The sequence below is a fragment of the Lampetra planeri genome, unplaced genomic scaffold (genome assembly GCF_965212315.1).
Source record: "Lampetra planeri unplaced genomic scaffold, kcLamPlan1.2.h2 scaffold_335, whole genome shotgun sequence".
NCBI classification, from domain to species: domain Eukaryota; kingdom Metazoa; phylum Chordata; class Hyperoartia; order Petromyzontiformes; family Petromyzontidae; genus Lampetra; species Lampetra planeri.
In genome coordinates, this window is record NW_027615158.1 from 8,467 (window position 1) to 72,439 (window position 63,973).

The 63,973-nt window shown below is 56.3% G+C and overlaps 1 protein-coding gene across 1 annotated transcript; it reads right to left on the reverse strand.

Moving 5' to 3' along the window:
* Positions 1-38,954: 38,954 nt before the first annotated feature.
* LOC144740893 (chromosome-associated kinesin KIF4-like) lies at positions 38,955-43,996 on the reverse strand. Its single transcript, XM_078623594.1, has 5 exons — positions 43,805-43,996; positions 42,900-42,989; positions 41,075-41,241; positions 40,199-40,419; positions 38,955-39,216 (listed from the first exon to the last, which is right to left on the reverse strand). The coding sequence occupies exons 1-5, from the start codon at positions 43,934-43,936 to the stop codon at positions 38,975-38,977; spliced, it is 852 nt and encodes a 283-aa protein (XP_078479720.1). The 5' UTR covers positions 43,937-43,996; the 3' UTR covers positions 38,955-38,974.
* Between the last annotated feature and the right edge of the window lie 19,977 nt (positions 43,997-63,973).

Sequence of the window (63,973 nt, forward strand, 5' to 3'; positions counted from 1 at the left end):
CCCCGTCTCTGCAAGGCGCGCCACCATGGCCTCCCCTGCCGTATAGAGGACGACCCCGCGATTCTCTCGTTCGCTGACGAGGATGCCCGCCATGCCGACGACCTCAGCTGCCGCCGCGACGACGGCCTCAACGGTGATCTCGGGCGGGGGGAACACCATCACGCCGTTCTTTCGCGAGAGGGCTTCAAGCTTGGGATACTGTGCCATGATGATTGGCTGCAGCACCCTAGCGTGCAAAACGTGGCTGTACTACCCCAAATAAATAGGAAGGGGGGTTCTAAATAACTAAATAAAAAATAAATGCTCCAAAAATAAAAACAAATAAATACTCAACTAAACCCACAATACCCGTGAAACCAAGGAGGAACTCACTAGAAAGAAAAGAAAGAAAAAAACAAAGGAAAACCCACACGAGAGAAAGAGTGAGTGCTGCGAGTGAGTGAGTAAAACCAGGGAGAGAGACACAGAGAGAGAGAGAGAGAGCACGCAGGGAGACACAGGGGGGGGGAGGGGACAGGGAAAGACACGGGGGGGGGGGACACACAGCGACAAACACCGAGAGGGACACAGAAAAGGGGAGACACACAGAGAGAAAGACACACAAGACCAAACACCGAGAGGGAGACAGAAGGAGAGGGACACAGAGGGAGGGACGCACAAAGACAAACACCGAGGGGGGGGGGGGCACAGATGGAGAGAAACACAGAGAGAGAGAGTCACACAGAGAGAGAGAGAGAGAGACAGAAGGAGAGACACACAGAGAGAGACACCGAGAGAGAGGCCCACAGAGAGAGAGGGGGGAGAGGGAGAGAGGCGACCACACCCGGCCCAGGCTGCTCGACCAGCACACCTGGGCGTGGTGCCTTAGGGACGGGGGGGGAAACACACAAAACAAATAAAAAACAAGCACCACGTGAAAGAAACGGAATACTCACAGTGATGAAGAGAATGTTGTTGAGCACAACGTTTAAATAAAACGAAAGAAAGAAAGAAAACGGCGGGGTAAGCGTCTAAAAAAAACGCGTCCACTCTCTCTAGGGCAGGAGCACCAGGTGCACACAGCCGCACCCCACGGTGGCGAGACTTTTTTGACTTTTATAAGTTTATTTCACCAGCGCAAATTACGCTGGAATATTCCGGTTCATTCAGTATACCTGCCTTTATGGCAACAATAAATGCACAAACTCCATTCCGCACCACATCGCCACCGCCCCACAGTCAGTGTCCGGTGTGCTTTTGCTTTTCAAAGCATGCAGTGTATCTGCCTTTATGGCAATAAACACTCATCGTCATCACACACCACGTCATCACCGCTCACAGCCAGTGTCCGGTGTGCTCGTCATCCGGGCCCTCACACCCCTTTGCCTAGCAGAGCAGCTCCTCCGCTCCCACCTCCTCACCCCCGCTCTTCAACGCCTCGGGGGAGAAGGGGGTGGTGGGGGGGGATGGTGGCTGTTTTCTGACCTTGATCAACAAGGCCTTTAGCCGGAAGATCTCCTGGCGACTATATCCGAACGTGTCCGGGTCCTGGATCACACGCCGGGCTGTGCCCATAAAGTTCCTCCTGTTGGGGAAGCTGTCCCGCACGCGGACGTTTCGTCTCCCATACGACCATTTCAGGAAACCAAGGAGGTATTCGGGAGAGCACCCCTTCTCGGGCATCGGAGGCCAGCTCTTCGGCCTTTCCGCCTGTCCCTTTGGGTCGCCGCCTCCGACGACGCTCACCGTGCTCCCTTGCGACGACGGGCTGGGCGAGGCTGGGTCTGGCTGTTTCACCCCTTTGGTCACCGCCTTCACCTGCGCGTCGCCGCTGGCCTCCATGGCCTCCCTCTTCCCGGCCTCCCTCTGCTCCCCGCCCTTCGAGTCGGAGGGGGGCGCGGCCTCCACTGTCATGACCAACAAATCCATCGCCCGTACAGCCTCCCGCGCGCTGAACCCGTACCTGTGTGGCTCCCAGTCCACGTCCATTACTGCCTGCTCAAGGGAGCGCCTGTCGGGGAAAGCCCTCGTCAGCTCCCTCGCCACATTCCCCTTCCTCCCCCTGTCCACCTTCCTCAACCACAAGAGGAGGGCTTTGGGCGTACCCATCCCCGGCCTGGCCTCATCCCTCCAACCTCCAAGCTTCTGGGGGTACTTCCTCTTGTCCAGATCGTCCTCCAAGTCAACTCTGTTAGCTACAGCTGCAGCTTTCTGGACGACGCGATCCCACTCTCCGGTGCCCACCGACGTTCCCGGAACGGGGGCCTCCCCGGGCTCGAGCCCAATTTTGCCCATTTTGTTTTTCCTCATTCTCTCTCTCGCCGCTTCATCGTACCACCTTGGGGTGGGCGGAGGGTCGCCCTTCACCGGCACGAAACCCCCCGGCACGCCGTTGTCATCAGTGTCGGGCCACCCCCCAATGTCGGTGAGGGTAACGCCACCTCCCACGTCGGCGCAGGCCTCCTCTCTCGTCCCCGCCACCCCCTCTGGGGCCGGCCCCTCGCTGGGCACAATCCCGCTCGCAGGCAGCCCACTCTCCCCCGGGTCCATTTCCATCTCCTCCCCCTCCCTCAGGACAGGCGAAGAGGTGGTTCCCGGAGCCTCGACGCCACCCGGCACAGCCACGGCGCCGGTGGCGGTCGTCGGTTGTTCCTCTCCCTGCGTTGGAGGGGATGAGGTCGGGCCCGGAGGTCGCGCTCCCGGCTCGGTCGTCTCCACCAGGGGCGCGTCACCCACGCTCCCCCCCCGCTCCTCCACAGGGCGGTCAGCTGGCTGGGTACCGTCGCCGGCTGTTTTGACTGTTTCCACGGGCTGGGCGCTCCCGAGCCTGCCCATCTTCCTCCTCTTCCGCGACCCTCCGACGCTGGTGAACTCTCCACCATCCTCGTCAGAGGGTTCCTTCTCTGGGGCCGGCTCCCCGCGCTCCGGCGCGGAACCGGCACCATCTTGTTGCGGCTGTTGTTGCTGCCGATGCTGCTGCGGCGGCTGCTGCTGTACGTCACGCTGCGGCGGCGGGGGGTGCTCCCTCACCCGCTGCTGCTGCTGCTGCGGCTGTTGCTGCTGCTGGTCCTGCAGCTGCTGCTGCTGCTGGTCCTGCAGCTGCTGCTGCTGCCGCTCGCGATGCTCCCGCTGCTGCTGCGGTTGTGGCTGTAGCGTCGGCGTCGTCCCTGTCGCAGCTCCACCCGACCCCGCCCTGGTGGAGCAATTTTTCTTCACGTGTCCTACGCTGCCACATCCGTAGCAGCGTGGTTCGGTGGTGGCCAGGTACACCGTGTGGACGCGGCCACCAACGGTGCGCTTGAAGGCCACGTCCAACACGGTGCGTCCACCCTTCAAGATGAGGAGCACCTGCCGTTGCCCAGACAAGATGTGTCGCATGGCAGGGTTCCGCGTTCTCATAGGCAGCCTGCTGATGTTCGAGGCCACCGCGCCGAAGCGTTGCAGCTCTCCCATCAGCTCCGCGTCGGTCATGTATGGTGGAGCGCCCGTGATGGTGATCCGCGCCGTCGGTGCCGTGAGAGGGGTGCACTGTACCCGCTGCCCCCCCTCACCTCCGACTACGAGTCCTTTCTCCACCACACGCGCCGCCGCCTCCACCGTGGCTACGTACACAACATAGCCACGGTTCTCTTTTTGCACCACCCGGACAGCAGGCAGCCCGGTGTGCGTTGCTACAGCAGTGGCGACTTCCTCGGGTGCTGTCCCCGACGATGGAAAACATCGGAAGCCGTGATCGTCGGTGAGAGCCTCCGTGCTGCTGGGCTGAACCATGTCGCCCGCATGGCAGCACCAGCAGCAACAAAAATAATCGCCAAAAAAAATAAAAAAATACAAATAAAAAATAAAAATACAAATAAAAAAATAAAAACAAAAATACACCAAACAAACACACAACACAAACACACACACGCACACAGACAGGCACACACACGCGCAGGACAAACACACAGACGAACTCACACACGACCGAACCAACAAGCAGACAAACGAAAACGAACAATCAAAACAAACATACAGATAAACAAAACGACAGATAGACGAACAAACGCACGCACAAGCAAACACAAACAAACAAACACACAAAACAAACACTCACCAAACAGACAACCTGGCCAAACACATGTGGTGTTAACCCAGGTAAAAAGCACCAGGCCAAACCACAACGCGCCCAGCCAAGCAGACAAACAAATAAACAAAACGACAGATAAACAAAACAAACGCACGCACAAGCAAACACACAAACAAACAAACACACAGACAAAACACTCACCAAACAGACAAACAGACAAACAGGCCAAACACACGCGGTGTTAAGCCAGGTAAACCAGGTGAAAAAAAAAACCACCAGGCCAACACACAACGCGACCAACCAAGCAGACAAACAAACAAAACCAAACACACAGACAAACGCACAACACAGACAAACCCACAAACGACAGTAGTAATAAAAACTAACTACAGCAGGCCGATACACGGAGAGAAACGCAGAGATAACCTAGCGTTTTTCCCTAGGAAAACTCTCCCTAGGCCAGGCTCAGGCTCACACCTGAGCCCAGGCCCCCACCCACACACACGTTAGAGCAGGAGCTCCAGGTGAACACGACCGCACCCAACGGTGGCGAGAGAGAGAGTGAGAGACTTTTATAAGTTTATTTCACCAGCGCAAATTACGCTGGAATATTCCGGTTCATTCAGTATACCTGCCTTTATGGCAACAATAAATGCACAAACTCCATTCCGCACCACATCGCCACCGCCCCACAGTCAGTGTCCGGTGTGCTTTTGCTTTTCAAAGCATGCAGTGTATCTGCCTTTATGGCAATAAACACTCATCGTCATCACACACCACGTCATCACCGCTCACAGCCAGTGTCCGGTGTGCTCGTCATCCGGGCCCTCACACCCCTTTGCCTAGCAGAGCAGCTCCTCCGCTCCCACCTCCTCACCCCCGCTCTTCAACGCCTCGGGGGAGAAGGGGGTGGTGGGGGGGGATGGTGGCTGTTTTCTGACCTTGATCAACAAGGCCTTTAGCCGGAAGATCTCCTGGCGACTATATCCGAACGTGCCCGGGTCCTGGATCACACGCCGGGCTGTGCTCATACAGTTGCTCCTGTTGGGGAAGCTGTCCCGCACGCGGACGTTTCGTCTCCCATACGACCATTTCAGGAAACCAAGGAGGTATTCGGGAGAGCACCCCATCTCGGGCATCGGAGGCCAGCTCTTCGGCCTTTCTGCCTGTCCCTTTGGGTCGCCGCCGCTGACGACGCTCACCCTGCTCCCCTGCGACGACGGGCTGGGCGAGGCTGGGTCTGGCTGTTCCACTCCCTTGGTCACCGCCTTCACCTGCGCGTCGCCGCTGGCCTCCATGGCCTCCCTCTTCTCGGCCTCCCTCTTCCCCGCGTCCTTCAAGGCGGAGGGGGGGGGGGGCGTCCACCAGCATGCCCGACAAATCCATCACCCGTTCAGCCTCCCGCTCGCTGAACGCGTACCTGTGTGGCTCCCAGCCCACGTCCGTTACTGCCTGCTCAAGGGAGCGCCTGTCGGGGAAAGCCTTCGTCAGCTCCCTCGCCACATTCCCCTTCCTCCCCCTGTCCACCTTCCTCAACCACACGAGGAGGGCTTTGGGCGTACACTTCCCCGGCCTGGCCTCATCCCTCCAACCTCCAAGCTTCTGGGGGTACTTCCTCTTGTCCAGATCGTCCTCCAAGTCAACACTGTTAGCCACAGCTGCAGCTTTCTGGACGGCGCGATCCCACCTTCCGGTGCCCACCGACGTTCCCGGAACGGGGGCCTCCCCGGGCTCGAGCCCAATTTTGCCCATTTTGTTTTTCCTCATTCTCTCTCTCGCCGCTTCATCGTACCACCTTGGGGTGGGCGGAGGGTCGCCCTTCACCGGCACGAAACCCCCCGGCACGCCGTTGTCATCAGTGTCGGGCCACCCCCCGATGTCGGCGAGGGTAACGCCACCTCCCACGTCGGCGCAGGCCTCCTCTTCCGTCCCCGCCACCTCCTCTGGGGCCGGGCCCTCGCTGGGCACAATCCCGCTCGCAGGCAGCCCACTCTCCCCCGGGTCCATTTCCATCTCCTTCCCCTCCCTCAGGACAGGCGAAGAGGTGGTTCCCGGAGCCTCGACGCCACCCGGCACAGCCACGGCGCCGGTGGCGGTCGTCGGTTGTTCCTCTCCCTGCGTTGGAGGGGATGAGGTCGGGCCCGGAGGTCGCGCTCCCGGCTCGGTCGTCTCCACCAGGGGCGCGTCACACACGCCCCCCCCCCGCTCCTCCACAGGGCGGTCAGCTGGCTGGGTACCGTCGCCGGCTGTTTTGGCTGTTTCCACGGGCTGGGCGCTCCCGCGCCTGCCCATCTTCCTCCTCTTCCGCGACCCTCCGACGCTGGTGAACTCTCCACCGTCCTCGTCAGAGGGTTCCTTCTCTGGGGCCGGCTCCCCGCGCTCCGGCGCGGAACCGGCACCATCTTGCTGCGGCTGTTGTTGCTGCCGATGCTGCTGCGGCGGCTGCTGCTGTACGTCACGCTGCGGCGGCGGGGGGTGCTCCCTCACCCGCTGCTGCTGCTGCTGCTGCTGCGGCTGTTGCTGCTGCTGGTCCTGCAGCTGCTGCTGCTGCCGCTCGCGATGCTCCCGCTGCTGCTGCGGTTGCGGCTGCAGCGTCGGCGTCGTCCCTGTCGCAGCTCCACCCGACCCCGCCCTGGTGGAGCAATTTTTCTTCACGTGTCCCACGCTGCCACATCCGTAGCAGCGTGGTTCGGTCGTGGCCAGGTACACCGTGTGGACGCGGCCACCAACGGTGCGCTTGAAGGCCACGTCCAACACGGTGCGTCCACCCTTCAGGATGAGGAGCACCTGCCGTTGCCCAGACAAGATGTGTCGCATGGCAGGGTTCCGCGTTCTCATAGGCAGCCTGCTGATGTTCGAGGCCACCGCGCCGAAGCGTTGCAGCTCTCCCATCAGCTCCGCGTCGGTCATGTATGGTGGAGCGCCCGTGATGGTGATCCGCGCCGTCGGTGCCGTGAGAGGGGTGCACTGTACCCGCTGCCCCCCCTCACCTCCGACTACGAGTCCTTTCTCCACCACACGCGCCGCCGCCTCCACCGTGGCTACGTACACAACATAGCCACGGTTCTCTTTTTGCACCACCCGGACAGCAGGCAGCCCGGTGTGCGTTGCTACAGCAGTGGCGACTTCCTCGGGTGCTGTCCCCGACGATGGAAAACATCGGAAGCCGTGGGTATCCGTGAGAGCCTCCGTGCTGCTGGGCTGAGCCATGTCGCCCGCATGGCAGCACCAGCAGCAACAAAAAAATAAAAAATAAAAAAATAAAAATACAAATAAAAAATAAAAACAAAAATACACCGAACAAACACACACACACACACACAGACAGGCACACACACGCGCAGGACAAACACACAGACGAACTCACACACGACCGAACCAACAAGCAGACAAACGAAAACGAACAATCAAAACAAAACATACAAATAAACAAAACGACAGATAGACGAACAAACGCACGCACAAGCAAACACAAACAAACAAGCACAAAACAAACACTCACCAAACAGACAACCTGGCCAAACACACGTGGTGTTAACCCAGGTAAAACCACCAGGCCAAACCACAACGCGACCAGCCAAGCAGACAAACAAATAAACAAAACGACAGATAAACAAAACAAACGCACGCACAAGCAAACACACAAACAAACAAACACACAGACAAAACACTCACCAAACAGACAAACAGGCCAAACACACGCGGTGTTAAGCCAGGTAAACCAGGTAAAAAAAAACACCAGGCCAACACACAACGCGACCAACCAAGCAGACAAACAAGCAGAACAAACACACAGACAAACACACAGACCAGACAAACACACAACAACAACAGTAGTAATAAAAACTATTACTGTAGCAGGCTGATGTACGAGGAGAAAAACGCAGAATGAACTAGCGTTTTCTCCCTAGTTCACCTCTCTCTAGTCGAGGCTCAGTCTCACGACTGAGCCCCAGGCCTCCATCCACACCAACGTTAGAGCAGGAGCTCCAGGTGAAACCAACCGCACCCAACGGTGGCGAGAGAGAGAGAGAGTGAGAGAGTGACTTTTGACTTTTATAAGTTTATTTCACCAGCGCAAATTACGCTGGAATATTCCGGTTCATTCAGTATACCTGCCTTTATGGCAACAATAAATGCACAAACTCCATTCCGCACCACATCGCCACCGCCCCACAGTCAGTGTCCGGTGTGCTTTTGCTTTTCAAAGCATGCAGTGTATCTGCCTTTATGGCAATAAACACTCATCGTCATCACACACCACGTCATCACCGCTCACAGCCAGTGTCCGGTGTGCTCGTCATCCGGGCCCTCACACCCCTTTGCCTAGCAGAGCAGCTCCTCCGCTCCCACCTCCTCACCCCCGCTCTTCAACGCCTCGGGGGAGAAGGGGGTGGTGGGGGGGGATGGTGGCTGTTTTCTGACCTTGATCAACAAGGCCTTTAGCCGGAAGATCTCCTGGCGACTATATCCGAACGTGTCCGGGTCCTGGATCACACGCCGGGCTGTGCCCATAAAGTTCCTCCTGTTGGGGAAGCTGTCCCGCACGCGGACGTTTCGTCTCCCATACGACCATTTCAGGAAACCAAGGAGGTATTCGGGAGAGCACCCCATCTCGGGCATCGGAGGCCAGCTCTTCGGCCTTTCCGCCTGTCCCTTTGGGTCGCTGCCGCTGACGACGCTCACCGTGCTCCCTTGCGACGACGGGCTGGGCGAGGCTGGGTCTGGCTGTTTCACCCCTTTGGTCACCGCCTTCACCTGCGCGTCGCCGCTGGCCTCCATGGCCTCCCTCTTCCCGGCCTCCCTCTGCTCCCCGCCCTTCGAGTCGGAGGGGGGCGCGGCCTCCACCGTCATGACCAACAAATCCATCGCCCGTTCAGCCTCCCGCGCGCTGAACCCGTACCTGTGTGGCTCCCAGTCCATGTCCATTACTGCCTGCTCAAGGGAGCGCCTGTCGGGGAAAGCCTTCGTCAGCTCCCTTGCCGCATTCCCCTTCCTCCCCCTGTCCACCTTCCTCAACCACACGAGGAGGGCTTTGGGCGTACACATCCCCGGCCTGGCCTCATCCCTCCAACCTCCAAGCTTCTGGGGGTACTTCCTCTTGTCCAGATCGTTCTCCAAGTCAAACCTGTTAGCTGCAGCTGCAGCTTTCTGGACGACGCGATCCCACTCTCCGGTGCCCACCGACGTTCCCGGAACGGGGGCCTCCCCGGGCTCGAGCCCAATTTTGCCCATTTTGTTTTTCCTCATTCTCTCTCTCGCCGCTTCATCGTACCACCTTGGGGTGGGCGGAGGGTCGCCCTTCACCGGCACGAAACCCCCCGGCACGCCGTTGTCATCAGTGTCGGGCCACCCCCCGATGTCGGTGAGGGTAACGCCACCTCCCACGTCGGCGCAGGCCTCCTCTCCCGTCCCCGCCACCCCCTCTGGGGCCGGCCCCTCGCTGGGCACAATCCCGCTCGCAGGCAGCCCACTTTCCCCCGGGTCCATTTCCATCTCCTCCCCCTCCCTCAGGACAGGCGAAGAGGTGGTTCCCGGAGCCTCGACGCCACCCGGCACAGCCACGGCGCCGGTGGCGGTCGTCGGTTGTTCCTCTCCCTGCGTTGGAGGGGATGAGGTCGGGCCCGGAGGCCGCGCCCCCGGCTCGGTCGTCTCCACCAGGGGCGCGTCGCCCACGCCCCCCTCCCGCCCCTCCACAGGGCGGTCAGCTGGCTGGGTACCGTCGCCGGCTGTTTTGGCTGTTTCCACGGGCTGGGCGCTCCCGCGCCTGCCCATCTTCCTCCTCTTCCGCGACCCTCCGACGCTGGTGAACTCTCCACCGTCCTCGTCAGAGGGTTCCTTCTCTGGGGCCGGCTCCCCGCGCTCCGGCGCGGAACCGGCACCATCTTGCTGCGGCTGTTGTTGCTGCCGCTGCTGCTGCGGCGGCTGCTGCTGCACGTCATGCTGCGGCGGCGGGGGGTGCTCCCTCACCCGCTGCTGCTGCTGCTGCTGCTGCTGCTGCGGCTGTTGCTGCTGCTGGTCCTGCAGCTGCTGCTGCTGCTGATCCTGCAACTGCTGCTGCTGCCGATCCTGCAACTGCTGCTGCTGCCGCTCGCGCTGCTCCCGCTGCTGCTGCGGTTGCGGCTGCAGCGTCGGCGTCGTCCCTGTCGCAGCTCCACCCGACCCCGCCCTGGTGGAGCAATTTTTCTTCACGTGTCCCACGCTGCCACATCCGTAGCAGCGTGGTTCGGTCGTGGCCAGGTACACCGTGTGGACGCGGCCACCAACGGTGCGCTTGAAGGCCACGTCCAACACGGTGCGTCCACCCTTCAGGATGAGGAGCACCTGCCGTTGCCCAGACAAGATGTGTCGCATGGCAGGGTTCCGCGTTCTCATAGGCAGCCTGCTGATGTTCGAGGCCACCGCGCCGAAGCGTTGTAGCTCTCCCATCAATTCCGCGTCGGTCATGTATGGTGGAGCGCCCGTGATGGTGATCCGCGCCGTCGGTGCTGTGAGAGGGGTGCACTGTACCCGCTGCCCCCCCCTCACCTCCGACTACGAGTCCTTTCTCCACCACACGCGCCGCCGCCTCCACCGTGGCTACGTACACAACATAGCCACGGTTCTCTTTTTGCACCACCCGGACAGCAGGCAGCCCGGTGTGCGTTGCTACAGCAGTGGCGACTTCCTCGGGTGCTGTCCCCGACGATGGAAAACATCGGAAGCCGTGGGTATCCGTGAGAGCCTCCGTGCTGCTGGGCTGAGCCATGTCGCCCGCATGGCAGCACCAGCAGCAACAAAAAAATAATCACCAAAAAAAATAAAAAAATAAAAATACAAATAAAAAATAAAAACAAAAATACACCAAACAAACACACAACACAAACACACACAGACAGGCACACACACGCGCAGGACAAACACACAGACGAACTCACACACGACCGAACCAACAAGCAGACAAACGAAAACGAACAATCAAAACAAACATACAAATAAACAAAACGACAGATAGACGAACAAACGCACGCACAATCAACACACAAACAAACACACAAAACAAACACTCACCAACACGACAACCAGGCCAAACACACGTGGTGTTAACCCAGGTAAAAAAAAACCACCAGGCCAACACACAACGCGACCAGCCAAGCAGACAAACAAATAAACAAAACGACAGAGAAACAAAACAAACGCACGCACACGCAACCCACAAAACAAACAAACACACAGACAAAACACTCACCAAACAGACAAACAGACAACCAGACCAAACACACGCGGTGTTAAGCCAGGTAAACCAGGTAAAAAAAAAACCCCAGGCCAACACACAACGCGACCAACCAAGCAGACAAACAAGCAGAACAAACACACAGACAAACACACAGACCAGACAAATACACAACAACAACAGTAGTAATAAAAACTATTACTGTAGCAGGCTGATGTACGAGGAGAAAAACGCAGAATGAACTAGCGTTTTCTCCCTAGTTCACCTCTCTCTAGGCCAGGCTCAGGCTTACACCTGAGCCCAGGCCCCCACCCACACACACGTTAGAGCAGGAGCTCCAGGTGAACACGACCGCACCCAACGGTGGCGAGAGAGAGAGAGTGAGAGAGAGAGTGAGAGAGTGAGAGAGAGAGAGAGTGAGAGACTTTTGACTTTTGAGAAACTTTATTACTCCAGCGCAAAATGCGCTGGAAAGTTTCCGTGCAGTCAGAACCAAGTACATGCCTTTATGGCAACAGCATTCGCTTCATTGGATCACCAATCAACATGTACATGCTGTCATGACAACAACATACATATCACTTATTTATCGCGCAACACATCGCCACCGCATCGCAGTCAGTGTCCGGTGTGCGCGTCATTCAGGTTCCGGCGCAAATTGCGCTGAAACCAAGTCCGAGTGCATTCGGTGTGGTCATCCCATGGCAACACCGAGCACTGCTCAGCCATCTCACTCCACATCGCCACCGCCTCACAGTCAGTGTCCCATCACTCCGGGCTTTGGCCCCCTTTCGCCTTGCAGGGCCCCTCCTGCTCCTCCTCACCCTCCTCTCCCGGTTGGAAGGGGGAGGGTGGCAGCTTCCTCACTTTGGTCATCATCGCCTTCAAACGGTAAACTTCCTGCCGGTTGAAGCGGTATTTGTGTGGGTCTTTGACCACTGCCTTTGCCACCCTAAAGAAACTCCCCCTATTGGGGAACGCATCCTGTACGTGAACGTTCCGCGCGCCGTACACCGCCTTCATCCATACGAGGAGTCTTGCTGGAGTGCACTCGCTCGGCTGACCTTCATTCCTCCACCCTGAGCACTTTCGGGGGTACTCCTCCTCGTCCCAGTCGTCCTCAGAGCCCTCACAGTCACCCGTCTCATTGGGGCCGGCCTCCCCTACCGCCTTCGCCGACCCTCCTGGGGCCGGGGCCTCCCCTGGCTCGAGCCCAATTTTGGGCATTTTCTTCTTCTTCTGTCTCGCTTTCACACTCTCGGAATACATCTTCGGGATGGGCGGAGGGTCGCCCTTCACCGGCACGAACCCGCTCGGCACGCCGTTGTCATCAGTGTCGGGCCACCCCCCGATGTCGGTGAGGGTAACGCCACCTCCTACGTCGGCGCAGGCCTCCTCTTCCGTCCTCGCCACCCCTTCTGGGGCCAGGCCCTCGCTGGGCACAATCCCGCTCGCAGGCAGCCCACTCTCCCCCGGGTCCATTTCCATCTCCTCCCCCTCCCTCAGGACAGGCGGAGAGGTGGTTCCCGGAGCCTCGACGCCACCCGGCACAGCCACGGCGCCGGTGGCGGTCGTCAGTTGTTCCTCTCCCTGCGTTGGAGGGGGTGAGGTCGGGCCCGGAGGTCGCGCTCCCGGCTCGGTCGTCTCCACCAGGGGCGCGTCACCCACGCCCCCCCCCCCGCTCCTCCACAGATCGGCCAGCTGGCTGGGTACCGTCGCCAGCTGTTTTGGCTGTTTCCACGAGCTGGGCGCTCCCGCGCCTGCCCATCTTCCTCCTCTTCCGCGACCCTCCGACGCTGGTGAACTCTCCACCGTCCTCGTCAGAGGGTTCTTTCTCTGGGGCCGGCTCCCCGCGCTCCGGCGCGGAACCGGCACCATCTTGTTGCGGCTGTTGTTGCTGCCGCTGCTGCTGCGGCGGCTGCTGCTGCACCTCTTGCTGCGGCGGCGGGCGGTGCTCCCTCACCCGCTGCTGCTGCTGCTGCTGCTGCTGCTGCGGCTGTTGCTGCTGCTGGTCCTGCAGCTGCTGCTTCTGCTGATCCTGCAACTGCTGCTGCAGCCGCTCGCGATGCTCCCGCTGCTGCTGCGGTTGCGGCTGCAGCGTCGGCGTCGTCCCTGTCCCAGCTCCACCCGACCCCACCCTGGTGGAGCAATTTTTCTTCACGTGTCCCACGCTGCCACATCCGTAGCAGCGTGGTTCGGTCGTGGCCAGGTACACCGTGTGGACGCGGCCACCAACGGTGCGCTTGAAAGCCACGTCCAACACGGTGCGTCCACCCTTGAAGATGAGGAGCACCTGCCGTTGCCCAGACAAGATGTGTCGCATGGCAGGGTTCCGCGTTCTCATAGGCAGCCTGCTGATGTTCGAGGCCACCGCGCCGAAGCGTTGCAGCTCTCCCATCAGCTCCGCGTCGGTCATGTATGGTGGAGCGCCCGTGATGGTGATCCGCGCCGTCGGTGCCGTGAGAGGGGTGCACTGCACCCGCTGCCCCCCCCCACCTCCGACTACGAGTCCTTTCTGCACCACACGCGCTGCCGCCTCCACCGTGGCTACGTACACAACATAGCCACGGTTCTCTTTTTGCACCACCCGGACAGCAGGCAGCCCGGTGTGCGTTGCCACTGCAGTGGCGACTTCCTCGGGCGTTGTCCCCGGCGATGGGAAACACCGGAAGCCGTGATCGTCAGTGAGAGCCTCCATGCTGCTGGGCTGAACCATGTCGCCCGCATGGCAGCACCAGCAGCAACAAAAATAATCGCCAAAAAAATAAATAAAAATAAAAATAAAAAATAAAAATACAAATAAAAAAATAAAAACACAAAACACCCAACACAAACACACACACACACACAGACAGGCAGGCACACACACGCGCAGGACAAACACACAGACGAACTCACACACGACCGAACCAACAAGCAGACAAACGAAAACGAACAATCAAAACAAACATACAGATAAACAAAACGACAGATAGACGAACAAACGCACGCACAAGCAAACACAAACAAAACAAACACACAAAACAAACACTCACCAAACAGACAACCTGGCCAAACACACGTGGTGTTAACCCAGGTAAAAAGCACCAGGCCAAACCACAACGCGACCAGCCAAGCAGACAAACAAATAAACAAAACGACAGATAAACAAAACAAACGCACGCACAAGCAACCACACAAACAAACAAACACACAGACAAAACACTCACCAAACAGACAAACAGACAAACTGGCCAAACACACGCGGTGTTATGCCAGGTAAACCAGGTGAAAAAAAAACCCCAGGCCAACACAACGCGACCAACCAAGCAGACAAACCAAACAAAAACAAACACACAGACAAACGCACCACACAGACAAACCCACAAACGACAATAATAATAAAAAACTAACTACAGCAGGCCGATACACGGGGAGAAACGCAGAGATAACCTAGCGTTTTTCCCTAGGAAAACTCTCCCTAGGCCAGGCTCAGGCTCACACCTGAGCCCAGGCCCCCACCCACACACACGTTAGAGCAGGAGCTCCAGGTGAACACGACCGCACCCAACGGTGGCGAGAGAGAGAGAGTGAGAGAGAGAGTGAGAGAGAGAGTGAGAGAGAGAGTGAGAGAGAGAGTGAGAGAGAGAGTGAGAGACTTTGACTTTTGAGAAACTTTATTACTCCAGCGCAAATTGCGCTGGAAAGTTTCCGTGCGGTCAAACCAAGTACATGTCTTTATGACAACAGCATTTGCTTCATTGGATCACCAATCAACATGTACATGCTGTCATGACAACAACATAACATTCCACCTTATTATCGCGCAACACATCGCCATCGCATCGCAGTCAGTGTCCGGTGTGCGTGTTATTCCGGTTCCGGCGCGAATTGCGCTGAAACTAAGTCCGAGTGCATTCGGTGTGGTCATTCCATGGCACCACCAAGCACTGCTCAGCCATCTTACTCCACGTCGCCACCGCTTCACAGTCAGTGTCCCATCACTCCGGGCTTTGGCCCCCCTTTCGCCTTGCAGGGCCCCTCCTGCTCCCCCTCACCCTCCTCTCCCGGTTGGAGGGGGGAGGGTGGCAGCTTCCTCAGTTTGGTCACCATCGCCTTCAAACGGTAAACTTCCTGCCGGTTGAAGCCGTATTTGTGTGGGTCTTTGACCACTGCCTTTGCCGTCCTAAAGAAACTCCCCTTATCGGGGAACACACTCCGTACGTGAACGTTCCGCTCGCCGTACACCCCCTTCATCCACACGAGGAGTCTTGCTGGAGTGCATTCCCTCGGCTGACCTTCGTTCCTCCACCCTTCGTACTTTCGGGGGTACTCCTCCTCGTCCCAGTCGTCCTCAGGGCCTTCACGGTCACCCGTCTCATTGGGGCCGGCCTCCCCTACCGCATTCGCCGACCCTCCTGGGGCCGGGGCCTCCCCTGGTCCGAGCCCAATTTTGGGCATTTTCCTCTTCTTCTGTCTCGTTCTCACACTCTCGAAATACATCTTCGGGGTGGGCGGAGGGTCGCCCTTCACCGGCACGAACCCGCTCGGCACGCCGTTGTCATCAGTGTCGGGCCACCCCCCGATGTCGGTGAGGGTGACGCCGCGTCCTACGTCGGCGCAGGCCTCCTCTCCCGTCCTCGCCACCCCTTCTGGGGCCGGGGCCTCCCCTGGCTCGAGCCTAATTTTGGGCACTTTTTCCTTCTTCTTCTTCTTCTGTCTCGCTTTCACACTCTCGGAATGCATCTTCGGGATGGGGGGAGGGTCGCCCTTCACCGGCACGAACCCGCTCGGCACGCCGTTGTCATCAGTGTCGGGCCACCCCCCCATGTCGGTGAGGGTAACGCCACCTCCTACGTCGGCGCAGGCCTCCTCTTCCGTCCCCGCCACCCCTTCTGGGGCCGGGCCCTCGCTGGGCACAATCCCGCTCGCAGGCAGCCCACTCTCCCCCGGGTCCATTTCCATCTCCTCCCCCTCCCTCAGGACAGGCGGAGAGGTGGTTCCCGGAGCCTCGGCGCCACCCGGCACAGCCACGGCGCCGGTGGCGGTCGTCAGTTGTTTCTCTCCCTGCGTTGGAGGGGGTGAGGTCGGGCCCGGAGGTCGCGTTCCCGGCTCGGTCGTCTCCACCAGGGGCGCGTCACCCACGCCCCCCCCCCCGCTCCTCCACAGGTCGGCCAGCTGGCTGAGTACCGTCGCCAGCTGTTTTGGCTGTTTCCACGGGCTGGGCGCTCCCGCGCCTGCCCATCTTCCTCCTCTTCCGCGACCCTCCGACGCTGGTGAACTCTCCACCGTCCTCGTCAGAGGGTTCTTTCTCTGGGGCCGGCTCCCGGCGCTCCGGCGCGGAACCGGCACCATCTTGCTGCGGCTGTTGTTGCTGCCGCTGCTGCTGCGGCGGCTGCTGCTGCACCTCTTGCTGCGGCGGCGGGGGGTACTCCCTCACCGGCTGCTGCTGCTGCTGCTGCTGCGGCTGTTGCTGCTGCTGGTCCTGCAGCTGCTGCTGCTGCTGATCCTGCAACTGCTGCTGTTGCCGCTCGCGATGCTCCCGCTGCTGCTGCGGTTGCGGCTGCAGCGTCGGCGTCGTCCCTATCCCAGCTCCACCCGACCCCGCCCTGGTGGAGCAATTTTTCTTCACGTGTCCCACGCCGCCACATCCGTAGCAGCGTGGTTCGATGGTGGCTAGGTACACCGTGTGGACGCGGCCACCAACGGCGCGCTTGAAAGCCACGTCCAACACGGTGCGTCCACCCTTCAAGATGAGGAGCACCTGCCTTTGCCCAGACAAGATGTGTCGCATGGCAGGGTTCCGCGTTCTCATTGGCAGCTTGCTGATGTTCGAAGCCACCGCGCCGAAGCGTTGCAGCTCTCCCATCAGCTCCGCGTCGGTCATATATGGTGGAGCGCCCGTGATGGTGATCCGCGCCGTCGGTGCTGTGAGAGGGGTGCACTGTACCCGCTGCCCCCCCCCACCTCCGACTACGAGTCCTTTCTCCACCACACGCGCTGCCGCCTCCACCGTGGCTACGTACACAACATAGCCACGGTTCTCTTTTTGCACCACCCGGACAGCAGGCAGCCCGGTGTGCGTTGCCACTGCAGTGGCGACTTCCTCAGGCGTTGTCCCCGGCGATGGGAAACACCGGAAGCCATGATCGTCGGTGAGAGCCTCCATGCTGCTGGGCTGAACCATGTCGCCCGCATGGCAGCACCAGCAGCAACAAAATTAATCGCCAAAAAAATAAATAAAAATACGAATAAAAAAAATAAAAACACCAACACCTAACACAAACATACACACACACACAGACAGGCACACACACGCGCAGGACAAACACACAGACGAACTCACACACGACCGAACCAACAAGCAGACAAACGAAAACGAACAATCAAAACAAACTTACAGATAAACAAAACGACAGATAGACGAACAAACGCACGCACAAGCAAACACAAACAAACAAACACACAAAACAAACACTCACCAAACAGACAACCTGGCCAAACACACGTGGTGTTAAGCCAGGCAAAAAGCACCAGGCCAACACACAACGCGACCAGCCAAGCAGACAAACAAATAAACAAAACGACAGATAAACAAAACAAACGCACGCACAAGCAACCACACAAACAAACAAACACACAGACAAAACACTCACCAAACAGACAAACAGACAAACAGGCCAAACACACGCGGTGTTAAGCCAGGTAAAGCAGGTGAAAAAAAAACACCAGGCTAACACACAACGCGACCAACCAAGCAGACAAACAAACAAAAAACAAACACACAGACAAACGCACCACACAGACAAACCCACAAACGACAGTAGTAATACAAACTAACTACAGCAGGCCGATACACGGGGAGAAACGCAGAGATAACCTAGCGTTTTTCCCTAGGAAAACTCTCCCTAGGCCAGGCTCAGGCTCACACCTGAGCCCAGGCCCCCACCCACACACACGTTAGAGCAGGAGCTCCAGGTGAACACAACCGCACCCAACGGTGGCGAGAGAGAGAGAGAGAGAGAGTGAGAGAGAGAGTGAGAGAGAGAGTGAGAGAGAGAGTGAGAGAGAGAGTGAGAGAGAGAGTGACTTTGACTTTTATAAGTTTATTTCACCAGCGCAAATTACGCTGGAATATTCCGGTTCATTCAGTATACCTGCCTTTATGGCAACAATAAATGCACAAACTCCATTCCGCACCACATCGCCACCGCCCCACAGTCAGTGTCCGGTGTGCTTTTGCTTTTCAAAGCATGCAGTGTATCTGCCTTTATGGCAATAAACACTCATCGTCATCACACACCACGTCATCACCGCTCACAGCCAGTGTCCGGTGTGCTCGTCATCCGGGCCCTCACACCCCTTTGCCTAGCAGAGCAGCTCCTCCGCTCCCACCTCCTCACCCCCGCTCTTCAACGCCTCGGGGGAGAAGGGGGTGGTGGGGGGGGATGGTGGCTGTTTTCTGACCTTGATCAACAAGGCCTTTAGCCGGAAGATCTCCTGGCGACTATATCCGAACGTGTCCGGGTCCTGGATCACACGCCGGGCTGTGCCCATAAAGTTCCTCCTGTTGGGGAAGCTGTCCCGCACGCGGACGTTTCGTCTCCCATACGACCATTTCAGGAAACCAAGGAGGTATTCGGGAGAGCACCCCATCTCGGGCATCGGAGGCCAGCTCTTCGGCCTTTCCGCCTGTCCCTTTGGGTCACCGCCGCTGACGACGCTGACCGTGCTCCCTTGCGACGACGGGCTGGGCGAGGCTGGGTCTGGCTGTTTCACCCCTTTGGTCACCGCCTTCACCTGCGCGTCGCCGCTGGCCTCCATGGCCTCCCTCTTCCCGGCCTCCCTCTGCTCCCCGCCCTTCGAGTCGGAGGGGGGCGCGGCCTCCACCGTCATGACCAACAAATCCATCGCCCGTTCAGCCTCCCGCGCGCTGAACCCGTACCTGTGTGGCTCCCAGTCCACGTCCATTACTGCCTGCTCAAGGGAGCGCCTGTCGGGGAAAGCCTTCGTCAGCTCCCTCGCCGCATTCCCCTTCCTCCCCCTGTCCACCTTCCTCAACCACACGAGGAGGGCTTTGGGCGTACACATCCCCGGCCTGGCCTCATCCCTCCAACCTCCAAGCTTCTGGGGGTACTTCCTCTTGTCCAGATCGTTCTCCAAGTCAACACTGTTAGCTGCAGCTGCAGCTTTCTGGACGACGCGATCCCACTCTCCGGTGCCCACCGACGTTCCCGGAACGGGGGCCTCCCCGGGCTCGAGCCCAATTTTGCCCATTTTGTTTTTCCTCATTCTCTCTCTCGCCGCTTCATCGTACCACCTTGGGGTGGGCGGAGGGTCGCCCTTCACCGGCACGAAACCCCCCGGCACGCCGTTGTCATCAGTGTCGGGCCACCCCCCGATGTCGGTGAGGGTAACGCCACCTCCCACGTCGGCGCAGGCCTCCTCTCCCGTCCCAGCCACCCCCTCTGGGGCCGGCCCCTCGCTGGGCACAATCCCGCTCGCAGGCAGCCCACTCTCCCCCGGGTCCATTTCCATCTCCTCCCCCTCCCTCAGGACAGGCGAAGAGGTGGTTCCCGGAGCCTCGACGCCACCCGGCACAGCCACGGCGCCGGTGGCGGTCGTCGGTTGTTCCTCTCCCTGCGTTGGAGGGGATGAGGTCGGGCCCGGAGGCCGCGCCCCCGGCTCGGTCGTCTCCACCAGGGGCGCGTCGCCCACGCCCCCCTCCCGCCCCTCCACAGGGCGGTCAGCTGGCTGGGTACCGTCGCCGGCTGTTTTGGCTGTTTCCACGGGCTGGGCGCTCCCGCGCCTGCCCATCTTCCTCCTCTTCCGCGACCCTCCGACGCTGGTAAACTCTCCACCGTCCTCGTCAGAGGGTTCCTTCTCTGGGGCCGGCTCCCCGCGCTCCGGCGCGGAACCGGCACCATCTTGCTGCGGCTGTTGTTGCTGCCGCTGCTGCCGCGGCGGCTGCTGCTGCACGTCACACTGCGGCAGCGGGGGGTGCTCTCTCACCCGCTGCTGCTGCTGCTGCGGCTGTTGCTGCTGCTGGTCCTGCAGCTGCTGCTGCTGCTGATCCTGCAGCTGCTGCTGCTGCTGATCCTGCAACTGCTGCTGCTGCCGCTCGCGATGCTCCCGCTGCTGCTGCGGTTGCGGCTGCAGCGTCGGCGTCGTCCCTGTCGCAGCTCCACCCGACCCCGCCCTGGTGGAGCAATTTTTCTTCACGTGTCCCACGCTGCCACATCCGTAGCAGCGTGGTTCGGTCGTGGCCAGGTACACCGTGTGGACGCGGCCACCAACGGTGCGCTTGAAGGCCACGTCCAACACGGTGCGTCCACCCTTCAGGATGAGGAGCACCTGCCGTTGCCCAGACAAGATGTGTCGCATGGCAGGGTTCCGCGTTCTCATAGGCAGCCTGCTGATGTTCGAGGCCACCGCGCCGAAGCGTTGCAGCTCTCCCATCAGCTCCGCGTCGGTCATGTATGGTGGAGCGCCCGTGATGGTGATCCGCGCCGTCGGTGCTGTGAGAGGGGTGCACTGTACCCGCTGCCCCCCCTCACCTCCGACTACGAGTCCTTTCTCCACCACACGCGCCGCCGCCTCCACCGTGGCTACGTACACAACATAGCCACGGTTCTCTTTTTGCACCACCCGGACAGCAGGCAGCCCGGTGTGCGTTGCTACAGCAGTGGCGACTTCCTCGGGTGCTGTCCCCGACGATGGAAAACATCGGAAGCCGTGGGTATCCGTGAGAGCCTCCGTGCTGCTGGGCTGAGCCATGTCGCCCGCATGGCAGCACCAGCAGCAACAAAAAAATAATCACCAAAAAAAAATAAAAAAAATAAAAATAAAAATACACCAAACAAACACACAACACAAACACACACACACAGACAGGCACACACACGCGCAGGACAAACACACAGACGAACTCACACACGACCGAACCAACAAGCAGACAAACGAAAACGAACAATCAAAACAAACATACAAATAAACAAAACGACAGATAGACGAACAAACGCACGCACAAGCAAACACAAACAAACAAACACACAAAACAAACACTCACCAACACGACAACCAGGCCAAACACACGTGGTGTTAACCCAGGTAAAAAAAAAACCACCAGGCCAACACACAACGCGACCAGCCAAGCAGACAAACAAGCAGAACAAACACACAGACAAACACACAGACCAGACAAACACACAACAACAACAACAGTAGTAATGAAAACTATTACTGTAGCAGGCTGATGTACGAGGAGAAAAACGCAGAATGAACTAGCGTTTTCTCCCTAGTTCACCTCTCTCTAGGCCAGGCTCAGGCTTACACCTGAGCCCAGGCCCCCACCCACACACACGTTAGAGCAGGAGCTCCAGGTGAACACGACCGCACCCAACGGTGGCGAGAGAGAGAGAGAGAGAGTGAGAGAGAGAGTGAGAGAGAGAGTGAGAGAGAGAGTGAGAGAGAGAGTGAGAGAGAGAGTGAGAGAGAGAGTGAGAGAGAGAGTGAGAGACTTTTGACTTTTAAAGCATCTTTATTACCGTAACAGCAAAAAGCTGCCACGGCTGTTGCGTGTCAGGTATCGCTCTGCCACATTCGGCCCGAGCTAACAAACAACAAAACAAACAAACCAAACGAACAACACTTCGAGGAAAACCGGAGCATCCCGGGGAAAAAAACCTCGTCTCGCGCGCGCATTGCGTCATCCGCGCATCTCGCGTCGCCGATTTTGCCATGACTGGCGGTCTTATTTTGAATGTGCCACCGCGCGCCGGTTTGGATTCCAACGATCGGGAAGAAACCCGGTCCCGCGCGCGCGCCATTCTCGTCCCTCACGCGCGTCATACCGCCAAGTCTACTGTCTTTCGTTCGTCAGTGTCATGCGTGGTGTCGCGTACAGCGCATCGCGCCGTAAATCATGCTTCGCGACGGCGCGCACAAGTTGCCCTTCCGGGCTGCTGGAGCGCCGTTCGCGCCGTGTCTCAGTTCGTCCCACGTCTTGCTCCGCCCGTGCTCGCCGTCCATAGCGGGGGCCTCTCAGGGAAGGCTCACCAACGGCCGCGCCAGACTGCCACGGACGCGCGTGCACGCCGACACTCCCAGCATCGCGCCGTAAATCAGTCGCCGGTGCCACGCAGCAGCGCGCACAAATTGCCCATCCGGGCTGCTGGAGCGCCGTTCGCGCCGTGTCTCAGTTCGTCACACTTCTTGCTCCGCCCGTGCTCGTCGTCCGTCGGGGTCCTCCCAGGAACGGCTCTCCATCGGGCGCACCAGACTGCCATGGACGCGCGTGCACGCCGGCTCTCCCCTGGGGGGGGGGGGGGGGGGACGGAGGGGAGGGGGGAGGGGACAGGGGAGGGGGGGGGGGCAGGGGGGGGGGAAGGGACAGGGGGGGGGGAGGGAGGTGGTGGGAGGGCGCTGCTCCACGCAACGCGCGGCTTGGAGCGCCACCACCAGCGCGCGCAGCTGCCCCGCACGTGCAGTCGCCGGTCGCTCGCACGGGCAGAGACCCATGCACTTCTTGTGTCCACGCTATACACGCGGCTTGTCACGGCCGTTGTCATAGGCGTATTATTAGGGTTCCGCCCTCACTTGACCATAGAGAGTGGCCGGCCCCCCATTTGTTCTGGAAGGACTCGTGCTCCCCTCCCATTCGCGTGTAATACTCGTGTTCCATTTTTAACCTCGCTGCTATCAGCCCGCGCATCATCGCTACTGCTGAGCAGCTTTCGTTTGTGGCTCCTGCGTCTTCCAGCTTCTTTTTACGTGTTTTGTATACTGCCATTTTTGCCTGCGCCAACACAAAGTTGGCCAGGACGTGGCGCTTGTCCAGCCTGCGGGGTACTCCGCACACCAAGGTGCTGCGAAAGAAAGGCACGCCGATTTTGGTAAGGATGGCTCCCAGCGTCGAGAAGAGCGGCGCCAGCCTCCGACAGTCCAAGTATATATGTGCGAGATCTTCTTCTTCGTCACAGAAGGCGCATGACGCGGACGCTCCTGGCTGGATCTTGCGGACCCACACTGCTGAAGGCAGTGCCCAGTGAGCCAGCCTCCACTGCAGGTCTCCGGCTCTTTTCGCCACTGGGGCTTTATAAAACTCTCTCCACTGCGGGGTGACATCTAGCAGTGGGGAGAAGCGATCTTTCCATTTCGTGGATGGCGTACTTTCGAGGGCTCGACGATGCAGCGTTTTTACGCAGCAGTTGTAAATAGCTGCTTTGGAGGCAGTCCGTAGGGCAAAATCCCCGCACTCGTCCAGCTTCAACAGCAGCCCCGTGTCGTTCCGCCCGGGGGGTTGGATGCAGGCTGCCTGTAGTTCCGGGCAGGTGAGGGGGGGGGTTGGGCCGAGTCGGTGCCGTCCGGCGTGCGCAGCTGCAGGTGGAAATCCTTCGCCGTCGCCAGCACCGCTCGCAGCACTTTCCCTCCGGCTATCATCGTGCGGAGACCTGCGTCGAGACTTATTTCAGCCGCGCTCTTCCACCTTTGACAGCCATCGCGGCTCTGTGTTATGTCTCCCACCGTTTTAACGCCGGCTCGAATAAAACGGAAAGCCATCGCTTTTTCACCCTTCACCCCTCCGAAGAGGTCATTGAAGAACAGGGGCTCCGTCAGGAAGGCGGCCATACCGCAGTAGGGGGTCTTCCTCGCCCACTCCAGGCTTCGCCACGCCTCGCTCAGATTTTGGTAATATGCGGGCAGTCCATTGCAGTCCACTAGGCTCAGGTCCATAAGGAACAGCTCTCTCCCGTAGCCCATCCGTCCCCCGGCGCACCTCAGCACGGCGAGGGCCAGCGTCTTCCACGGCGCTTCCTCCTGATCGTATAATATGGCCTTCGCTGTCTGGATGCGAAAGCACATTATTCTGGCCGCCACGTCCACCAAGCCCTGTCCGCCTTCGTGCCTCGGCAGATGGAGTACGCCGGGCCTGAGCCAGTGTTTCCCGGCCCAAACGAAGGCGACGAGCGCTCTGTTGACTTTGGCCACCAACCATTCCGGAGGGGAGAGGGCCTTCATTCTATGCCAGAGTACAGCGGCAGCCAGGTTGTTGGCGATCAGTGTCCTGCCCTTAAAGGAGAGGTGTGCACGGAGGTGTTCCCACGATTTCAGCTTGTCCTCGAGTTTTGCACGCAGCTCCTCCCAGTTTTTTTTGGTCGTCGAGTCGCTCCCCAGGTGCACTCCGAGGTACAAGATCCCGTCATCCCGCCACTGCACTCCGCCCGGGAGGGATACGGGTTGCGTGGCGCTGTGTAGCCCCATCCACAGTGCCGTGCTTTTCTTCCAATTGACCTTGGCGCCGGCGGCGTTCTCATAATCCTTGACCGCACTGCGCAGCGCGACGACGTCTTCACTGTCGTTCACCACCACGCAGACATCATCAGCGTATGCCGAGAGCCTCAGGTTCGCTCCGTCAGGACCGGGGAAGGATAGTCCAGGCAGGGTGGTTCTTAACCTTCTCAGGAACGGCTCCAGTGACAGCGCATATAGCAACCCCGAGAGAGGGCATCCCTGCCGCACCCCCCTCGTTACCGGGAAGGGGGGACCCAGGCGTTGGTTGATTTTAATTGTGCTTTGTATGTCGGTGTACAGTAATTGGACTTGTGCCGTAAACAGAGGTCCGAAGCCGAAGGCGGATAAGAGTTTTTTGAGGTAGCCGTGTTCCACCCTATCGAAGGCCTTCTCTTGGTCCATGAAGACCATTCCGGCGTTCATACGGTGTATTTCGGCCAAGGATATGGCATCACGGACCGCACCAATGCTGTCATGAATGGTGCGGCCGGGAATGCAGTAGGTCTGGTCCTTGCCGATGACGCGGCCTGCCATGGTCTTTAGACGGTTAGCTATCGCCTTAGCGATTATTTTATAGTCTGTGCACAGGAGGGACACCGGCCGCCAGTTCTCTATCTTGCGCGGGTCTCCTTTCTTTGGTAGCAGAACTACCACTGCCCGCCTGCAGCTGACTGGCAGCCGTCCTTCTCGCAGGCTCGCCGCCAGCACCTCCAGCAGGCAGGGGCCGATTATATCCCAGAAGGCCTCGTAGAACTCTACTGGGAGACCGTCGATGCCTGGAGATTTACCCCTGGGGAGCCCTGCCATCGCAGCCCGCAGCTCCTCCATGGTTATGGGGCCTTCCAGTTTTTCTCTCTCCTCCTCCTCCAGGGTGGGACTTCCTTCTAGGAGGAGATCGGCTGCTCCTGGTTGTGTAGTTCCGCTTTTCAGCAAGCGTGAGAAGAACCGTGTGGCCGTCAGCCTGATTTCCTCCTCAGAGGTTGTTGTTTTGCCCTCTTCAGTCAGCAGACTTGTGATCGTATTGTTACTGCTGTTCTTGTTGCTGTTGTTGTTCTGAAGGCGAAAGAAGTATTTGGAGGGCGAGTCCATCTGTTCTAGATGCCGCATCCTCTTTTCCACATAGGATGCGTGCATCCGCTGATCGGTCACAGCCCTAAAAAGTTTCTGTCTTTCGAGCAGCGGCGGCGCCAGATCCACGTCTCTCTGCGCTACCCCGCTGGACCCTGTATCCGTTTCCAGCTGGAGCAGCTCCTCTTCCAGGCGTCGCAGTGCATCGTGCCTCGCAACAGCGCGATGGCCCGCAAGCTGTACAGAGAGAGCCCTCACCTGCGCCTTGACGGCTTCCCACCGCTGTGGGGCGGGGATGGAGGGGTCCTCGTCCTTTTCCAAATGCGACCAACACGCCCTGATCGCCGTTTTGAACTCTTGCTCGTCCAGCTGGGTCACATCCATCCGCCAATAAGGGCAGCGACGGCGCTCCCCGGGCACCCGTAACAAGGCTGTAATTAGATGGTGATCTGATATGCCTGTCGGTCTTATCCGGCATTCACCGAGGAGAGTCGTGTTATCCTTATTTATGTAGATGCGATCCAGCCTAGCGAGGCTCACCCCGCCTTGAGGAGAGCCGCGGCACCACGTGTATTGCCGTTTCGTCGGATTTTGCAGCCTCCACGCGTCGGCGAGGCGGAGTTGTTGTAACGTCCTCGCAAGTGGTCTCGCCGATTCAGGGTGCGGCTCGGGGCCGCTGCGGTCGAGCGCCGGATCCAGGGTGCAGTTCCAATCTCCGCCCGCGACCGCAACGACCCCGTCAGCCCTGCTCGCCTCCAACGCGGTGTGCAGCGTGTCAGTGAAGAAAACCTTCCTCTCTTTGCTCTTACATGGGGCGTAGACATTGAAGCACCTGAATCTGGTGTCATTAACTACAAAGTCCACCGAGATCAGGTGCGCCTTAAGAATCTCCCTGAAGACCACCTTCTCCGGGGTGAATCTTCTTCCGAACAAGAGGGCTACCCCTGCCCGATTCCCGTCCCCATTGCTGAAGAAGGAAGGGGCACCTATCAGGGGCTGCCGTCGGGCACATAGGGTGGCGTCAAGATGCGTTTCTTGTATCATCGCGATGTCTGCTTTGTTTTCCTCTAGCAGTAGACAAACGCGATGCCATCTTTCTCTGTCTCTCACTCCGTTGCCGTTTACACTCAGGATTTTAATGCTGGAGGCCATCATTGGTTTTCTTCATTCCCTTCTTCCTGCGGTGTCACGGGAGTCCGCTCCTGGGAGAGGGAGCTCCGCTTCTCCAGTTTCGTCCGCAGTGCCCGCAGCCGATGTGCCTCACCGGAGTTGAAGCCGTGAAGCAACGGTTTCTGCAGTATCAGGCGGGCAGCCTTCTTAAACCCCTCCAGGTCGGGGAAGGCCAGTTCAGGGCGCTGGTTCCATTGCCCGAAGTTTTCCCTGAGGTAGAGGAGGATGTCCTGGGGGGCATACACCCGCTCCGCCACCACTTCGGAATAACTTCTTTCACTCGCTGTGTCATCGTCATCGCGGTCCCTTCCCTCACCGATCACGGCCCCCTCCGCGACCGTGTGGGGTCCGGCCGTGGTGGGTTACCCCGCGACACTCTCAGGTGTTGGTAGAGTGTTCTCCCCGTCTTCCACCTGTACTCCACCAGGTGGGGGGGGGGGGGGTCACGTCTTCCCCGTGCGCGACAGCACTCCCTCTGCTCTCCTCTTTCGATGTCTGCGCATCAGGCTCACGACCGCCTTGCGTTGCTACCTCATCGCAGCTGTCACTTTCGTCACAACTGCTGGCGTTGACGGTGCCACTGCCACTTTCCTCTTCCGTGGTCGTGAATTGTGCCCTTGCTGCTGCTGTTGCCCGCTTCGGGCGGGTGCCACCACCTCCCCCTTGGGCCGCAGCATTCCGCATGGCCCTCCTCCTTTTCCTGCTTTCCACGACGGTGAAATCCATTTCACCGTCGTCCTCACCATCTATTCCGTGCGTGCTGCTCGTGGCGTCTCCAGGCAGGTGGATCCGCTGCTGTTGCTGTTGTTGCTGCTGCTGCTGCTGTTGCGGTTGTTGCTGTTGCTGCTGTTGCTGCCGTTGTCCCCGTCGCTGCGTTGGCGATGGCAGCGGCGGCGGCGGCGGCATCTGTTCTTGCTGTACCTGCTGTTGCTGCTGTTCCTGTTTGTCCTGTTGTTGTTGTTGGTGCTGCTGTTGCTGCGGCGTCTGCTGCTGTTGTGGTGGCTGTTGTTGCTGTTGTTGCTGCGTTTGCTGCTGCTTTTTCTCCTTCGGGCAGTTCTTGCGGGTGTGCCCCGCTCCACCGCACCCGAAGCATCTCAGGGCTACCGACGAGGCAAAAACTATATAGGTGTGCCCATCGATAGCGTACTTCATCGTCAGTTCTATTTCTGACTTGCCATCTTTCGGAATTACATACACCTGGCGCTGCAGGGATTTGACGTGCGCCAGGCGCGGGTTCTTCGTCCGCAGTGGCACCATCGTAACGTTGGACACCACTGTCCCAAAGCGCTCCAGATCCTTCTTCAGGGCCGCACCGGGGAGGAAAGGGGGGGCTCCGGAGAGGAGCACCCTGATGGCCGGTGTCGCGAGAGGGGTGCACTGAAGCAGTTGTTCGCCCATGACAATACCGGTCGCTACTACGCCGTCCACCATCTCCTCCCTTGCCACGTATACCACCACACCGTGGTCCTGACGTTGGGCTGCCCACACGTTGGGGTAGCCGACGATCTCGGCCACCACCTCCGCTACAGCCTCCGCAGTCGTTGTTGGCGGCGGGAAGACAATGAAGCCATTCCGCTTTGTGAGACCTTCCAGTCCCGGGCGGTGCTCCATCGTGCACAAAAGAAAAAAACGGCTGTGGCCTCAAGCCGCAATAAAGGAAAGAAAAAAAAAGAAAACCACTACAAAGGGAAGGGCGTATGATTAAAGGTTCTTTTCCTTTTTAAGGGAGAAAGAAAAAGGTCGCCAAAAAGGAAGGATGCTAGAAGAAAAACCGTATATAAACTCTCACTCTAGGCCGAGCCAGGCTCACACCTGTGCCCAGGCCTCCGTTCACACCAACGCTAGGGCAGGAGCTCCAGGTGAACACGACCGCACCCAACGGTGGCGAGAGAGAGAGAGTGAGAGAGAGAGTGAGAGAGAGAGTGAGAGAGAGAGTGAGAGAGAGAGTGAGAGAGAGAGTGAGAGAGAGAGTGAGAGAGAGAGTGAGAGAGAGAGTGAGAGAGAGAGTGAGAGACTTTTTGACTTTTATATGTTTATTTCACCAGCGCAAATTACGCTGGAATATTTCCGGTTCATTCAGTATACCTGCCTTTATGGCAACAATAAATGCACAACATCATTCTGCACCACATCGCCACCGCCCCACAGTCAGTGTCCGGTGTGCTTTTGCTTTTCAAAGCATTCAATGTATCTGCCTTTATGGCAATAAACACTCATCGTCATCACACACCACGTCATCACCGCTCACAGCCAGTGTCCGGTGTGCTCGTCATCCGGGCCCTCACACCCCTTTGCCTAGCAGAGCAGCTCTTCCGCTCCCACCTCCTCACCCCCGGCTGGCGGCGACGATAGTGGTGTTCTCTTCAACGCCTCGGGGGAGAAGGGGGTGGTGGGGGGGGATGGTGGCTGTTTTCTGACCTTGATCAACAAGGCCTTTAGCCGGAAGATCTCCTGGCGACTATATCCGAACGTGTCCGGGTCCTGGATCACACGCCGGGCTGTGCCCATAAAGTTCCTCCTGTTGGGGAAGCTGTCCCGCACGCGGACGTTTCGTCTCCCATACGACCATTTCAGGAAACCAAGGAGGTATTCGGGAGAGCACCCCATCTCGGGCATCGGAGGCCAGCTCTTCGGCCTTTCCGCCTGTCCCTTTGGGTCGCCGCCGCTGACGACGCTCACCGTGCTCCCTTGCGACGACGGGCTGGGCGAGGCTGGGTCTGGCTGTTTCACCCCTTTGGTCACCGCCTTCACCTGCGCGTCGCCGCTGGCCTCCATGGCCTCCCTCTTCCCGGCCTCCCTCTGCTCCCCGCCCTTCGAGTCGGAGGGGGGCGCGGCCTCCGCCGTCATGACCAACAAATCCATCACCCGTTCAGCCTCCCGCGCGCTGAACCCGTGCCTGTGTGGCTCCCAGTCCACGTCCATTACTGCCTGCTCAAGGGAGCGCCTGTCGGGGAAAGCCCTCGTCAGCTCCCTCGCCACATTCCCCTTCCTCCCCCTGTCCACCTTCCTCAACCACAAGAGGAGGGCTTTGGGCGTACACATCCCCGGCCTGGCCTCATCCCTCCAACCTCCAAGCTTCTGGGGGTACTTCCTCTTGTCCAGATCGTTCTCCAAGTCAACACTGTTAGCTGCAGCTGCTGCTTTCTGGACGACGCGATCCCACTCTCCGGTGCCCACCGACGTTCCCGGAACGGGGGGCCTCCCCGGGCTCGAGCCCAATTTTGCCCATTTTGTTTTTCCTCATTCTCTCTCTCGCCGCTTCATCGTACCACCTTGGGGTGGGCGGAGGGTCGCCCTTCACCGGCACGAAACCCCCCGGCACGGCGTTGTCATCAGTGTCGGGCCACCCCCCGATGTCGGTGAGGGTAACGCCACCTCCCACGTAGGCGCAGGCCTCCTCTCCCGTCCCCGCCACCCCCTCTGGGGCCGGCCCCTCGCTGGGCACAATCCCGCTCGCAGGCAGCCCACTCTCCCCCGGGTCCATTTCCATCTCCTCCCCCTCCCTCAGGACAGGCGGAGAGGTGGTTCCCGGAGCCTCGACGCCACCCGGCACAGCCACGGCGCCGGTGGCGGTCGTCAGTTGTTCCTCTCCCTGCGTTGGAGGGGGTGAGGTCGGGCCCGGAGGTCGCGCTCCCGGCTCGGTCGTCTCCACCAGGGGCGCGTCACCCACGCCCCCCCCCCCGCTCCTCCACAGGGCGGTCAGCTGGCTGGGTACCGTCGCCGGCTGTTTTGGCTGTTTCCACGGGCTGGGCGCTCCCGCGCCTGCCCATCTTCCTCCTCTTCCGCGACCCTCCGACGCTGGTGAACTCTCCACCGTCCTCGTCAGAGGGTTCCTTCTCTGGGGCCGGCTCCCCGCGCTCCGGCACGGAACCGGCACCATCTTGCTGCGGCTGTTGTTGCTGCCGCTGCTGCTGCGGCGGCTGCTGCTGCTGCACGTCATGCTGCGGCGGCGGGGGGTGCTCCCTCACCCGCTGCTGCTGCTGCTGCTGCTGCTGCGGCTGTTGCTGCTGCTGGTCCTGCAACTGCTGCTGCTGCCGCTCGCGCTGCTCCCGCTGCTGCTGCGGTTGCGGCTGCAGCGTCGGCGTCGTCCCTGTCGCAGCTCCACCCGACCCCGCCCTGGTGGAGCAATTTTTCTTCACGTGTCCCACGCTGCCACATCCGTAGCAGCGTGGTTCGGTCGTGGCCAGGTACACCGTGTGGACGCGGCCACCAACGGTGCGCTTGAAGGCCACGTCCAACACGGTGCGTCCACCCTTCAGGATGAGGAGCACCTGCCGTTGCCCAGACAAGATGTGTCGCATGGCAGGGTTCCGCGTTCTCATAGGCAGCCTGCTGATGTTCGAGGCCACCGCGCCGAAGCGTTGTAGCTCTCCCATCAGCTCCGCGTCGGTCATGTATGGTGGAGCGCCCATGATGGTGATCCGCGCCGTCGGTGCTGTGAGAGGGGTGCACTGTACCCGCTGCCCCCCCTCACCTCCGACTACGAGTCCTTTCTCCACCACACGCGCCGCCGCCTCCACCGTGGCTACGTACACAACATAGCCACGGTTCTCTTTTTGCACCACCCGGACAGCAGGCAGCCCGGTGTGCGTTGCTACAGCAGTGGCGACTTCCTCGGGTGCTGTCCCCGACGATGGAAAACATCGGAAGCCGTGGGTATCCGTGAGAGCCTCCGTGCTGCTGGGCTGAGCCATGTCGCCCGCATGGCAGCACCAGCAGCAACAAAAAAATAATCACCAAAAAAATGAAAAAATAAAAATAAAAATAAAAAATAAAAACAAAATACACCAAACAAACACACAACACAAACTCACACACACAGACAGGCACACACACGCGCAGGACAAACACACAGAGGAACTCACACACGACCGAACCAACAAGCAGACAAACGAAAACGAACAATCAAAACAAACATACAAATAAACAAAACGACAAATAGACGAACAAATGCACGCACAAGCAAACGCACAAACAAACAAACACACAAAACACTCACCAACACGACAACCAGGCCAAACACACGTGGTGTTAACCCAGGCAAAAAAAACCCACCAGGCCAACACACAACGCGTCCAGCCAAGCAGACAAACAAATAAACAAAACGACAGAGAAACAAAACAAACGCACGCACAAGCAACACACAAACAAACAAACACACAGACAAAACACTCACCAAACAGACAAACAGACAAACAGGCCAAACACACGCGGTGTTAAGCCAGGTAAACCAGGTAAAAAAAAAAAACACCAGGCCAACACACAACGCGACCAACCAAGCAGACAAACAAGCAGAACAAACACACAGACAAACACACAGACCAGACAAACACACAACAACAACAGTAGTAATAATAACTGTTACTATAGCAGCTGGCGTACGAGGAGAAAAACGCAAATGATCTAGCGTTTTCTCCCTAGTTCACCTCTCTCTAGGCCAGGCTCAGGCTCACACCTGAGCCCAGGCCTCCACCCACACCAACGTTGGAGCGGGAGCAGCTCGTTCGTGCGACCGCACCCCACGGTGGCGAGAGAGAGAGAGAGAGAGTGAGAGAGAGAGTGAGAGAGAGAGTGAGAGAGAGAGTGAGAGAGAGAGTGAGAGAGAGAGTGAGAGAGAGAGTGAGAGAGAGAGTGAGAGAGAGAGTGAGAGAGAGAGTGAGAGAGAGAGTGAGAGAGAGAGTGAGAGAGAGAGAGTGAGAGAGAGAGTGAGAGAGAGAGTGAGAGAGCGAGTGAGAGAGCGAGTGAGAGAGAGAGTGAGAGAGAGAGTGAGTGAGCGAGTGAGAGAGAGAGTGAGAGAGAGAGTGAGTGAGCGAGTGAGAGAGCGAGTGAGAGCGAGTGAGAGAGCGAGTGAGAGAGCGAGTGAGAGAGCGAGTGAGAGAGCGAGTGAGAGAGCGAGTGAGAGAGCGAGTGAGAGAGCGAGTGAGAGAGCGAGTGAGAGAGCGAGTGAGAGAGCGAGTGAGAGAGCGAGTGAGAGAGCGAGAGAGAGAGTGAGAGACTGAGACAATGATTGAGGCACAGGAGGGAGGGGAGTGAGGGGGGAGTGAGTGAGAGAGTGAGTGACTGAGGCAGCGAGTGAGGCACAGGAGGGAGTGGGGGAGCGAGTGAGTGAGAGAGAGTGAGAGTGAGAGAGTGAGAGAGTGAGCGAGTGAGAGAGTGAGCGAGTGAGAGAGTGAGTGAGAGAGTGAGAGAGTGAGAGAGTGAGAGAGTGAGGGAGTGAGGGAGTGAGAGAGTGAGTGAGAGAGTGAGTGAGAGAGTGAGTGAGAGAGTGAGGGAGTGAGTGAGTGAGTGAGAGAGTGAGAGAGAGTGTGAGAGAGAGTGAGTGAGAGAGTGAGCGAGAGAGCGAGAGAGTGAGTGAGTGAGAGTGAGTGAGTGAGAGAGTGAGTGAGTGAGAGTGAGTGAGAGTGAGAGAGAGTGAGTGAGAGAGAGTGAGAGAGAGTGAGAGAGAGCGAGTGAGAGAGTGAGCGAGAGAGAGCGAGAGAGAGTGAGAGAGAGTGAGAGAGAGTGAGAGAGAGTGAGTGAGTGAGTGAGTGAGTGAGCGAGTGAGAGAGTGAGCGAGTGAGAGAGTGAGAGAGTGAGAGAGTGAGAGAGTGAGAGAGTGAGAGAGTGAGTGAGTGAGAGAGTGAGTGAGAGAGTGAGTGAGAGAGTGAGTGAGTGAGAGAGTGAGAGAGTGAGTGAGTGAGAGTGAGGATGTTTCGATGGTGGTGGTGGTACCTCCAGCTCATTGATGCGTTCCTGAAAACTCAGCAGTAGCTGCAGCTGCTGCCTGAGCCACCCCTCATCAGTCTGCGTGTCCACTAGGGACATGATGTCAAGCCGGCACCTGTGGGGGAGATGGGGGGGGGCGCTAGGCGTGTGCCAACACCCCACGCTGCCAATGCTGAACACTTTGCTATACACTACTATAAACTACTATACACTACTATACACTATTCACTACACTATTATAGACTACACGATTATACACTACACTACTATACACTACTATACACTACACTATACACTACATTACTATACACTACACTATTATACACTACACTACACTATACACTACACTATTATACACTACACTAAGATACACTACACTACACACTCTATACTACACTACACTACACACTACACACTACACTATCCACTACACTATACACTACACTACTATACACTACACTATACACTACACTACTATACACTACACTAAAATACACTACACTACACACTACACTATCCACTACACTAAGATACACTACACACTACACTATACTACACACTACACACTATACTATACACTACACACTACACTATTATACAATACACTATACACTACACACTACACTATACACTACACTATTGTTACTACACTACACTATCCACTACACTAAGATACACTACACTAAGATACACTACATTAAACACTACACCATACACTACACTCTACACTATACACTACACTACACACTACACTACACACTACACTAAGATACACTACACTAAGATACACTATACACTACACACTATACACTACACTACACACTACACACTACACTAAGATACACTACACTATACACTATACACTACACACTACACTACACACTACACACTACACTATACACTAAGATACACTATACACTACACTACACACTATACACTACACACTACACTAAGATACACTATACACTACACACTACACTACACTATAATACACTATACACTACACTAAGATACACTACACTACACACTACACTACACACTACACTACACACTACACTAAGATACACTACACTATACAACACACTACACTATTATACACTACACTAAGATACACTACACACTACACTATACACTACACTAAGATACACTACACTACACACTACACTATACACTACACTAAGATACACTACACTACACACTACACTATACACTACACACTACACTAAGATACACTACACTACACACTACACTATACACCAGAGGTGTGGACTCGAGTCATGTGACTTGGACTCGAGTCAGACTCGAGTCATGAATTTGATGACTTGCGACTCGACTTGGACTTGCATAACAATGACTTTGTCCCACCTATGAGATGTGGACTCGAGTCATGTGACTTGGACTCGAGTCAGACTCGAGTCATGAATTTGATGACTTGCGACTCGACTTGGACTTGCATAACAATGACTTTGTCCCACCTCTGCTATACACTACACACTACACTAAGATACACTACACTATACACTACACTAAGATACACTACATTATACACTACACTAAGATACACTACACTATACACTACACTATACACTACACTATACACTACACACTACACTACACACTACACACTAAGATACACTACATTATACACTACACTATTATATACTAGTATACTACACTATACACTACACTATTATATACTAGTATACTACACTATACACTACACTATACACTAGTGCTGTACTAGTACACTACACTATACACTACACTACACACTACACTAAGATACACTACACTATTACACACTACACTATACACTACACACTACACACTACACTAAGATACACTACACTATACACTACACACTACACTAAGATACACTACATTATACACTACACTATTATATACAAGTATACTACACTATACACTACACTATTATATACTAGTATACTACACTATACACTACACTATACACTAGTGCTGTACTAGTACACTACACTATACACTACACTATACACTACACTACACACTACACTAAGATACACTACACTATTATACACTACACTATTGTTACTACACTACACTACACACTACACTACTATACACTACTATACACTACACACTACAGAACGGGGCGACTCACGCTTCATGATCCTTCAGCTCGGCAAAGCGCGCCAGCAGCTTCTGGCGCTCCATCTCCGACTGAGGCGGTGCCAGGGAGAGGGGCAAAGGGGTCCAGTGAGAAGCCACACACACGCCCACACTCACACACACCCACACGCACACACACGCACACACACACACCACACTCACGCACTCACACACAGCACACTCACACACACAGCACACACGCACTCACTCACACAGCACACACGCACTCACTCACACACTCACTCACACACTCACACAGCACACACGCACTCACTCACACACACACTCACACAGCACACACGCACTCACTCACACACACACACACAGCACACACACACACACGCACTCACTCACTCACTCACACACTCGCACACACATACGCTCACACACGCTCACACACGCTCACACGCACTCACACACAGCACACTCACACACACACAGCACACTCACACACACACGCTCACACACACACACACTCACACACACACGCTCACACTCACGCACACACACACGCGCTCACACACACACGCACTCACTCACTCACTCACACACACGCACACACATACGCTCACACACGCTCACTCACACACAGCACACTCACACACACACACACAGCACACTCACACACACAGCACACTCACACACACACGCTCACACTCACACACACACACACACACGCTCACACTCACGCACACACACACGCGCTCGCACACACACGCGCTCGCACACACACACGCACACGCACACACACACGCACACGCACACGCACACACACACGCTCGCACACACACACGCTCGCACACACACACGCACTCACACACACAGCACACTCACACACACAGCACACTCACACACACAGCACACTCACACACACAGCACACTCACACACACACGCGCACACACACGCACTCTCACACACACACACAGCACGCACTCTCACACGCACACACAGCACACACACACACACAGCACACACAGCACACACACACAGCACACACACACACGCTCACGCACACGCACGCTCACGCACACGCACGCTCACACACACGCACACGCACACGCACGCTCACACACACTCGCTCACACACACGCACGCACTCGCTCACACACACTCATACACACGCTCACACACACACACCACTCACACTCTCGCACTCTCACCCACTCACCACCCACCCACTCACCACTCACTCACCAGGATGACCTTCTCACACATTCACCACGCACTCTCACACACTCACCACTCACTCTCACACACTCACATACTCACACACTCACCACTCACACTCTCGCACTCTCACCCACCCACCAGACTCACCACTCACTCACCAGGATGACCTTCTCACACACTCACCACTCACCACTCGCTCACCACCACCACTCACCAGGATGACCTTCTCACACACTCACCACTCACCCACTCACCACACTCACCACTCACACATTCCCTACTCACACTCACCCCACTCACACTCACCACCACCACTCACCACACTCACCCACTCACCACCCACACACTCACCACCACCACTCACCAGGATGACCTTCTCGCACTCTCACCCACTCACCACTCACACACTCACCCACTCACACACTCACCCACTCACACACTCACCACTCACCACCCGCTCACCACCCGCTCACCACCACCACTCACCAGGATGAGCTTCTCACGCAGGTGCGCCGTGTGATCCACAGCCACCTGCAGCTCCCTGCTCAGCTGGGCGTTGGCCTCGTGCAGACTCCGGTTTTGCTCCAGCACCGACTGCACGCTGGCGGCCTGTCCCTCACCACCGCTGATGATGGTGCCAACACGAGGGGGGGGGGCATGGGGGGGGTGGGGGAACGTCAGAAGAGACCCATAGAGATACACAGAGACCCATAAAGACCCATAAAGATACACAGAGACCCATAAAGACCCATAGAGATACACAGAGACACAAAGACCCATAGAGATACAGAACCACACAGAGACCCATAGATACACACAGAGACCCATAGAGATACACAGAGACCCACAGAGACCCATAGAGACACACAGAGACCCATAGATACACACAGAGACCCATAAAGATACACAGAGACCCATAAAGACCCATAGAGAAACACAGAGACCCATAGAGAAACACAGAGACCCATAGATACACAGAGACCCATAGAGATACACAGAGACCCACAGAGACCCATAGAGACACACAGAGACCTGTAGATACACAGAGACACACAGAGACACACAGAGACCCATACAGACCCATAGAGACACACAGAGACCTGTAGATACACACAGAGACACACAGAGACACACAGAGACCCACAGAGACCCATAGATACACACATAGACCCATAGAGACACACAGAGACCCATAAAGACCCATAGAGACACACAGAGACACAGACACACAGAGACACGCAGAGACACGTAGAGACACGTAGAGACACACAGAGACACACAGAGACCCACAGAGACCCACAGAGACCCACATAGACCCACAAAGACACGCAGAGACACGCAGAGACACGCAGAGACACGCAGAGACACGCAGAGACACACAGAGAGACACAGAGAGACACACAGAGACACAGAGAGACACAGAGAGACACACAGAGACACACAGAGACACACAGAGAGACACAGAGAGAGACACAGAGAGACAGAGAGACACAGAGAGAAACAGAGAGACACACAGAGAGAAACAGAGAGACACACAGAGAGACACAGAGAGAGACACAGAGAGAGACCCACCCCTGCATCGTGACGATACCTCCACCCCGAGCCTGCAGCAGCTGCACCTGCAGCTGTTGAACCTGCAACAGAGAAACGCAAAACTCTCGGTCGACGATAACAACGACGACGATACCCAGCCGGGTACGGGTAGGGTACGGGTAGGGTACGGGTATCGGGTACCCGGTTGCGACCTCTGGGATGAAGCCACGTTGTAGGCGCGGGTGGGTTGATTCTAGGAACTTGAATTGTGAGAAGAGACAAGACGTTGGGAAATGAGTGACAAACGGAGACTCACCAGTGACTCACGGCCTACCCGTACCCTACCCGTACCCTACCCGTACCCTACCCGTACCCTACCCGTACCCTACCCGATACCCGGCCATACCCATACCCGGCCGGGTACAGGTAACCGGGTATCGGGTAGGGTACGGGTATCGGGTACCCGATTGCGACCTCTGGATACCGGCCTTCATTAAGCGCTGCTGCTGCTGCTACTGCTGCTGCTGCTACTGCTGCTGCTGATGCTGCTGCTACTGCTGCTGCTGCTACTGCTGCTGCTGCTACTACTGCTGCTACTACTACTGCTGCTGCTACTACTACTGCTGCTGCTACAGTCTGAAAGAGGCTACACACGGGGGCAGGCGGGGGCTAGAATCTCCCTCTGCGTCTCCGGTGTCGAGAGGTAACACACCTGTTGCCGGAGCATCTGCAGTTCGACCGTGTTGGGGTCACGGTTCACGATCGGCTTGTTCTTGATCTTGCGCGCACGGTCAGCGTAGCGCAGAGTGTTGAGGGTTTCTTCCAGGTTGGAGTCGGCCGAGCTGATGCAGGCCACCATGAGGGTCAGGCTGTTACCTCCCAGAGAATCTAGAGAGAGACAGGGAGAGACACGCACACACGCATACATATACATACACACATACACACACATACAAAGATCAAAGATCCCCCCGTATAGCCTTAACAGACTGTAGGGGCAAGTGCTGTTAGCGAGCACCTATGAAGGCCGGAACGGTACACGAGAGGGTGGATGGCCAGCACCACGCCCGACCGCCTTTGTCTTCCCAGTGGCGAAGTTTACACACCACACCAGGTACTCATTTAAGGCTGAGTCGACCTAGGGGAGGCCCAGGACTGGTTCAGATAATCGTCATTGGTGTTAGCCGTGAGCGGGAATCGAACCCGGGTCGCCAGGTTCATAGCGCAGCGCGCTAATCGCTACACTACCGCTCCCCACACACATACACGCACACACACACACACATACATACACGCACACACACGCACGCACACGCACGCACACGCACACACACACACACACGCAGGCCACCATGAGGGTGAGGCTGTTACCTCCCAGAGAATCTAGAGAGAGAGAGGGAGGCACGCACACATATACACACGCATACATACACACACACACGCACGCACGCACGCACATACATACACACACACATACACACACAGGCCACCATGAGGGTTAGGCTGTTACCTCCCAGAGAAGAGAGAGACACATACATACACGCACACATACATACATACACGCTTACATACACGCACACACACACACACACATACATACACACGCACATACATACACACACTACACACGCACACATACATACACACATACACACACACACACACACGCATACACGCATACACACAGACACACACACGCACATACATACAAACACACACACACACACATACACACGCGCACACACGCAGGTCACCATGAGGGTCGTCGTATGCCACGTGAGTGACACGCGCATGCCACGAGCGTGTCACGTGTGTGTCACGTGCGTGCCACGTGTCACGCGTGTGCATCTTGCGCGCGTGGCTCAGTCACCTTGCAGCAGCCGCGTGAGCAGTGAGTCACGGTAGGGCACGTGGTGAGCCCGCCATGCCGCTCCCTCCTCCCCGAGCGCGCTGATCACGTTGCCAAGCGCCAGCAGGCTGCGGTTGATGTTGATGCCCTCACGCAGGCGGTCACCCACCGCCTTGGTGCGCTTGGCACGCTCGGAGCCGGCAAGGTCCACCAGGTGTAGCTTGCTGCGGCAGTGACTCTCTCTGAGCGAGCGGGAGGGGAGGCGCGGACATCATGAGCGTTGTCGTTAATACTACTACTGCCATAACCGTCATCATCATCATCATCAACACCACTACTACCATCATAATCATCATCATCACCGTCATCATCATCACTACCGCCATAACCTTCATCATCATCATCAACACTACCATCATCATCACTACCACAGCCATCATCATCATTATCACTATCATCATCATCATCACCACCACTACCAGCATTATCATCACCACAGCCATCATCATCACCACCACAACCATCATCATCACCACCACTACCACTACCATCATCATCATCACCACAACAATCATCATCATCATCACAACAAACATCATCACCACCACAACCATCATCATCATTACCACAACCATCATCATCACTACCACAACCATCATCACAACCACCACACAACCATCATTATCATCATCACCACAATCATCATCATCATCATCACCACCACAACCATCATCATCGTCACAACAATCATCACCACAACCATCATCATTATCATCACCACCACCACAACCATCATCACCACCACAACCATCAACACCACAACCGCCACCACCACAACCGCCACCACCACCACCACCACCACAACCACCACAACCACCACAACCACCACCACCCCACCTGTCCTCCCTGCCGCGCTGCTCGATGGTGATAGTGAAGATGGCGTGTGAGCAGGAGGACTGTGCGTTCATGGCGGTGGCTCCCACGGTGCGTGACAGGTTTCCCTGCTCCAGGCAGCAGATCATGTCCTCCGCTGATGCCACCAAGCGCTCAGTCAGGCCGCAGACCTACCGCGGGGGGGAGAGGGAGGTGAGGTGAGGAGGGGTGAGGGTGGGGGTGAGGGAGGAGAGACACGCACGCACACACACACAGAGACACACACACACAGAGACACACACACAGAGACACACACACACACAGAGACACACACACACACACAGAGACACACACACAGAGACACATACCGAGACACACACCGAGACACACACACAGACACACACAGAGACACACACACAGACACACACAGACACTGAGACACACACACACACATAGACACGCACACACACAGAGACACACACACACACTGAGACACACACACACACTGAGACACACACACACACAGAGACACACACACAGAGACACATACCGAGACACACACCGAGACACACACACAGACACACACAGAGACACACACACAGACACACACAGACACACACATAGACACGCACACACACTGAGACACACACACACACATAGACACGCACACACAGAGACACACACACACACTGAGACACACACACTGAGACACACACACACACAGACACACACAGAGACACACACACACACATACACACAGAGACACACACACACAGAGACACACACACACACACAGACAGACACACACACAAACACACACGCACACACACACAGAGACACACACACAAACACACACACACAGACACACACAGAGACACACACACACACACAGAGACACACACACAGACACACACACACACACAGACACACACTGAGACACACACACACACATACACACACACACAGAGACACACACAGAGACGCACACACACAGAGACACAGGCACACACAACCACACACACACTGAGACACACACACACAGACACACACACAGAGACGCACACACACAGAGACACAGGCACACACAACCACACACACACTGAGACACACACACACAGACACACACACAGAGACACACACACACGCACACAGAGACGCACACACACAGAGACACAGGCACACACAACCACACACACTGAGACACACACACACAGACACACACACAGACACACACACACGCACACAGAGACGCACGCACGCACACACACAGAGACGCACGCACACACACAGAGACGCACGCACACACACAGAGACGCACGCACACACACAGAGACGCACACACACACAGAGACACACGCACACACACAGAGACACACACACACACAGAGACACACACACACAGAGACACACACACACAGAGACACACACACACACAGAGACACACACACACACAGAGACACACACACACACAGAGACACACACACACACTGAGACACACACACACAGAGACACACACACACAGAGACACACACACACACTGAGACACACACACACACTGAGACACACACACACACTGAGACACACACACACAGAGACACACACACACAGAGACACACACACACTGAGACACACACACACACTGAGACACACACACACACTGAGACACACACACACACTGAGACACACACACACACTGAGACACACACACACAGAGACACACACACACTGAGACACACACACACTGAGACACACACACACAGAGACACACACACACAGAGACACACACACACGTACATACGGACGGGGTGGCCACCAATAGTAAGTGGTGACCAGGAGGAGAGCGTCTCACCTTGATGCCCTCCTTGGGGTCTTCCCTCACGGACAGCAAGGGTCGGTCTTTGCCCACGTACAGCAAGTCGATGATTTTGTCCCAGTAAATCTACACAACAACAACAACAGTTTAACACAACTGTCTAACACAACAACAACAGTTTAACACAACTGTCTAACACAACAACAACAGTTTAACACAACTGTGTAACACGACAACAACACGTGTGTACGTGTGTGTACGTGTGTGTACGCGTGTGTGTACGCGTGTGTGTACGCGTGTGTGTACGCGTGTGTGTACGCGTGTGTACGCGTGTGTGCGCGTGCGTGTGCGTGCGTGCACGTGCGTGCACGTGCGTGTACGTGCGTGCACGTGTGCACATGACGTGCGTGTACGTGCGTGTGCGTGCGTGTACGTGCGTGTACGTGCGTGCACGTGTGCACATGACGTGCGTGTACGTGCGTGTACGTGCGTGTGCGTGCGTGTGCGTGCGTGCGTGTGCGTGCGTGCGTGCACATGACGTGCGTGTACGTGCGTGTGCGTGCGTGTACGTGCGTGTGCGTGCGTGTACGTGCGTGTGCGTGCGTGTACGTGCGTGTACGTGCGTGCACGTGTGCACATGACGTGCGTGTACGTGCGTGTGCGTGCGTGTACGTGCGTGTACGTGCGTGCACGTGTGCACATGACGTGCGTGTACGTGCGTGTACGTGCGTGTGCGTGCGTGTGCGTGCGTGCGTGTGCGTGCGTGCGTGCACATGACGTGCGTGTACGTGCGTGTGCGTGCGTGTACGTGCGTGTGCGTGCGTGTACGTGCGTGCCCGTGCGTGCACGTGTGCACATGACGTGCGTGTACGTGCGTGTACGTGCGTGTGCGTGCGTGTACGTGCGTGTACGTGCGTGACACGCGTGCGAACGTGACGCACCTCCAGGTACGACACGGAGATGGCGAACTCGTAGGCGTCACGTGACTGCACCCCACGGAACAGAGCGTGCACGGCCCGCGGGATGACCCCGGTGGAGTGTGGATCGGCGTCGCCGCTGTACGCGCCGCCCATCGTGAACGTCTTGCCAGAACCCGTCTGTCCGTACGCCAGCACCGTGGCGTTGTAGCCTGCGAGACGGTGAGCGGGGAGAGGGGTGGGTGGTGACCACCCACTCACTCACCCACTCACTCACTCGCCCACCCACTCACTCACTCACCCGCCCACTCACTCACCCGCCCACTCACTCACCCGCCCACTCACTCACCCGCCCACCCACTCATCCGCCCACCCACCCGCGCACCCACTCACTCATCCGCCCACTCACTCATCCGCCCACTCACTCATCCGCCCACCCACTCGCTCGCCCACCCACTCGCTCGCCCACCCACTCGCTCGCCCACCCACTCACTCGCCCACCCACTCACTCACTCACCCACCCACCCACCCACCCACACACCCACTCACCCACTCACCCACCCACCCACTCACTCATCCACCCACCCACACACCCACCTACTCACTCACCCACTCACCCACCCACCCATCCACTCACCCGTCACTCCATCTCTTCTCTCGCCCGTACCACTCACCCACCCACTCACCCGTCAGTCCATCTCTTCTCCACCCACCCACTCACCCACTCACCCATCAGTCCATCTCTTCTCGAGCCCGTACCACTCACCCACTCACCAATCTTTTACCTTACGCCCTTACCACTCACTCACTCACTCACCCACCCGATCTCAGAACCATTGCTTCTCTAAGCCCGTGCAGCGATGGTTTAGCCCCTTCTAGCCGGCCAAACTACTCCGCACTCGCTCACAAAGACAAAGATCCCCTGTATAACCTCAGCAGACTGTAGGGGCAAGTGCTGTTAGCGAGTAGCAGCACCTATGAAGGCTACCGGCACTGTGGCACACGAGGGGGTGGGTGGCCAGCACCACGCCCGGCCGCCTTTGTCTCCCCAGTGGCGATGTGCACGACCACACACCGCTACTACACCAGCTACTCACTACCACACACAGCTACTACACCAGCTACTCACTACCACACACAGCTACTACACCAGCTACTCACTACCACACACAGCTACTACACCAGCTACTCACTACCACACACAGCTACTACACCAGCTACTCACTACCACACACAGCTACTACACCAGCTACTCACGACCACACACAGCTACTACACCAGCTACTCACTACCACACACAGCTACTACACCAGCTACTCACTACCACACACAGCTACTACACCAGCTACTCACTACCACACACCGCTACTACACCAGCTACTCACTACCACACACAGCTACTACACCAGCTACTCACTACAACACACCGCTACTACACCAGCTACTCACTACCACACAGCTACTACACCAGCTACTCACTACCACACACAGCTACTACACCAGCTACTCACTACCACACACAGCTACTACACCAGCTACTCACTACCACACACCGCTACTACACCAGCTACTCACTACCACACACAGCTACTACACCAGCTACTCACTACCACACACAGCTACTACACCAGCTACTCACTACCACACACAGCTACTACACCAGCTACTCACTACCACACACAGCTACTACACCAGCTACTCACTACCACACACAGCTACTACACCAGCTACTCACTACCACACACAGCTACTACACCAGCTACTCACTACCACACACAGCTACTACACCAGCTACTCACTACCACACACAGCTACTACACCAGCTACTCACTACCACACACAGCTACTACACCAGCTACTCACTACCACACACAGCTACTACACCAGCTACTCACTACCACACACAGCTACTACACCAGCTACTCACTACCACACACAGCTACTACACCAGCTACTCACGACCACACACAGCTACTACACCAGCTACTCACGACCACACACAGCTACTACACCAGCTACTCACGACCACACACAGCGACTACACCAGCTACTCACTACCACACACAGCTACTACACCAGCTACTCACTACCACACACAGCTACTACACCAGCTACTCACTACCACACACAGCTACTACACCAGCTACTCACGACCACACACAGCTACTACACCAGCTACTCACTACCACACACAGCTACTACACCAGCTACTCACGACCACACACAGCTACTACACCAGCTACTCACTACCACACACAGCTACTACACCAGCTACTCACGACCACACACAGCTACTACACCAGCTACTCACTACCACACACAGCTACTACACCAGCTACTCACGACCACACACCGCTACTACACCAGCTACTCACTACCACACACAGCTACTACACCAGCTACTCACGACCACACACAGCTACTACACCAGCTACTCACGACCACACACCGCTACTACACCAGCTACTCACTACCACACACAGCTACTACACCAGCTACTCACTACCACACACCGCTACTACACCAGCTACTCACTACCACACACAGCTACTACACCAGCTACTCACTACCACACACAGCTACTACACCAGCTACTCACTACCACACACAGCTACTACACCAGCTACTCACTACCACACACAGCTACTACACCAGCTACTCACTACCACACACAGCTACTACACCAGCTACTCACTACCACACACAGCTACTACACCAGCTACTCACTACCACACACAGCTACTACACCAGCTACTCACTACCACACACAGCTACTACACCAGCTACTCACTACCACACACAGCTACTACACCAGCTACTCACTACCACACACCGCTACTACACCAGCTACTCACTACCACACACCGCTACTACACCAGCTACTCACTACCACACACAGCTACTACACCAGCTACTCACTACCACACACCGCTACTACACCAGCTACTCACTACCACACACAGCTACTACACCAGCTACTCACTACCACACACAGCTACTACACCAGCTACTCACTACCACACACAGCTACTACACCAGCTACTCACTACCACACACAGCTACTACACCAGCTACTCACTACCACACACCGCTACTACACCAGCTACTCACTACCACACACCGCTACTACACCAGCTACTCACTACCACACACAGCTACTACACCAGCTACTCACTACCACACACCGCTACTACACCAGCTACTCACTACCACACACAGCTACTACACCAGCTACTCACTACCACACACAGCTACTACACCAGCTACTCACTACCACACACAGCTACTACACCAGCTACTCACTACCACACACAGCTACTACACCAGCTACTCACGACCACACACAGCTACTACACCAGCTACTCACTACCACACACAGCTACTACACCAGCTACTCACTACCACACACAGCTACTACACCAGCTACTCACTACCACACACCGCTACTACACCAGCTACTCACTACCACACACCGCTACTACACCAGCTACTCACTACCACACACAGCTACTACACCAGCTACTCACTACCACACACCGCTACTACACCAGCTACTCACTACCACACACAGCTACTACACCAGCTACTCACTACCACACACAGCTACTACACCAGCTACTCACTACCACACACAGCTACTACACCAGCTACTCACGACCACACACCGCTACTACACCAGCTACTCACTACCACACACCGCTACTACACCAGCTACTCACTACCACACACAGCTACTACACCAGCTACTCACTACCACACACCGCTACTACACCAGCTACTCACTACCACACACAGCTACTACACCAGCTACTCACTACCACACACAGCTACTACACCAGCTACTCACTACCACACACAGCTACTACACCAGCTACTCACTACCACACACAGCTACTACACCAGCTACTCACGACCACACACAGCTACTACACCAGCTACTCACTACCACACACAGCTACTACACCAGATACTCACTACCACACACAGCTACTACACCAGCTACTCACTACCACACACAGCTACTACACCAGCTACTCACTACCACACACAGCTACTACACCAGCTACTCACTACCACACACCGCTACTACACCAGCTACTCACTACCACACACCGCTACTACACCAGCTACTCACTACCACACACAGCTACTACACCAGCTACTCACTACCACACACAGCTACTACACCAGCTACTCACTACCACACACAGCTACTACACCAGCTACTCACGACCACACACAGCTACTACACCAGCTACTCACTACCACACACCGCTACTACACCAGCTACTCACAACCACACACCGCTACTACACCAGCTACTCACTACCACACACAGCTACTACACCAGCTACTCACTACCACACACAGCTACTACACCAGCTACTCACGACCACACACAGCTACTACACCAGCTACTCACTACCACACACAGCTACTACACCAGCTACTCACTACCACACACATCTACTACACCAGCTTACTCACTACCACACACAGCTACTACACCAGCTACTCACTACCACACACAGCTACTACACCAGCTACTCACTACCACACACATCTACTACACCAGCTACTCACGACCACACACAGCTACTACACCAGCTACTCACTACCACACACAGCTACTACACCAGCTACTCACTACCACACACAGCTACTACACCAGCTACTCACTACCACACACCGCTACTACACCAGCATACCCAGAGAAAGGGAAAGAATACTACCTGGAGACCGCATACTCAGATCATAGTATCAGCTCGGTACTGTACCAGAGACAGGAAGCAGAGAAACGAGTTATTGCCTATGCCAGCAAAGCCCTCCGGGGAGTGGAGATGAAGTTCTCCGAGTGTGAGAAGGCGATATTTGGAAACATCTGGGCCATACAACATTTTCGGAACTTGTTGAACGGAGAGAAGATCATCCTGGAAACGAATCATGAATCCTTGGCATACCTCAACAGTAAGAAGATTCGAGAGGGCCGCGTAACCAGCAGCCGAATAGCCAGCTGGGCACTGACACTCCAAGGCCTACCAATCACAGTGAAATACGCAAAAAACAAGAAAAGTCCAATGGCCCAAGGTCTTGCCGATTTACATGATTGTACCTTTGACAGCGTAGAAGCAGAGGACGAAAAGATACCTCCGGAGGACAACAGGTACCTGCCCTTCAGGAAGGAGACATGTGCCGACCTACCAGTGGTATACATCGATGGATGCTCCCAGATGAGGGAGAACAAGCTTCACGCTGGGTCAGGAGTCATTTGGGAAACTGGCCCACTCACAGGGATTCAAGAGGGATTTCAGCTGGGACCAAAGTCAAACCAGTATGCAGAGTTGGTCGGGGTACACATCGCTGTCCAAATGGCATCCGATAACCAAATATGGACCATGGTGGTGTGCAATGATTCCAACTACGTACAGCACAGCTTCCTGCACCACCTACCCATATGGAAAAAAAACGAGATGAAGAACCATAGGAATAAACCAATTCACCATCGAGAACTATTCGAGGCCATAGATAAGATGGTTCAGAACAAGGATATGAAGATATTTTGGAAGAAAGTCAAAGGGCACTCCAAGATACCTGGTCAAGAGAAAACTGGGAACGACCAAGCAGATGCCATAGCAAAAGTGGGAAGCCTGGAAGGCACCCCGTGGAAGCTAGAAGACCAAACCGACAGAGACGGACAACAAGAGTCGACGAACCAAGACATCGCCGTGATAAGACTGGTCACAAGAAGTGGGAAGAACCCGGCAGAAGCTGGAACCAGAGCCCAATTGAACAGTGCCCAGCCTTCCGAAGACCTGATCAGAATGCAACAAGAGGACGAAACACTAAAGACACTCGCCGATCATATCCAAGATCCAGCAGGAAAACCAATCACTACTGACAACTTGAATGACAACAAAGAGCTCGAGATCATGCATAGCCAAATCAAAAGGTTCTCAATGCGGAAAGGGCTACTGGTATACACAAACGAAAAAGACGGTCGACCTAGATGGGTAGTCCCCTCTCAATATCGGGAAATAATGTTACAACACGCCCACAATGAACCGTGCAGCGGCCACCGATGCGAGGTGAATACGGGACAGATGCTGCGACAGGTGGCCTACTGGCCAAAAATGGGGGAAGACATACACAAACATGTGTCCAACTGTCTCGTGTGTTGTAAGTACCAGCCAACGACCTCACAGCATAGGGCACCCCTACAGAGGAGGGGAACAGATTATCCTTGGTCCAACCTACACATCGACTGGATAGGACCTGTCAACCGATCAACCAAAGGGAACAAGTACATGCTAACTGTGACCTGTGCATTCTCTAAATGGACAGAGTGTTTACCAGCACCCAACAACACCGCGGAAACGACCGCTATCCTACTGATCAACCAAATATTCAGTAGATGGGGCCTACCGTCAACGATCGATTCAGACAAAGGAAGCCACTTCACAGCCGAGGTCATCACAGAAGTGTGGAAGATGTTGGGAGTAAAAAGACAATTACATGTCGCATACCATCCACAACCCTCAGGACAGGTGGAAAGAGCCAACAGGACCATCGTGAGCCTCCTAAAGAAATATGTGTCTACCACGGGCCGCGACTGGGATACGAAACTACCCCTAGTCTTGATGGCCATGCGAGCCACACCCAACCGAGCTACAGGCAGGACACCCTTCGAGATCATGACAGGGAGGCTAATGACCCTCCCAGTACACCTGTTATATGTCCCAGCGGAGGACGAGACCCCGACGGCAATGACGCCAACTGAATACCTGACGGGACTCAATAGTCACCTACAGAGCACATTCGCTATGGTCAGGGACCAGTTGCAAGTAGAGGCTCAGGGGAGCAAAGCATACTATGACCAAAAAGCCAGCCACGCAGAATACCAGCTAGGAGACCAGGTGTGGTACCTCAATTACGAGAAAAGAAAACAGAAGTGCAGGAAATTCCTGCCTTCCTGGACAGGACCACACGAGGTTGTTGACAAAATGTCCCCAGTCGTATATCAGCTAAAAATCACAAAGACAGGAAGAGAGCAGCAATACAAGTGGGTGCACATCAACCAAATCAAACCGTACCCTGTGCTGGTGGAGCAAGATGAGGAATAAAGGTGGAAAAAGGGGGGGGGGGGGAACTAAACTAATGGGCATATCACACTACGATAATATGTAACATGTTTTCCAGGAAATGGCAGCCCTCCTGCTCACGCTCCTGCTAACGTACCTTGCCAAGCTAGAAGGGAGCCAAGAGCTGATCAAGCCAGGACCAGAATCCGGGGTGATGCTGAGAGACTCCTCCAGCTTCCTAGTAACCGAAACGAAAATAGTAACCCAACAAGTCTATGTCTCCTTGGAAACTGCCTTGGTGGTAAAGAAGCACTTCGGGAAGTTACCACCCCAAGCTACCAAAGCAACCCGAATATGGTATTATGACTTCCTAAGATACAGTGAACAGAATGTCGGAACGATCCTGAAGCAATTACAAAGAACCATGATACTTCCCCCCACCACTGTCAACCTAACACGTTCCAAGAGGTCTATCGGCCTGGGAGGGGTCTTTGGAATACTATCCGGTTTTAGCTCCTTAATCACACTAGGAGTATCCATATCCAACGCCGTAAAGATTGGACACCTCACGCAAGGTATCGAGAATTTACAGCTCGATATGCATCAGATCCATCAGCAAATACAACACCAACAAAAGAATCTGGTCGAAATGGGATCCACCCTCCGAGACACCGTGGTTCTCGTAAACCTACATTCTATCATGATTAACTTAACATTCCAAGAATTGAGTTCTGCAATCCGAGATCTATACGAAGATGAGAGTATTCGAGAGCCAATTCAGTGGGTGATCCAAGACTTGTTGCGTAGCACCAGCGGCAGCATCAGTGATCTTATACAAGGACAAATTCCGTCATATCTGGTAACTCCAACACTGATAAAAGATGTGCTACAAGCAGCATCCCCGGAAACAATCAGTCCAACTCAAGTACAAATTGCCTTCAACATGGGTACAGCCACACCCATACATGTGGACCCCCAAACTAGACAGCTGGCATTTTTGCTAAATTTACCCCTGGTCAAACCCGGAAATGTATTTCGATTGCGGACAGTATTGAACGTGGGTACATGGAATAACGACATTTACTCCAAGATGGAAACTCCCTTAGTGGTGGCCTACCAGGAAGAAGGCCCCCTTAAGTACCTGGTGCCTGACCTAAACCTGTGTCAAATAACGAAAGAGGTTCATTGGCTCTGCCCAGGGGAACCATTTCTGACCAATACAGCAGAAATAATGTGTGGTCTGTCAAACCTAAGCTCTAAGGAAACTTGCAAGTTTAAGCTAAGTAAACCCAAAGAAAGAACCGGAACAGTGGCCATGATAGCTAATGCCCAGTGGTTGATTAGCACCCCTCTAGATACGGCAATTGTTTCCACCGATCAACACTCCATAACCATGGAAGTTCCGATTCCAAGCCACGTCGCACTGGTCACAATACCAAGAGGAACATTCGTACGCATAGGGGACAAGGTATTATATAACCTAGACAAAAGCCTACACCAAGCGGAGGTAGAAATAGTAGACACATTCCGAGGCCACAAGTTTGAGATAAGCAGCACTCTGTCCAACTTGTTGAACAGTAAAGAATTCCATATGGTGAAATTATCCCTCAGCGAATCAGAGATTAACATAACAGATCTTACTTGGGTGACCGAAGAGGCTGGATATCAGCGAAATCAACAGATGGGGATGGGAATCACAGGGGCAACAGGGATGATCATACTAGTCCTGGCTATTCTAACCTTAACATACCATGTGGCCAAAATGAATACCGAACTTAAAAGACTAATCGCAGGCACAAGCCACCTACCATTCAAGCCCAGGAACAGGGATAGAGCCAAGGCCTGATGATGCCACCCAAGAATAACCGTAGAAACTATCTTTTTAACGATATCTCCTATAACACGTAGTCAATAGAATAATTTCTCCCTCCCTTATCGTTTTACCTTCCTTTAGAATATATTTTTTTCCTCTCTCTTGTCACATATAACCATGTTAAGTTGTGACACGTACGCGCGCGTTGTAAGGAAATAGCAGCAAAACTTGAGGACAATCGATGGTTCATGATGGAAAAAGGGTATACATATTTTTTTTAAAAATAACCCGTGGCCATTTGACCACTGGTCATTTTTAAAAGGGCAGAATGTTGTATACTAACCCCTTCTTCCAAAATTGATATTAATAATATTTGATGATATTTTTATATATTATCTTTTTACTTGTTTTTTTATAATGAATGAAAACACACCAAAGCGCAGCAAACTGCAAAACACCAGGGGTTGTTAAGTAATGAACTAGAGGAGGCCTAGGATGGCAGAATTTGCAACCTTGCTTCAAGGAAAGATAAGGCCTGATGAACGGGCACATGTCACCCGTGCAGGCGGCAGAGACAGTGGGAGAGTCAGCCAGACATAGTTAAGGCAAAAAGCCCAACCATCCTGCATGGTTTTAAAGTAACGTCAAAATTCGAAATTCAACAACAGAGTAGGCTAAATTATCGATCCTCGCGCTCGCTCAAATTGGAGACCAGGCTGCGAGCTACATCAATGAACCATTGCCCATTTGCTAATCCAATACTGAATGTTAATATTACTGAAGTCAAAACGAATTCTATGACCTCAGCACATGGGCGAATAATAGGGCAGTGTCAACTTAAAGGCAATGGAAGGAAGCAGAGGCGCCTTTGTCTAAATCACAACCACAGAAAGCCAGGAATCATCACTGATTGTGTGTTTAGGGATTCCAAGCTAGTTGGAACACGTGCACACAGGGAGGAGGTAGAAATACGCCTTGTCCTCCTGCAGCTGAGGGAGCAAAGATAAACCCAAAAAGGCCAAGGAAGTGGGTCAGCTCAAGGCTGTGTGCACAGGGGAGGGAGCTGATTAAGAATAACACTCCCAGAGCAGAAGGTTGGATGGCCACAGTGAGACGAGAATAAGAGTGTTGTGTATCTCTCAAGGATGCAGACTCAGCTGAACAACAAGGCTGCGGGGGTCACCAGAAGTCCGCGTTCGCCTAGTTAAGACAAAAAGCTCAATTATTCTGTATTGCTATTAAAGTAACGTTAAAGTCGGAATTTAACAACAAGGTAGGCTAAAGTTATTGATATGAAATGTTATTTCCATACTTTAATACTTTCTATACAACTCGACCCGAAGCATATGCGGGATGAATCACCACCAGGTCGAATATAAAATACATAATAAAAGAGCGATGTTAAACCCAGGGTCGGAGAGAAAGGGAGATCCCGGCCGTCTTTGTATCCCCGCAGCGCGGGATAGGAGTGTGTATACGCTCGGGGAAACACCTCCACTTGAGTCAAGCACCACGATGGGAAACGACAGACCTTAGGTTACATACAGAATCATAACTGTGAAATGGTAAGGGACAAATGTTAAAACTTTTTAACCATTTCTTTGTGCGTCGGTGAGGGTCGGAGGGAGTGTTGCCCCTCCCTCCAGGTCGTGCAACACGGACAAAGACGCCTATGAGACGATTTGTAACATCTGTGTTTTGGTTCATGAAGAAGGCCAGACAAGAGATAATATCGCACCCAGACAGAGAGACGACTTCGAGGCAATTTGTAACATCTGATTGTTTGCTCGTGGATTTTATGGAGGGAGTATGACAACGGAATATACCGTGGGTGATGCACACAAGGACATACGGACGTACGGACACACACATGGACACACCTACCTACGGACAGATCCTGACACAGCAAAAATCGAAAGAAACCCCGCCTAGTGGGCAGGATCCAAAAGGGATTTTTCGGCATAAAAGAGAGGACCCTGAGCATTGGAAACCAGCTCGACCGGGAGGGTCAACTCAGGAGCGAGCTGCGACCAGCGGGTCGGCTCGACTCATCTTCAGCTCGTCTGGGACTCAGCCGAGTTCGATCGGCTCACCGGAGCCGGCTCTCGGGGCTCGACTCAAGCGGCTCCCCATCTCCTCTGCAGGCGGGCAAGACCCGCTTGACAGCTCAACTCGGCCTGCGTGGGTCAACCTCTGCCGAGTCGGAGGTCTCTGCTGCCGCCGGAGAGGATCGGATCGCGGTTTGGCGACGAGGCTTCGTGCTCACCCTTGGTCGACGACCCAACACTGCACGCTGCGAGCGAGCTGTGGGCGCCACCTACCGACCGGGTTCCGAACTGCGACAGCGTATCAACGGGCATCCGAACCAGTTCACCACGGTGACAGGGGAGCGACTGATACGTATGACGCGCACCGCCCCCTCACCACACGACCACCAGGCGTCTGTTTGACATAAAGAACCGACTCCGAACACTGACTATTCAAGACAACTCTTACCACTCAAACACACTCGAACCCATAAGCCATCCGTGGCTGTGAAGGCATCACAACGAGACCGAGTGATGGCCATCCGTCGTTTATAAGAGTATTCGTAATTTTTATCTTTAATATTTAGTGGGCTGTACTCTTAATCGCATAAATTCCCAACAGATCCATCAATACGAATTGATTCTTGGCACCTCCTTCCGCCGAGCCACGCTCACGTGGGGAGTGGTGGCCCACCAGATCCTTATCAGGTGATCTGGTCCCCAATTAGTAAACTTGGTATAAGATAACGATCTTCGGGAAAGGAGCACCGTCGCAGGCCCTTACTCCGAGCCATTCTGTTGTCAGATAACCTGCCGATGTATCTGTTGAGATTGGTGCCTTTAAGAATAATAACTGTTTTTGATTGTGTTTTTTTATCGCCGTATAATCTTTCAAGTATCTTTCAGTCATAATCGCCGCACGTACTCGCATCCTCTACAGAATATTCAACTGTCCCGTGACCCAAGGTGCTAACAACGTGATAAGGGTTGCGTATGATCAATAAGGAGTGCGGTACTGCGTGAACAATATTGAGTATAATCATTCATTAACGTTAAGGTTTTTCTTAGCATAGTATTTGCATATTTTAACGACTCTCTCTCTCACTAACAACCATCGCGTTATGCGGGATCCATGTGCCGTTGTCAAAGTGAAATCAGACAATCGTTGATGATACTGTATTGATGCCGTGTTGACGTTCCGGGATTGAGAGTTCGCATACTATATCATAGTTGAGGTTGAATTAGTAATAAATTGATTAATACAGAAGTGGTTGTGTGATTCTTTCCTGAAATCTATGCATAAGATCTGCTTCTGCGTTGAGATCTGAACTTGGTGACCTTAATAACACACTAATACATACTCAGTAAATGTTAAAGCGATAACGGGGTGAACCGGGGACCTAAAATATAACCAAGAATACCCACTCTGGGAATGTTAAAGCGAGAATGAGACGAACCTAGACAACGATGCCGAGTTAATCTAAGTTAATCTTGCATACTTACACCACACCTGCATAACTGCATACGATTAATTGCCTTATTCCGATCGATAACCCACCCTCGTCACCGAGGCGGGGTCTGGTTATCATAACGACTTGCATTATCATAATTACACCCACTCGCATAATTACTACGATTACCTCTCGAATTGGCATAATTAAATGTGCATAATTACATAAATTAACATATTTCCGGATAATTACACATTTGGCCAAATTTCATTTGATTATTATTATTTTCACTGAATATTCATAACCCACATATACAACATAATAATTTCACCCACGCACGCATACAACATAACAAATTTTGATAACCAACATATACAACACATTCACCGACCCACTCACCCACCCACTCACCCACTCACTCACTCACCCTCTCACCCACCCACTCACTCACCCACTCACCCACCCACTCCACTCACCCACTCACCCACTCACCGACCCACTCACCCACCCACCCACTCACCCACCCAACCACCCACTCACCCACCCACCCACCCACCCACGCACCCACTCAACCACCCACCCACCCACTCACCCACCCACCCACTCACCCACCCACCCACCCACTCACCCACCCACTCACTCACCCACCACTCACTCACCCACCCACTCACTCACCCACCCACTCACTCACCCACCCACCCACCCACCCACTCACCCACCCACCCACCCACCCACTCACCCACCCACCCACCCACTCACCCACCCACCCACCCACTCACCCACCCACCCACCCACTCACTCACCCACCCACACACTCACCCACTCACCCACCCACTCACCCACCCACTCATCCACCCACCCACCCACTCACTCACTCGCTCACTCACTCACCCACCCACTCACCCACCCACTCACCCACTCAGCCACTCACCCACTTACCGACCCACTCAACCACCCACCCACTCACCCACCCACCCATTTACTTACTCACTCACTCACCCACCCACCCCACTCACTCACCCACCCACCCACTCACTCACCCACCCACCCACCCACTCACTCACTCACCCACCCACCCACTCACTCACTCACCCACCCACCCACCCACCCACCACTCACCCACCCACCCACCCACCCACTCCACCCACCCACCCACCCACTCACCCACCCACCCACTCACTCACCCACCCACCCACTCACTCACCCACCCACCCACCCACTCACTCACTCACCCCACCCACCCACTCACTCACCCACCCACCCACTCACTCACCCACCCACCCACCCACTCACCCACCCACCCACCCACTCACTCACTCACTCACTCACCCACGCACTCACCCACTCACTCACTCACTCACCCCCACTCACCCACCCACCCACCCACCCACCCACCCACCCACCCACCCACCCACCCACTCACCCACCCACCCACCCACTCACCCACCCACCCACCCACTCACCCACCCACTCACCCACTCACCCACCCACTCACCCACTCACCCACCCACCCACCCACCCACCCACCCACTCACCCACCCACCCACCCACCACCCACCCACCCACCCACCCACCCACCCACTCACCCACCCACCCACCCACTCACCCACCCACCCCACTCACCCACCCACCCGCCCACTCACCCACTCACCCACCCCACCCACCCACTCACCCACCCACCCACCCACTCACCCACCCACCCACCCACTCACCCATCCACCCACCCACCCACCCACTCACCCACCCACCCACCCACCCACCCACCCACTCACTCACCCACCCACCCACTCACTCACCCACCCACCCACTCACTCACCCACCCACCCACTCACTCACCCACCCACCCACTCACTCACCCACCCACCCACTCACTCACCCACCCACCCACTCACTCACCCCACTCACTCACTCACCCACCCACTCACTCACCCACCCACCCACCCACTCACCCACTCACCCACCCACCTCACTCACTCACTCACCCACGCACTCACTCACCCATTCACTCACCCACTCACTCACTCACCTACTCACTCACTCACCCACCAACTCACCGACTCACTCACCCACTCACCGACTCACTCACCCACTCACTCACTCACCCATCCACTCACCCACCCACTCACTCACTCACCCACTCACTCACCCACCCACTCACCGACTCACTCACCCACTCACTCACTCACCCACTCACTCACCCACTCACTCACTCACTCGCTCACTCACCCACTCACTCACTCACCCACCCACTCACTCACCCACCCACTCAGCCACTCACCCATTCACCGACCCACTCACCCACTCACTCACTCACCCTCTCACCCACCCACTCACTCACCCACTCACCCACCCACTCACTCACCCACTCACCCACTCAGCCACTCACCCACTCACCGACCCACTCACCCACCCACCCACTCACCCACTCACCCACCCAACCACCCACCCACCCCACTCACTCACTCACCCACCCACCCACCCACCCCACTCAACCACCCCACCCACCCACCCACTCAACCACCCACCCACTCACCCACCCACCCACTCACTCACCCACCCACCCACCCACTCACACACTCACCCACCCACCCACTCACACACTCACCCACCCACCCACCCACACACTCACCCACCCACCCACTCACCCACCCACCCACCCACCCACTCACTCACCCCACCCACCCACACACTCACCCACTCACTCACTCGCTCACTCACCCACCCACTCACCCACTCACTCACTCACCCACTCACCCACCCACTCACACACTCAGCCACTCACCCACTTACCGACCCACTCAACCACCCACCCACTCACCCCACCCACCCACCCCCATTTACTTACTCACTCACTCACCCACCCACCCACCCACTCAACCACCCACGCACTCACTCACCCACCCACCCACTCAACCACCCACCCACGCACTCACTCACTCACTCACCCACTTACCCACCCACCCACTCAGCCACTCACCCACTCACCGACCCACTCAACCACTCACCCACTCACCCACTCACTCACTCACTCACCCACTCACTCACCCACCCACTCACTCGCTCACTCACCCACGCACTCACTCACCAACGCACTCACCCATTCACTCACCCACTCACTCACTCACCCACCCACTCACCCACCCACTCACCCACTCACTCACCCACCCACTCACCGACTCACTCACCCACTCACTCACTCACCCACCCACTCACTCACCCACTCACTCACCCACTCACTCACTCACCCACTCAATCAATCAATCAATCACTTACTCACCCACTCACTCACCCACCCACCCACCCACCCACTCACCCCACTCACCCACTCACTCACTCACTCACCCACTCACCCACCCACTCACTCACTCACCCACGCACTCACTCACTCACTCAATCAATCAATCACTCACCTCACCCACCCACTCACCCACCCACGCACCCACTAACTCACTCACCCACCCACCGACTCACTCACTCACCCACCCACCGACTCACTCACCCACCCACCCACCCACTCACTCACCCACCCACCCACCCACTCATCCACCCACCCACCCACTCACCCACTCACCCACTCACTCACCCACTCACTCACCCACTCACTCACTCACTCACTCACCCACCCACCGACTCACTCACCCACTCGCCCACCCACTCACCCACCCACTCACCCACCCACTCACCCACCCACCCACCCACCCACTCACTCACTCACCCACCCACCCGCTCACTCACCCACCCACCCGCTCACTCACCCACCCACTCACTCACCCACGCACTCACTCACCAACGCACTCACCCATTCACTCACCCACTCACTCACTCACCCACTCACCGACTCACTCACTCACTCACCCACCCACTCACCCACCCACTCACCCACTCACTCACCCACCCACTCACTCACCCACCCACTCACTCACTCACCCACTCACTCACCCACTCAATCAATCAATCAATCACTTACTCACCCACTCACTCACCCACTCACCCACTCACCCACCCACCCACCCACTCACCCACTCACCCACTCACTCACTCACTCACCCACTCACCCACCCACTCACTCACCCACGCACTCACTCACTCACTCAATCAATCAATCACTCACTCACCCACCCACTCACCCACCCACCCACTAACTCACTCACCCACCCACCGACTCACTCACTCACCCACCCACCGACTCACTCACCCACCCACCCACCCACTCACTCACCCACCCACCCACCCACTCATCCACCCACCCACCCACTCACCCACTCACCCACTCACTCACCCACTCACTCACCCACTGACTCACTCACTCACCCACCCACTCACCCACTCAGCCACTCACCCACTCACCGACCCACTTAACCACCCACCCACTCACCCACCCACCCACCCACTCACTCACTCACCCACCCACCCACCCACTCACTCACTCACCCACCCACCCACTCAACCACCCACCCACCCACTCACTCACCCACCCACCCACCCACCCACTCACCCACCCACTCACTCACCCACCCACCCACCCACCCACTCACCCACCCACTCACCCACTCACCCACCCACTCACCCACTCACCCACCCACTCACCCACTCACCCACCCACTCGCCCACTCACCCACCCACCCGCCCACCCACCCACCCACCCGCTCACTCACCCACCCACCCGCTCATCCACCCACCCACCCGCTCACTCACCAACTCACTCGCTCACTCACCCACTCACCCACCCACTCACCCACCCACCCACTCACCCACCCACCCACCCACCCACTCACCCACCCACCCCACTCACCCACCCACCCACTCACCCCACCCACCCACTCACCCACCCACCCACCCACCCACCCACTCACCCACCCACCCACCCACTCACCCACCCACCCCCACTCACCCACCCACCCACTCACCCACCCACCCACCCACCCACTCACTCACTCACCCACCCACCCGCTGACTCACCCACCCACCCGCTGACTCACCCACCCACCCGCTCACTCACCCACCCACCCGCTCACTCACCCACCCACCCGCTCACCCACCCACCCACCCGCTCATCCACCCACCTGCTCATCCACCAACTCACTCGCTCACCCACCAACTCACTCGCTCACCCACCAACTCACTCGCTCACCCACCCCACTCACTCACTCACCCACCCACCCACCCACCCACTCACTCACTCACTCACCCACCCACCACTCACCACCCACCCACCCACCCACTCACTCACCCACCCACCCACTCACTCACCCACCCACCCACCCACTCACTCACCCACCCACCCACTCACTCACCCACCCACCCACTCACCTCACCCACCCACCCACTCACTCACCCCACCCACCCACCCACTCACCCACCCACCCACCCACCCACCCACTCACCCACCCACCCACCCACTCACTAACCCACCCACCCACTCACTAACCCACCCACCCACTCACTCACCCACCCACTCACTCACCCACCCACTCACTCACCCACCCACCCACTCACTCACTCACCCACCCACTCACTCACCCACCCACTCACTCACCCACCCACCCACCCACTCACCACACTCACCCCACCCACCCACTCACTCACCCACCCACCCACCCCACTCACTCACCCACCCACCCACTCACTCACTCACCCACCCACCCCCCACCCACCCACTCACTCACCACACCCACCCACCCACTCACTCACCACCCACCCACTCACCCACCCACCCACCCACTCACTCACTCACCCACCCACCCACCCACCCACTCACCACCCACTCACCCACTCAGCCACTCACCCACTCACCGACCCCACTCACCCACCCACCCACTCACTCACCCACTCACTCACTCACCCACTCACTCACCCACCCACTCACTCACCCACCCACCCACTCACTCACCCACCCCACTCACTCACCCACCCACTCACCCACCCACCCACCCACCCACTCAACCACTCACCCACTCACTCACCCACCCACTCACTCACTCACTCACTCACCCACTCACTCACTCACTCACTCACCCACCCACCCACCCACCCACCCACCCACTCACTCACTCACCCACCCACCCACCCACCCACTCACCCACTCACCCACTCAGCCACTCACCCACTCACCGACCCACTCACCCACCCACCCACTCACTCACCCCACTCACTCACCCACCCACTCACTCACCCACCCACTCACTCACCCACCCACTCACTCACCCACACCACCCACTCACTCACCCACCCACCCCACCCACTCAACCACTCACCCACTCACTCACCCACCCACTCACTCACTCACTCACTCACTCACTCACTCACACCACTCACTCACTCACTCACTCACTCACTCACTCACCCACACCCACTCACTCACTCACTCACTCACTCACTCACTCACCCACTCACTCACTCACTCACTCACCCACCCACCCACCCACCCACCCACTCACTCACTCACTCACCCACCCACTCACTCACTCACTCACTCACCCACCCACCCACCCACCCCACCCACCCACCCACCCACCCACCCACTCACTCACTCACTCACTCACTCACCCACTCACCCACTCACTCACTCACCCACCCACCCACCCACCCACCCACCCACCCACCCACACCCACCCACTCACTCACCACTCACCCACTCACTCACCACACACTCACTCACCCACCCACCCACACCACCCACCCACCCACCCACTCACCTCACCTCACCCACCACCCACCCACCCACCCACCCACCCACCCACTCACTCACCCACTCACCCACCCACCCACCCACCCACTCACCCACCCAACCACTCACTCACCCACCCCACCCACTCACTCACCCACCCACTCACCCCACCCACCCACCCACTCACTCACCCACCCACCCACTCACTCACCCACCCACCCACCCACCCACTCACCCACCCACCCACCCACCCATCCACTCACTAACCCACCCACCCACTCACTAACCCACCCACCCACTCACTAACCCCACCCACCCACTCACTCACCCACCCACTCACTCACCCACCCACTCACTCACCCACCCCACCCCACTCACACACCCACCCACCCACTCACTCACCCACCCACCCACCCACCCACTCACCCACCCACCCACCCACTCACTAACCCACCCACCCACTCACTCACCCACCCACCCACCCACTCACCACCCACCCACTCACTCACCCACCCACTCACTCACTCACCCACCCACTCACTCACCTCACTCACCCACTCACTCACTCACCCACCCACTCACTCACCCACCCACCCACCCACCCACCCACCCACCCCACTCACTCACCCACCCACCCACTCACTCACCCACCCTCACTCACCCACCCACCCACTCACTCACTCACTCACCCACCCACCCACCCACTCACCCACCCACCCCACTCACTCACCCACCCCACTCACACCACCCACCCACCCACCCACTCACTCACCCCACCCACCCACTCACTCACCCACCCACCCACTCACCCACTCAGCCCACTCACTCACCCACTCACTCACTCACCCACTCACTCACTTCACCCACCACTCACTCACCCACCACCCACTCACTCACTCACCCACCCACTCACTCACCCACCCACTCAACCCACTCACTCACCCCACTCACTCACTCACTCACCCACGCACTCACTCACCCACTCCACCCACCCACCCACCCACCCACTCACTCACTCACTCACCCACCCACACCACCCACCCACCCACTCACTCACTCACTCACCCACTCACTCACCCACCCACCCACTCACCACCCACCCACTCACTCACTCACCCACTCACCCACCCACCCACTCACCCACCCACCCACTCAC

What these genes read in the sequence shown, in the direction of transcription:
- LOC144740893 (XM_078623594.1), bottom strand. Translation starts at nt 43,936, where the DNA reads ATGGGCGGCGCGTACAGCGGCGACGCCGATCCACACTCCACCGGGGTC. An exon ending in ACCCCAAGGAGGGCATCAAG is followed by an intron (nt 41,242 to 42,899) that starts GTGAGACGCTCT and finishes CCCCCGCGGTAG; the next exon opens with GTCTGCGGCCTGACTGAGCG. An exon ending in GCTCACGCGGCTGCTGCAAG is followed by an intron (nt 39,217 to 40,198) that starts GTGACTGAGCCA and finishes GTCTCTCTCTAG; the next exon opens with ATTCTCTGGGAGGTAACAGC.